Consider the following 72,089-nt stretch of genomic DNA (forward strand, 5'->3'; position numbering starts at 1 on the left):
GACCTCTCGGTCAGCGACGATAGATCGCCGAGCGTTTAACCCATTGCGCCACAAACGCATTTGTAGAGAGCTTCACAGACGCGCCTTATATATCTAACACTCCTCCGTGTACCCGCGCTCTTGCTCGGGGCGGTGCCGCCGCCTACGAGCAGAAAAGAGAAGTACTGCATTATGACACTAACGCGCACCGACAGTGAACGCTTAGGTGGTCTCAGCACTACGACGCCTCGATGCCAGCATTCGAAGGGACGCTGGCATCAAGAAGCACTACCAACGCCAGGTGGCGCTCACCGTACTCAGCACAGCGGAGCGTGGCCTCCGCAATTAGCTCTGAAAATGTTTCTGAAGTTGATCGCGGAGGCTGCAATTACGACGCGCTGTACGCGCTGATTTGACTCGGTGACGATTCAGTTACGTGCTTTGTCTTGCGCGTTGTATTAGTGTGTCAGTTACGTGCTTCGTCTTTCGCGTTGTGCTAGCGTGTGCAGCGTAGTGCAGCTTCCATATGCACGACGGTTGCTCATGGTCATCGACGTTGGTAGTCGTGATGGAGGAGACGTGCCACCAGGCGTCAGCGTGGGTGCATCAACGCCTAAGGGCGCTTTAGCCACAAAACACCAATAGACATTATATATCAATGTGCAATAAACATTACACTACATCTGTGAAGACACGTTTCACTTTCGTGTTCTATACCGATTCCTATATAAGAGGGATCAACCACATTTTTTTTAGTCCACCATGAATTGCTGGCCCGGACCCAACATGTACCGTTAAGCTCGTTTTAGTCTTGAGATCGTTCAAATTTGTATCGTGACGTTGTGACCTAGAGAACGGCGCACGGCACACGGCCACAGAAAGTCGTTATCCCGTGGTCCTTTCCCTGCGCATCGTATCCTGTCATATGTCAGAATCCTAATCAATGCATTCAACACTGACATCAGTGTGATAATGGGGGAAACAACTAAAAGCCTGAGGAAGGTTTGACGAAGGTCAGTGCCCATACACAAGAGGCATTTTCTTCGTAGTCATTCATATGTGCAGACAGTATTGTGGCAAGAACAATAACAGCAGCAGCAGCAAAATAAAGATGAATGCAGACACAACCGAAGTATTATACAATAACCTTGAGATATAGGCAAACAGTGAGTTGCTACACATTCTATAATGACGTGGGTTTTAACAGAGAGGGAAGATTATAACTGCCTCATATCGTATCTGCCTCTTACTTCGTTACTATCGCCTCTTCGGCAGGCAGACTGAGCTTTCTGCATTACCACCTACATAATTAAGCTGACAGGGTATTCGCTTCTATCTCATGTACTTCGGATCACATGCGGAAGCATCGAAACCCATTTTGGTTAGCTCTTATGGAGCGGAAAAGTAACTGCCTTGTAGGAAGTTCTGCAATTCTGCAATTTAATAAAGCAATTGTTTGAATTGAAGCAGTTCGTACAGTAATGAAAGCACCACAATGGTTCCGTGTCTGCGCTCAAGGCTAAAGATACTTTCTAAAAAGACTAATTGCGTTTAGAATTCGGCCGTATACGCTTCATATCCCGTAAGATCACAGCGCTTGAGGTCACAGAAGCTGCGAGTGGACATCCAGTGACCTCGAGCTTATTTGTTCGGCACTGTAACATACAGCCACAGTTCTTAATCTAAACCACCCTTGACGGCATCCCTTTGGGAACAGTCATCTTAACAGCTATTCAACAGCAGAAGGCTACGTTAATGCAAGGCAAAGTAAACAGGATCGTCCTTGGTCGCTACCCCATACGTGCTTTGGGGATCGCTACCCTCCCCCCCCCCCCTCCACTGTGTTTTCAAACTAGGCAAAAGAAACGACACGTCGTATTGGCAGCAGTTGTTATGAACTGGCTCACCTGCATAACATTCGCAACCACAGTAGCTGTCTTCTGTAATCAACAATGCCTGCGCATATGCACGTTGTGTCCAGGTCAGCTGACGGAACTTTAGACAGCGTTCATATAGCATCAGTTCTGAGCACGGAACAAAGGCTTGAACGCAACGCATAGACCATAGAGTGTATTGTCACGAAGTAGTGACGCTGACGAAAACAGTCGTAAAGCTGTGTATGACGAAACTGATTCTTCATTGGGTGAACCTGTGCCCACAAAAGCAAGCTACACTCAAAGCACAACGATAGCGGCGAACACAGTCGGCGATCGTCGAAAATCTGATCTGCGGTGAAACGCGCCGGCTTTTATACATGAGTCATCGAATGTTCCAGATTAATCCCTGGTACCCGCAGTGTCTTCCAGAAAGTTCTAGACAATTCGCGTCACTCACACAATCATATTACATGAGCGTTGGTGACCACAGATGACGGATAGAAGCATCGATAGCGTTCGAGAAGCTTCCAATGCAGGCGCGTCCTGCGCTGAGCGATAACGTTTAACATTTGTTAGCCGGTGGAAAGCGGCCACCGGTGAAAGATAAACATGTATACGTGTCAGTATTATTGTAGGAAACTCTATGGGTATAGACAGCCCTTTTCAACGATTGTCACGCCAATGAATTCAGCCCAGGTGATATTTCGTCTTTTGTTCATTAACCATTTCAGCAGACCCTCTAAGCTCTGTAACAAATGTTCGGTTATATTATCGACTGATGAGACCCTTTGTATTGACCATAACAAAAATTATGCGACCCAACACAGAATGGTTGTAGAGGCTTGCAACTCTCGGTCTTGTAGGCACCTAGACCGAGTATAGGTAAGCTTGGACAAGGTACAGTCAACAAGATATACGCATCAGTGGCCAAGTGAGGCCATTGATAGTCACCCATCCCTGTCATCAAGGAACGTGCGACTTCTATTTGAGCCGGCTAATGGAACTTTTTTTTTTAACACGAAAGTGTTTTATGCCGGGGTCCACCAAGACTTCACTGACGTATTTCCGTCACGGAAATACGTCATAGAACATAATACAAAGAAAGAAACCAGAAGAAAAAGTTCCACAAACATGCAAAATTTGGAAATCGAACCCACGACCTCTCGGTCCGCGACGATAGATCGCCGAGCGTTTAACCCATTGCGCCACAAACGCATTTGCAGAGAGCTACACAGACGCGCCTTATATATCTAACACTCCTCCGTGTACCCGCGCTCTTGCTCGGGGCGGTGCCGCCGCCTACGAGCAGAAAATAGAAGTACTGCATTATGACACTAACGCGCACCGACAGTGAACGCTTCGGTGGTCTCAGCACTACGACGCCTCGATGCCAGCATTCGAAGGGACGCTGGCATCAAGAAGCACTACCAACGCCACCTAGGTGGCGTTCACCGTACTCAGCACAGCGGAGCGTGGCCTCCGCAATTAGCTCTGAAAATGTTTCTGAAGTTGATCGCGGAGGCTGCAATTACGACGCGCTGTACGCGCTGATTTGACTCGGTGACGATTCAGTTACGTGTTTGGCTTGCGCGTTGTATTAGTGTGTCAGTTACGTGCTTCGTCTTTCGCGTTGTGCTAGCGTGTGCAGCGTAGTGCAGCTTCCATATGCACGACGGTTGCTCATGGTCATCGACGTTGGTAGTCGTGATGGAGGAGACGTGCCACCAGGCGTCAGCGTGGGTGCATCAACGCCTAAGGGCGCTTTAGCCACAAAACACCAATAGACATTATATATCAATGTGCAATAAACATTACACTACTTCTGTGAAGACACGTTTCACTTTCGTGTTCTATACCGATTCCTATATAAGAGGGATCAACCACATTTTTCAATTCACCTATGCGCATGCGCGTGCCCGCGGTCCCAGCTGCAGCCAAGTTGCACCGCCATTACCGGTGGCAGGTGTGCGAAGTGAGTACGCGATTCCATGCATGAGCCGCGGTAACTTTTTAACACGAAAGTGTTTTTATGCCGGGGTCCACCAAGACTTCACTGACGTATTTCCGTCACGGAAATACGTCATAGAACATAATACAAAGAAAGAAACCAGAAGAAAAAGTTCCACAAACATGCAAAATTTGGAAATCGAACCCACGACCTCTCGGTCAGCGACGATAGATCGCCGAGCGTTTAACCCATTGCGCCACAAACGCATTTGTAGAGAGCTACACAGACGCGCCTTATATATCTAACACTCCTCCGTGTACCCGCGCTCTTGCTCGGGGCGGTGCCGCCGCCTACGAGCAGAAAATAGAAGTACTGCATTATGACACTAACGCGCACCGACAGTGAACGCTTCGGTGGTCTCAGCACTACGACGCCTCGATGCCAGCATTCGAAGGGACGCTGGCATCAAGAAGCACTACCAACGCCAGGTGGCGTTCACCGTACTCAGCACAGCGGAGCGTGGCCTCCGCAATTAGCTCTGAAAATGTTTCTGAAGTTGATCGCGGAGGCTGCAATTACGACGCGCTGTACGCGCTGATTTGACTCGGTGACGATTCAGTTACGTGCTTTGTCTTGCGCGTTGTATTAGTGTGTCAGTTACGTGCTTCGTCTTTCGCGTTGTGCTAGCGTGTGCAGCGTAGTGCAGCTTCCATATGCACGACGGTTGCTCATGGTCATCGACGTTGGTAGTCGTGATGGAGGAGACGTGCCACCAGGCGTCAGCGTGGGTGCATCAACGCCTAAGGGCGCTTTAGCCACAAAACACCAATAGACATTATATATCAATGTGCAATAAACATTACACTACATCTGTGAAGACACGTTTCACTTTCGTGTTCTATACCGATTCCTATATAAGAGGGATCAACCACATTTTTTTAACTTGAAGGACTGAAAAGTAATTTTGCACGTATTTCGGGCGATAATATTAGTTAAGGAACCGCTTCAGCAGTTCGCGGGAAAGACTACAAGCAGCTTTGTCGACGAAAACGACTCCAAAAACGAATGATCGAGCGATAGGCTAGGCGTTTGATACGGTCCTCGTGCCAGACACTTGCTGTGCTATGAATTGCACGAACCACCGTGGAATTATGGGCGTGTTGTATACTATTGAGGTGCGCACGGTCAAGTACCAAAAAATACGCAATGTTGCCAGTGATCCATTACGCAACTCTTGCTGAGTGGGGCAAAAAAGTTAAATTACGAGGTTTTACGTGCCAGAACCACCATCTTATTATGATGCACGCCGTAGTGCCGGATTAATTTAGGCCACCTGGGGTTCTTTAACGTGCACCTAAGTGTAAGTACACGGGTGTTTTCTGCATTTCGCCCCCATCGAAATGTGGCGCCGTGGCCGGGATTTGATCCCGCGACCTCGTGCTTAGCAGCCCAACGCCGTAACCACTAAGCAACCACGGAGGGGCCTGAGTGTGGCAAGCCTGCGTTCTGGTAACAGCACGACACCAGCTCTGTAAGCATTCGAGTCGCACTTGCCACCCTACGACTGATTCGGCAGTCTCGGCCTTATTTTAATTATTTAAATCTACCGGTACGTATATCGCAGGGCTTTTACCATTGGCTGACAAACGCGTTACCGCGTGCATCGCGGAAAGAGGCTGTATGGTTACGGGGGGCCAAGAAGAACGAGGAATGACGCCACACAGACCATTTTAATGCATCGCTCGAGACCGAAGCGACCCACTAGGGGTGTCGCATTATACAGAACTCGGAGTCTATCTCTCTGTCTCTCGCTTTTGTTTTTGTTTTTGGCACGGAATTACAGCTTTACACATCTTGCAACAGAACGTGTTACGTCCACTCACATTCTGCCCCCTAAATCTTGAGGGAAAAACAACACTTACCTTGTAGTGCACTCGCAGTACGAGTGCAGAACCTTTGCAGGTTGTTTCATAGCCTCCTATATGTGGTTGTTTGTTCATCATGACGAGCTGCTTGCAGTGCCCGCTCTTCATTGAGGGCAAGCGCGTGCATTCGTTTGTTAACCACTTTATTCGCATCGAGCAGCTCCAAACAACGGACCAGTTTATCCCAAAGAAAGTTTCGGCCACGACGCATTTGACGGTCACACCTGTCTTCACCAATTGTATCTAAGAACTGGCCAAGCTGTTCAAGAATAGAGAGAGATAGATTATGGGACGCAAGCCGCGCCTAAGCGTTGGGGTACGCAAACTCCATTGTGGGCCTTTCGTGCTATGTTGTGTGCTCCTTTGGTCTTCTTTTCTTTTTTTCTTTTTTTTTTTACGCACGGTGGTCTGCGTCTCCCAACGCTTGGGTGCGGCTTCTGTCCCCTAATCTAAATATGTCTAATAAGTGCTGGCTTGTCTCTAAAATATCGGTGTCATGCTTTCTCGTCGCTATAGATGGAGAAGGACGGCCTGCACGTCGCAATCGACTTGTTGCATTCGCGTCGGTAAATGGAAAAAGGTGTTATTGCTACACGCGAGCAAATACGCGCGCATCAGAGCAAGCACGATGAGAATTTATACTTCAACAACACAGGGGAAAAGAAGAAAATAAAGAAATAAGACGCAGGGACGCCGCGAGAGACTGCTTGGTCAAACGCACGCTACCACTGCGCAGGGGCACGAAGGGACGGGAACGTGCGCGTCCTCCCCTTCAAATTTAGTTGAAGTGGGGCTGTTAGAGGGGTCGCTTACTGGGAAAAAAATCTAATCTCGCAGTAAGATCCATTTCGGTTGCTTAAGAAGGCCGACTGAATCTCACAAAGGCTCGATTCACTCACTCAACCGTAGTATTACCAACAGTAAAGGATTCAGAAGATTACGCGTAAATGCGTTCGGTAACTCTTGCCTAAAAAAATTATACTAGCATATCTGTATGAATTAGTACAGGATGTAACGTTATATCCACCGCTGTGGACTATTCGAGTTGACTCTGAAAAAGGCATTGCACACGTGTCTAGTCTGTAAAAGCATTATTAGTTAGTATTTGCTTATTTCCCCCTCTATTAGACGGTAGGGAAAACCATGGATTACTTATGTAGCACGTATGAGGCAGACATAGTACGTGCGCACGTGTTTGTCACCCAGTCGACACCAGCCATATAGCAGAAGACGTGTGCCTATTTGGCGTGAGGTCAAGTGGGAAGGGCGACATCCCACACACTTCATAGGGGGACGCGAACGAGGCTGAGTGCAATCATCTCGTTTCCACGTTTTTTTTTCTTTTTTTTTTAAGCGACAGTGTCGGCTTTCTAACAGTGACGTCACAGTCAGAAGACGTTTAGAGGCATTTTGTTAATTTGGAAACGTTGGCCGAGTTAACGTTTTAGGTAGCTTCTAGTTGTACTTGGAATAGATAACTATATATATATAGCGACCGTATATCTAAACACGTGTACGAGGGTGGCTTGGTTAGCAGTTACAAGAGCCACAGCTGTCCTCGTACAATGAGGAGCGCGATTATTCGAATGCGCGTATCCTTGTGCGATGTGTCTGGACAGAGCGAGTAGTGCGCACTTACTTTGGCTTCAGAGCGCCGTCAGCTCAGTCTCGAAACATCGACACGCAGATTCTAACGCCTGAACACTACTACTAGTTTTTAGTCCAGAGTCATATTATTGTTAAACTTATCAGCTAGCTAGAACACTAAAGTTTGTTATATATGTGGAAGTTAGCATGCACCAGCAGCGTGTCACACAACTTATGTACACGAGGACTGCGGCTAAACCACCTCCACCACCTCATGGTGTTTCCTAAAGGACAGCATGACCGTGGTTGCGAATGAAAAAGCGAGCTGACGGAACAGGAAGCGCTCAACAAACTGCAGGTTCATCAGTTTCTGTCCTTGTGTAGTAACGCTTTAGTGGTGGGTGTATACAGTCGAACCCGGATACACCGAACCCACATATAACGAATTATTGTGTATAACGAACAGCAGTAGAATCCCCTCGAAAATGTTCGTATAAAATTGTTATTTTATATATCGAATTACCTATATATTAAACTTTTTTTTTCTGATCCCTTTCAGATTAGATGTATCCGGGTTCGTCTGTATCGCTTAATTTCGATTGCAGACACGGAGGCGGCGTGCGTATAAACGTTCCTATCCGTGCACCTTCTTGAACGCACCCCCGTCCAGGTACCGTGCTATGGAAGGAGCAGGAGAACAGGTGTCCAAGCCCACTTCCGGCCACTCCGCCGGACTCAGGGAGCGGCCGGCCGTAAAGTCCAAACTGCAGCGGGACGAGGCGCTCGCGGCCGACGGCGCGCAGCGATTGCCACCGCCTGGCACGGTCGCGGCGGCGTCCAGGGGCTCCGAACGGGAAAAGGCCAAGCGAGTGGTCAAGAAGCAAGCGCCATCCAAGAAGCGCCCCGGAGAGAGCATCCCGTCGTTGCCGTGGCAGTAAGAGACCTATATAGTTAGGCCATATGACGCATGCAGATTTGCCAATTATTATTTTCTTCCCCGCCTGGGCCGCAGCGAGAAATTAACTTCATGTTAGCCCACCACCAGTGTCGCAGTTTCCTGCTCTACAACGGGCACGCAACGGTGCCCCCTCCCTCGCGACCCATGCTTTAAAATCAGGAGTCATGGCTTACCTTGTTGCCACATAGAGTTTTGCTGCAAAATTTTACTCGAGTGAACTCTGGTGTTGCGATCACACGATCGTTCTGCTTCCATAAAAATTAGGCATATATATATATATATTAAAAGGAAAAATCTGAGCTGGGCCGGTCATGCGATGCGTAATATGGATAACCGGTGGCCCATTAGAGTTGCAGAATGGATACCAAGAGAAGGGAAGTGCAGTCGAGGACGCCAGAAAACTAGGTGGGGTGATGAAGTTAGGAAATTTGCAGGCGCAAGTTGGAATCAGCTAGCGCAAGACAGGGGTAATTGGAGATCGCAGGGAGAGGCCTTCGTCCTGCAGTGGACATATATATATATATATATATATATATATATATATATTACACGCTTTATCTTTCTAAACTTGCAAGCACTCGTAGTTCCTTAACACGGAAACGCAAGAAAAAAAATCTGCGGACATGCATAGTCATTGCGAATTGTTGCATTTGTGGCGCAATAGTTTGTCGAAAGAGATCAATATTGCAAAAGTCACAAAGCCCTTTCAGGCCAGAAGGGACGGAATTCAGGCAAGTCCGAGTATATTGCCAATAATTCTCATGCTGGTTGTACCACCATATTCGCATCTCCCGTGGACGCAACCACCAGAGTTCAACCTGGTAATTTTTGTTCTAAACTCTACGCCTTGTTGCCCCTGTTGCAGTTCGAAGAAACTACCACTCAAGAGATGAACTATATCCCAATCAAACTAACACCTTGTACGCACGTGGGGGACCAGCCGGTCCACGATACACCAACCACTCTGACTGTCTGCTCGCTTTCGATTACATAGCTCGAAGACCCGTTCCGGAAGTGCTGCAGAAGCCGCATCCTGTGATTGGTCTACTCTACGCACGCCGCTTCCCGCGTGATCCCCCATATCTGTCGCGTTTCGCGCAATATCCGATCAGAGCGGCGGCACTTGCGAACTTTGGCTGCCGCGGGTGGCTCGCGCCGTATCCGGCAGAGACATGTTGGCGTTCGCGGCCGATGTGTTCGAGGAGTTGCCGCTTTCAGATGTATACAGCAGCTGTGAGACGACGTAACCCGAACAATCGAGACGCATCACTAGCGACTGAATTTTAGCTGATGCACACTGTAAAAAGACAAAAAAAAATGCATCGCAGGCATTGAAAGGAAGATGCATTAATTCATAGGGCACCCTAACCAGATATCTCTATAGCACTATACCCGCCGCTAGGAGAAACGAAAACGCGTTAAAATAATTTATATAATTAATTAAATTAATTAATTAATTAATTAATTAATTAACGAAAAGTCACTGAAGGCATGTTCGTGTTAGTATGACTCAGGCTATATTTAACGTGTATACGTGCTTTCTTGCCCCTCCTGGCCAGTTCTATTTCCGTACGTGGGTTGATCACTCCGCACCAGGGCTAGACAGTATCAAAAATACCTGTACTTTATTAGCTATAACATTAAGATGCTCGCTGGTTACTCTGCATCACTGGTTACTCTGCATCTGTATCGTAATAGATCAGGCAAAACGTGTATCAGTATCGGCATTTCAGGTGCAAAGTTAAGGTATCATGTTTCTTAACATACAGCATACTCCTATGGCAAATTCCTCGAAGACGCCTAGAATCAGTGAAGACTAGCAAATGAAGGCAAATAATGCTTATGCTGAGAGGCAAATATTTTTGGCTCATATTTGTAATAACCATTACGATCAGAAATGTGAATGTAAGGTTCAACGTCACCTTTCAACTTCAACAACTTAAGAAGTACAGCATGTGCACTGCGAGCATCACTGCAAACTGTCTGTGCTTTTCTCATTCAGGCCCGTTCAGTGCCGCCTAAAGGATAAAGGGGTGTAGCATGCCATTTTTCATAAATATTGCTGTGTCGCCCCTATTACACATGTCAGTCTATTCAGCACCTCATTTGAAGCTTGTTTGAGGGCGAGCAATTAAGGCATGCCTCATACCTATTATAAAGCCTGCGTGCAAAAATCTGATTGCTCAGCGTACTTGCCTCGATCTGATGACTTACGTAGTGCTGCAAACATCATATTCTGTTCTGGACGGCAATGTATTACTGCAAAGTTGAAAATTAAAGCCCCATAAAAAAAAAACATTTACGTGTTATAAGAAAAAAATATGAATGGATATCTATTTGAAGGAGTTAGTAAATTTACAAGTCAACACTACCGTATAATTGTGGCGGTACATACAACGAAGCTATAATAATGAACATACGTTAAAGAACCCCAGGTGGTCCAAATTTCCGGAGTCCCCCACTACGGCGTGCCTCATAATCAGAACTGGTTTTGGCACGTAAAACCCCATAATTTAATTTTTAATACGAATGGATTCAAGTATCCTAAGCGACAAATCGGCAGTGTCGTATCCTATACATTTATAATCCGCTAACAACTTGTATATGTATCTCAAATTATTTTCGCTTCAGTATGGTGAATCTGTTTCCTGATACTATATACGATTCAACTTAAAATTGTGTTGTCTAGCACTGGAGACATCTCCTTTTCTTTTTCAGTTCACGGGATTTCAACCCAGATTTCATATGGTCACTTTATGCCGATACCATTGTCCATGAAGGGTAGTAGAGACTTGGGCATGTTGGTCGTTCCTATTCTTGCCATTGACCGATTAACGGTTAGCGACCGCCATTCAGTCCCCGGTTTCAGGACTTTAAAAGTCTACTACTTCAGTGAATCGAATTTACAGTGATCTTGAAACATCTTCGTTGTAATTGACCGCTTGCCAGGACGGGCGGAACCCATATCCACGCCATCGATGACAACGTTTTTTTGTTGACGCGGCTTACGTCGACGACGACGCCCATTTGATGCGAGATGTTTGTCCGTCGCTTAGCAAAACCGTTTGCCGTCGCTTTTTCTCACGCTTTATTTACTGCTGTACTTGCTATAGGTGATTTGTGAGAGGAGAGAGAGAGAGGGTAGGATCGGCCTTCGGCTATTTTTGCGATGCCCTTGGGGCGCACGAACCAGAAGTTGACGGCGCGACCGATGGCAGGGCTTTGCTCCCCTTCCTCTCTCCTCGGATTCTTCGAGCTCCCTACGTCACGTTCTGCGTCCGTTAGGCGACAAATCGGCCGCCGCCTACGTGTTGTCCGATCCGCCGAAAAGCTCGAGAAGAGAAAGATATACGGGACAGCTTAATACCATCACGTTCGGCTTATTGGGAGGTTGTTTTCACTTGTGGTGCAGTGGTCTTCGCCACTGTTGGAACGTCGCTAGTTGAATGTATAGGACTAGTCACCCAATGCCGAACGGTGGGCACTTTGAGAAGTGTGTCAATAGGCGGCGTCCAAATCGCGCCGCCCCCAGCGACGGCTATATACCTCGGAGCAATGGAAACGCCGCAAGCGATTCCGTGAGCCGGAAACCCGTTATGTTGCGATGCAGGCATACAGCGCGCCAACCACGGAAAAATGGCGTGCACGCACCCGAATGCCATTATACGTGCCATGCCGTGTGCTAAACGTACGTTCCATGCGCGCCGAGAATTCCGCCTGCTTTCTTGTTACATCACGCTCGAAATTTTTTTGGCTTTGACGTAAAACAGCTAGACTTCGTGTCCGAGTGCCATGACCAGTGCGCCAATAACGTATTAACCTTCAAGAAGCATGTTTAGCTCTATCAACGGTTTACTAACATATTTCGTTAGGCATTCTAGGAACATTCTGTCAACAATATTGGCCACCAGCTTAGAATATAACAATGGTTTATATTTCAAAGAAAATAATTGTGGACCAAGCGTGGTGTGTCTTTGGAAACAGCTCTAGAAGGCTTGAGAAGACCTGTTTCGTGTTCGTCATACTCTTTAGCATTCCACGGCAGCAGATATTTAAGAATAATATTATAAGTGAGACCAACATTAGCTCCATGTTGATTAAAAACGGCCTTACAAAAATTGGTTATTGTCGAAAATTGCGTCCCCTTGAAAACCTTTTTTGGGAAAAGAGTACTACTGTCAAGTTACAACCTATTGAAATGTGTCTTTATAAAAAAGTATAAAAAGTGACTGCTTACTTTCCATAAAAAATAGTTGTTAGAAAAAAGTAACTTCAATTTAAAAAGACATTGTAGCGAAAGCTGTCTTTGTAAAAAAGTAACATCAAATTCTAAAGACATGCTAATAAAAACTGTCTTGGATAAAAAAAAAGCAACTTCAATTTCGAAACCCATTTTGTTTTTCTTTTTTTAGGAAGCTTTGTTAAAAAGAAGTTAATAGACTGTCTTTTGACACTGCATATAAGTGTTACTAGACAGTAAATGTAAACAGGATGTCATTAAAGTCACCAGGAAGTTCGTAGAAATTATAAATAATATTAATGGGGAATTTCGTAAGGGAATCGACGGATGCTCAGCGGAAGCAATCAAAGCACAATAGGGGTTATTTGCGCTGTATTTGCGCTGTATAGCAGGTGCCGTAAAATGTTTAATGTGTCCTCTGCCGCGATAAGTATTCTCCCATACCTATCGTAGATGACGTGTTATGGCAGAAGACCTTGAACTCGAAAGTAAATCTTCTGTACTTTCGGTTTCCATTCATCTTGAATTCAGCACAATAGGGCCTATCGTCAAACAAATGCAACTTTTAGGTCGCCGGCAAGGCGCTACGGCGCGCACCAACTTTTGCTTGGTTGCCAACATCGGCATGGCCAATATGTCGTGGTTCTTACACAACCAGATTTCGGTTTGTCGATTATGCGGCAAATACAATGACGAGCATGAATTTCCCAACGTCTTTAACAACGATAACATATCGTCTGTTCAAAATGTGTGGCGGTATTTTGGTCTCCGTCGCAATGCCTATAGCATTTTCAAAGCATCGAGCACCGGGTGCTTCATTATTAGCTCTGAAGCAACAGTCGATTCGTCAATAATTACTGAACTTGAACTACTGTAGATCATCAGCAGAGCTAGCACTCAATTCGTTCAGTCGAAAGCGTATGTTTGTTTGTTATGTTTTTCTCGCAAAAAAAAAAAAACCTTGTGGTGTTTGAGCGGGATGCAGATGGCCGCCAGCCGGTCTGAAACACAATTCGCAAATGTTCAAATTCGTGCATAAGAAATGTGCGTGACTGGCCGGCATTGTTGCGCAGGGCCATTCGCGCCACCGGATATTATGACACTGGCGACGAAACAAAGGAAAGTGTCGCGTTGACATTGGCACCTATAGTTGTTGTTCTGCTCGAATGATTTCGCATTTGCGACGAGACCTTGAGAACTGTAAAGAACAACAATTATTACTGTCCTTGTCCTTCTACCTCGCTCTTCTTTCGCCGCCGCTTGAAAATATAATAACTATGCGGCTCCAAATAACGTTACATTAAACCCGCAGCTAAGTGAAAAAAAAACTGCTGCTTTTAACGACGCCGGCCTTTTCTGTATCGTTCCCCATCGCAGATACAACTGGTCGGGCATCTGTGTGTCGAAGGCGTCGCGGCTTTGGCTTGGCTTGGTCGCCGCGCAAGTCCTCGTCGTGCTGTACATTGTGTTGGGACTCAGGGCCGCCGTCAGAGGTACACATAACGCTTTGCGCGCGATGAGTCTGGCTTCCCTCACTGCTACGTATGCATGTTAACTTTCCTTATGTGTGAATTCGCAATCTTGAGACATCGCAGTTTCGCCGCGATGCATGCTGAGTGCCTGCGGCGTTATACAGCAAAGTACCAGGTCGCGGGTTCTACAACCGGCCGCGGCGGCCGCATTACGATGGATGCGCAATGTGAAAAAAACGTTCTTGTATAGCACTCTTTGTGTACATGCACATTAAACAACTGCAATGGAGTCAATATTTTAGCGGGCCCAACACTGCGGCGTCCCTCGTAGCCTGTGTCTTTCTTCGGGAGGTCATTTCATCAATCATTAAGAAACCCATTAATTATCAGAAGCCGCGTGATACAGAAAAGATGTGGATGAAACCAGTGCGTTATGGCTTCTTCGGCTTGGCAGTTGCAACATCACCCATGCGGTGCCTAAGTGCTACCCGAAAGAGATACTAAAACAAAGTGAATTCTTGGGTAGAAGAAGAAAGTCAAGGCTGGCGAGCTCGTAATGGCGGTGCAAGAAATTGAGCAGCGAGAGGCGAGAGTCTTGGGAAAAGGAAACACTTGCGCGTGCAAAAGCGCTGTATGACCCCCCCCCCCCCCCCTTCACCCTTCCCCAGTCAAAGGTGCTTGCAGAGAGGCCAGTTTGAGAAAAGTGAAATTCTGGGGTTTTACGTGCCAAAACCACCACCTGATTACGAGGCATGCCGTAGTATAGGGGGCTCCGGATTCATTTTTGACCACCTGTGGTTCTTTAAAAACGTACACCCAATGCACGGTATACACGGGCGTCTTTACATTTAGCGCCCATCGAAATGCAGACGCCTCGGCCCGGATTTACCTCGTGCTTACAACAGCGCAATGCCAAAGCCACTAAGTAATCATGGCGGGTGTCAGTTTGAGAAACGTCATGCAGAAAGCCTTCAGGGACTTGTGACACGACTGCGGTGTAGATGAAAAGTTGCAACCTCTGTAAAAAAGAGGTGAACACAAGTGTATATGTTTTTTTGTTGCTCTCTCCTCTCCGTATTATATAAACTTTTATGTCAAACCGTCGTCCGGATAGGCGATATGAAGATTTGTTCGGGACGTTTACAATTTAAAAGTTCAGTTTAGACTTTTTTAAGCTTAAAATAAATGCACAGTGTCAGTCAGAAACTGTATTATGAGTGAAAGCCTGACGAGAACCGCATGCGATCGCTCCTAGATATGGGGCGCGCTTTAATCTATGGTGCTGCAATGCCTTGCAACGGGGACGTTACCAGTCCAAATAGACAAGAGCGCGGCGAAGATGAAAACTATTAAGATTGTTGCATTCCGGGTATTTCAAGAACTCCGGAATTACCTGAAACACGTAAACGATGCCCGCTTCTCAATGCGCAGTGAAATACGGTGGAGCGAAGCAATACATGACGGGCACTCTCCGTCTACTGCACTTGGCCGACTGCGTAGTCCGAGCTTCAACTGAGCTCCAAGTTACATTGCAGCTTCACCGTGTCGAACTAGCGTATTTCGAGTCTTATTTTAACCCACCGGGTTGGCTCAGTCAGCTAAGGCGTTGCGCTGCTCACCACGAGGTCGCGGGATCGAATCCCGGCCGCGGCGGACGCATTTCGATGGAGGCTAAATGCAAAAACGCCCGTGTGTTTGCGTTGTAGTGCACGTTTATGAAAGCCAGATGGTCAAAATTATTCCTGAGCCCTCCACTACGGCGTGCCTCATAATCAGAACTGGTTTTGGCACGTAAAACCCCAGAAAGAAGAGTCTTCTTTTACATCGCCAGAACATCGAACCAACGAGCTCAAACTGTGACAAGTGTTCGACTTGACTACAAGAACACAGAATCTGCAGCAAAGTGCATTGCTGTTTCAGCTAATATGGTACTGAACTGCAAAAAAAGAAGAAAAGAAAAAGAAAAACTGCATTGCGGATACCTTTAACCGAAACAGAAACAAATTTTCACAACAAATTTTGAGTCCTTTCTTCACGAAACTGGCGCTTTTTGTACAATCCTCATAACAAAAGGCTTTGCTTTGAGCACTATAGCTGACTTTAATTCTGAAATTACAGCATGCCCCGCTGAGGCCACTAAACTAAAAGTTAATTATTAAGATATTGCTACCTAATAGCTGTATCTGTATTATAATGCGAACTTTGATATCCGGAATTGCCTTGAAGCTTGATCAGCAAACGTTTTCTTAAATCAAATACTTTGTGTTTATTATTCTGATCCAGACGGTGCAGAAGCATGCGGCACATAAAAAGCAAGCGCATACAAAACCAGCACTGAGAACGGCGCGTTGCGCCCCACGTTAATGTGTTGATGCTCGACGTGATATTTGCCGACCGCTTTGGCGTCATTCGATTCCAGTTTCCATTTCTTAAGCCTCGGATTCCATTAGAACCGCGTACACTTCCTGAACTAATTCGGGAGGTGTTACTGCCACTTCGGTATTCGTTCCGCAAGTTCGTTATGGCGGCGTCCGACATTGTCATTCGTCTCATATAACGCATTGGAACAAATTGGCAGCAATTATTGCACTTGTGAGATAGGTATATATAGTGCATGCTTTCTGCTCGAGAGGGCGCGGGACTCTTCCTGCGGTGGATTACGCACTCACCCGTTTTCCTTCCATTCTCTTTCCGTGGAATTCACCTTTCCGCTGAGATGGAAGCCTGAAGTAGTCAGCCAATCAGCCAATCACCATTGCACGCGTGCAGCTCAGAATCCCATGGGTTCGCTGACCCAAGCGCCGGCCTCGCAGTATACGGCTGACTGGCAATCCCTGGACTTGCGCCCGCTGCCCGCCTGGTATGACGAAGCTAAGGTGAGTTTCGTGCTCTAATAAAGTCATAACGGTAGCGCTAGCAGTCCGCATAAAATTTTATGTGTCGGTGAAATTGTCCGAAAGCGCTCTAGAACGCGAGAACAAAGAATCAAAAGGGGCGCACTAACATTTTTAAGGCAAAGCACACATATTCTAATCATTTTTCGTTCAAACAATTACTCCTCCGTAAGTGATCTGTACGGTGAATCAAACTACACCAGCAATTGTAAGCGAGAAGGTACAACTACCTCCTGTGGTATGGCAGTGGCTATAGCATTCAGCTACTGCGCCCGAGGTCACGGGTTCGACTCCCGTGACCGCAGTGGTGGTCGCATTGTCATGGAGGCGAAAATTAAAAAAAAAACGCTTATGCGCTTAGATTTGGGATGCGCATTAAAGAATTCCAGGTGGTCAAAATTAATCCGAAGTCCTCCACTATACGGTCTCGTGCATAGCCCTGGAGTTTCTTTTGGACGTTAAACTCTATGAATCAAATCAAAAGACACACTGGACCGCAGTAAAGATGACCCAGCCGTTATCATTATTGTGTACCGCTAAGATAATTAATAGCCCCTGAGAAAGTTCTGTACACACTGTGCCAGACCTGAATGTAATCGCACCATAGAATGAAATTCCGGAGAACGAATGAGCTAAAGATCCACGTATCCGATCCCCAGGTGGGCGTGTTCGTGCACTGGGGCGTCTACTCTGTGCCGGCCTTCTATTCGGAGTGGTTCTGGTGGCACTGGCAAATGAACCGCACCGACGCCGTCGTAGACTTCATGGCCCAGAACTACCGGCCCGACTTCACGTACCCGGAGTTCGCGCCTAACTTCAGGGCGGAGTTCTTCGACCCTTACTACTGGGCGCATCTGTTTAAGAAGGCAGGCGCACGCTACGTGGTGCTGACCAGCAAGCACCACGAGGGTTACGCGCTGTGGCCCTCTAACGTATGTCCTATTATCATTCATTCATTCATTCATTCATTCATTCATTCATTCATTCATTCATTCATTCATTCATTCATTTTCTCTTTCTGTCTTTCTTTCTTGCTATTTCATTTTTTTCACCTGCCCTTCCTTCGTTCCTTTCATTTATGCATTCATTATTCCTTTTCTTTCTACTTATCTCACTCTTTTCTATATTTCTCCTGCCGCATAATTTGCCTTTCCTCGCAAAAGGACTTGGGCGATGAAGTAGAATGTGTGATTGACCCCAGACTAAGCCTTTCAAGGAACGCATAAACCAGTGGCGTAGCCAGAAATTTTGTTCGGGGAAGGAGGGGGGGGGGGGGGGGGGGGGGGGGGGCTCACGTTGCAACTCGGCCTCCTCCTTATAGAAGTTGTCGGGGGAACAAATAGACGAATAATAATTGCATTGCCATTGCAAATGCCATTGTATATTAGATGCTGCACACGAATTATTGAACGCTAAGCACTGTTAAGACAAGTGAAATATGTATTTTGTCATAAATGAATATGTTCGTATGTACCAAAAATTGTGGCTTAAATAACTGATATCAATGCTTCCGCGTTTTCTTTTTTTTTTTGTCTATTTAATAAGTAAAGAAAATATCACGCGAACTTTAGAACTATATCAGTTCAAAACCAGCAAAGCAGTGCATGCAGCTGATATGAAAAACGTAAAGGCCATGAACAGAACAAGTTGAGGACAAATATTTTGATGAATCTTTGTCATTCAATAACCTTGTTTACATTTTTGTACATATGCAACGGCTCAGGAAAAACCTCAATGACGCTGTCCTTCGTTTCAATAGATTGCGCAGGAGCAGCTGTTACCGGTCGTGTATTGTAATTACACCGAGATTATAGTCCCAACAATTGAGTATGTACATATAAAAAGCAGAATTTCCGCAAAATATACCTTAGAAATGCGAAGATAGAATGGAATATACGCATGCGAAGATAAAGGTAAAAAAAGTGCCGCTGGAAACCAAGTTCACTGCTTGTATACACAAAACGTCGCAACAAGATATTTAAGTATACAAGTATCCAATAAATCTACTTATCTAAGCAAACGTCACTGTATATAATGCGTCAAACAAGACAAATAAACATGTTGCGCAGTCACAGATAGTAAACTTCACACATATAAAGACAGACAATCCAGGAAAGAACAAAACTATGCATGATCGCAGATATCGTGATATGCATTTGGGCTATGCTGCGATCGCGACAGCACCATGTGGCTATAATAATAGAAAAAGAATGCAGAAATCAATACAAAAATGTGTATTTTAACTGCCTGCACAGCGGCAACAATTATTCTGCACCCCAAATTAAAGAAGGGTATTGCTTCGTTTCAAAAAAGAAGTAAGAACATGTAGCTAAAAAGGAAAGAAAAGGACACACGAAAGCCACAGATGATGCGGCAAGTTTAGATACCCAATATCCGAGTGCGTTTTTGGGAAACGCTCCGTGGGCCGGGCTTTCAATGAGCAAGGTCAGTCAAAATTGGTTATTCATGTCCTCGTAATTTTCGTATTCGCATGACAATTTTGATCATGATGCTAACTGTTACAATAAATGGTGAAAACTTTCGTGGTTTGAAAAGCTAATGAACAGTCATACGTTTTCATAATAACGAGCTTGTATAGGAACGTGAAGGAACAGATATTTTTATATGCATTGATTTTTGCTGCTTCGTTATCTAAAGGACAAACTTCACTCGACGGGGAAGTTTAGCGAAGCGTTCAATAGCTTCGGACACCTTGATGACGACGTCTCTGTGGGCGTATAGAAGCGCCAGCATAACCATGCGTTCCTCAGACATTGTAGAGCGCATGTAGTTATTTAGTAATCTCATGTTTGAAAATCTCTCGGCGCTGGCAGTGGCACTGGAAGGGTGACTGTAGAATCTACAGCAGTTTGTACACATGTATATGTAACCTGCAGTCGCAATGAGAGAAGGCTATTCCTGTGCTAAAACTTAAAAACACTTCTTCGATATCGTTGACATCCTTGTTTAGGTATCTTGCACAAACAGTATGCTGTTCGATTCCAGCAATATCCATCGTTTCGTCAGCAAGTCCGGAGAAGCAGCCTGCAGCGTTTACTTTTGCATCTAGGCTTTCTTTGATAATTTCGCCACAAATTTCTATAATTTGGTTTTGTACATCTGGGCTTAAATACGAGGCATTACTGGGGCAACTTGCCAAATGGTTCTTCCGATATGTATCTCCACAATCAGCTCGCATGCGAAGAAGCGCTCTGAAAATACGAGTATTTTCAGCGGGGGCTTCGCTTAAATCCATAGGACCACTGTCGCTATGGCCACAGAGAGCCAGGCTTTGTCGCCCCCAAAAAAGAACTGTCTCAATAATAGGCTGTTAACTTTCTTCAGTTTTCTCTTATTTTACTTCGCCTGCCCTGGTCCAGCTGATCGATCACATTGGGCACGCTTCCTGAATATGTTTGGAGAAAATTATCAGCTGCCAGCTGACAGTCACGGTGATATTTAATATTTTCCTGTGTGTGGAAGATTGCGAACACGTGCTTCCATTTCTGGAACGGCTTGGACACGAGGATTCCAGTGCGCGCATGTTGGCCCAAGTTTATAAGAACATTAAAGCCATAAAGTTCCAGAATTAAAAATCTAAAGCACGCCTTTGGGAATTTTAGTGCACCTTTCGCGTCAAAAGTTTATGAGAGCTTTATACCCATCAAGTTTCGGAATTGAAATCCATGCGCTCCTTAGATTCGGTGGCCGCTGCGAGATGCCGCGACGCGCCCACTCGATATCGAAAAGCCCTTGAAACTTTGCGCTCGGCTGGGGCTCCATGTGACTCCAGGTGCATGGGCATTGCCACGAAATCCAGCCCGAGTTCGTAATGTTCGCGCCGAAATGTCTTTTCGAGAGTCAAAAAGACATTGTAGACAAAATCCAGAATGATTCCCGGCGCCGGTGGTTGTTTTTGACGGCGGTACATGACAGCACGAAAAAATTTTGGGGACGCGACCTCGTGCTCAGCAGCGAAACACTATGCACTTGGCCGTCATCATGTTCTACCTATTTTAATAGGCTGTTTCATGATTTTGCTTATTCGACCTCGCAGTTGAGCAGCTGAGCTCACTGTTGAAGTACACGTCATGTGGTTCGAAGTAACCATTCCCCCACCAATTACAACCTTTAAATGAAGCCGCTTTCTTGGAGTTTCGAAACAATGCGTTACGTTCATGAGCCACGTAGTACATAGAAGACGTAACGACCAAGCTGAGTACATGTAAAGGTTTCTAGTTTGCTTGCTTTTTTGTCTTTTTTTCTTTTCTTTTATTTTCTTTTTAGCGTTGTTTTCACACGTGTGTCACCAACAAGCAACAGTTAATGGCAATGGTTGCATCGCAAAGGTTAAGCGGAAGAAAGAAGAAACGGACTGACAGAGTGCCCCTTACGCTTAGCGCCAAAATCAGACAACTATGCGCGAACAGCCTAACATGGTACTCTGCTAAGCAACCGTGATTATTTATTCGCATGCCAGATTGTTTCCCATTCACTGCGGATGAAAATTTGTGCCGGGAACGTCTATGGGCGTGGCCTGTATCCTTATTCGACAACATAGAACAGCTCAGTTGAACCTTGTCTTGCCCTCGTATCCTCCATGCCAAGACAAGGCCAGAGCAGCCGCAAATATGCACGATGTGGACGATTTCGCAAAAGATACAGGCCACTAAAAGAAACAGTTAAGCAGTATGTGAAGATGTTTTTTTTTTCTAATATTTCATAAGTGCGGCAGTTATTTAGGCACAGGCACTACAGCTATATTTCAGTGCTCCAGTGAGCGAGTGATGTTAGCAGGTAGTTGTATAAGGCTGTTGTTGGTACGGTCACACGTCAACCTGTCAAATCCCACTGCATTCTCCGGTATAATCGATCGAAGGTCTCGTGGAATTGGAACGCCAGGGATGTGGGTCCCCGGCGAGACCTGGTGGGAGACCTGGCCCGAGCCGTACGCGAGGTGGGCGGCATGCGCTTCGGCATCTACTACTCTCTCTACGAGTGGTTCAATCCGTTCTACCAGCGAGACAAGGCCGCCAGCTGGACGAGCGACGACTATGTCAGGGCCAAGGTCACGCCCGAACTCAAGGACATCGTGGAGACGTGAGTTGGACGAGATGGCACAGAGGGAGAGGGAGGTGTTCCAGCTGACTGAACTGATGCTACGTTCGTGCTGATGGATAAGGGAACCACTTAATTTGTATGCAAATGTAGGCTGCGCACCAGTCGTACGAGATCAAACACTTGCATCCTACGAGCATCCGCAGAATAGACCGCGCTATATACTTTAGAGGCTTTGAAGCAGCCAACGCAAAGGTTATCATTCGTTAAATTGAGTCGACCAGATAAAACAAACACAGTGGTTATACTAATGGGAGAGGACGGTATTCTGAACACGAGGTCAATCCTGCGCTCGCTAAATCCGCAATATATCTCATCCAAAAGACAGGTTGTCGAGTTTAACGTCCTGAAACTGCACAGTACAATGGAGACATCTGGATTAACTTACACCTCCTGAGGGTCTCTAACGAGCCACCCACCAAATTACGGGACATGGACGTTTTCGCATTTCGCCCCCATCGAAGTGCGACCACCGCGGCCGCGATTGAACCCGCGACCTCGTGTTCAGAAGCGCAACAACCGCCGCTGTGGCTTAGCGGTTATGGTGTAGCGCTGCTAAGCACGAGGTCGCGGGATCAAATCCCGGCCGCGGCGGCCACATTTCGATGGGGGCTAAATGCGAAAACGCCCGTGTCCCGTGCATTGGGGGCACGTTAAAGATCCCCTGGTGGTCAAAATTAATCCGGAGTCCCCCACTACGGCGTGCCTCATAATCGAATCGTGGTTTTGGCATGTAAAACACCAGAATTCAAAGCAGCGCCACGCCATAGCCACTGAGCCGCCATCGCGGCAGGTGTTGAGCCAATACCAAGGATTTCGTGACACTATGGAACCGACCAGAGACGCAGCACTGTTGATTCCGATATATATACGGCGAATTAGTCACCACGTGTCCAAAGTAGCACCTAGAGATTTCGAATAGGGTCGAACGTGCCTAAAGGCTTTGCGCTTGCTGTTCGCATCGATATTACAGCTCTGAAACATGACTTATAGCAAATTAAAACAAACATAGTTACAGATCTTTCTCTGCTTTCGCTTGGCTCCCGCTAATTGTGAATGATGCGCCACGTGGTCACACATCTGAATGATGCGCGCGTCAATTGTCTCGTTTCCAAATCTTGGGCATTCTGGTCGCGACTCCTCAAGCAACACTGCGATTTCCTCGCCGCTGCCAAGCCCGCGCAGTTAGCGACCTTGATCCTCCGACGTTGTTATTGCGATAGCAATTATATGGACATTCCAGGGGCATTACTGCTGTCGCCGTCGCCGTGAGGTCCCGTATACAGTGCAAGGGCGATAGCATCGTCGCCTTGCCCCGTATGCTGTATGTGCAAGTGAAAGGGTGCGAGGGTGAGCCGACGAAGGCGCCTCAATCTCGCGCGTGCAAGGGAGGAAAGCGGGGACGAAGCGCGCTGTCTTCCGTCGCGTGCGAGGCGCCGGGGGAGGGGAGGGAGGAAGGGCTGCGTATTGTGCGGCCGCGCCAGCCCTATCTTGAAAACGATATACGATGGGGTCAGAGTGCGCCGTGTGCCGATAGTTTCGTGTGCGCTGTGTTCTCGCCGCTTAGTTCGCGTTGAAGCGAGAGGCAGCACGAAGGTCAGTTCGCTCGCCGTTGCTGCTAGGCTTCCTCACTGCAGCATTCTGACAGCGAGTTACCGCGGTCATCAAGTGAGATGTGTTCATGTTTGCTTGTGCGCGCTTGCTTGCTGATTTTAATTCGTAAGCGAATGTTTACAAGTTTATACGGCCGATAACAGTACTATCCTTACTTCGTATAGCTGTCTACTAATTTGCTATCGCAATCCATGCTTCTCCTTTAGGGCAAAACTGCGACTTTTTTGCAACCATCACGGTCAATCTCGGTTTGCGCGCCGGACCCTTCATCGCATGGCAACCTTCCTGGACGGAGCCATCTGTAGAAATGAGCTTTTCAGTCGTGGAGTAGTTAACATCTGCCTTTGTGAGACTGCGGCTAGCGTAAGCCACTTCTCGTTCTGCACCGCCATGCCACTGAACGAGAATAGCTCCCACACGCACGTTGCTGACATCTGTGTGGATTTATGTGTCAGCTTGTTCATCAAAATGAGCGAGGACAGGGGCCTTTTGTAGTCGCCTGCGCAGTTCTGCGAACGATTCCTGATGTCCTCTCGTCCACTCGAACGGTCTGTCTTGGCGTGTGAGTCTCGTTAGTGGTTCCACGCTCCTTGAGACGCATTCGACAAAACGACGGTAGTAAGCGCAGAGGCTTAAATACCGCTGAAGAGCCTTCTTGTCTCTAAGACATGGTAACTCCGTGACGGCAGTTAGCTTCTCAGGGTCTGGCGGAATTCCCTGGTGGCTGACCACGCGTCCGAGAAACTTGAGCTCCTGAAAGCCAAAGTAAACACGGTGAATGCGGGACATGGAAATTCAAGACGATGAGCAACACGAGAACAAGGTGAAAGCAGGAGCCAGCGTTTCGACAAGTGGACTTGTCTTCTTCAAGGCAACATATGCAACAAAGCCAAAGTGACACTTTTCCGGCTTCATGGTGAGGTTGACGTTGCAACGAGTATACCCTTAAGCCGTTCTAGGTGTTCATCAAACGTTCTTGAATATACCACAACGTCGACCAAGTAAACTAAGTATGTCTACCATTTCATTTTAGCGAGGACAGTGTCCATCATCCGCTGAAATGTAGCAGGTGCGGAACACATACCGAACGGAAGAACATTGAATTCGTGTAGTCCGTCAGGAGCCACAAACGTCGTTTGCGGTCGCACTTGGCTACTATAATCTGCCAGTATCCTGATTTGAGATCTAAGGAGATGATGAATTAGGCGTGGCGATGACGGTGAAAGGCATCATTGATCCACGGCAAGGGATAAACGTCGCGTTCGGTGATTGTTCAGCCGTTTGTTGTCGAAGCAGAACCACAGTGTGTTGTCTTTCTTTTTGACTAAAACGACAGGCGACGCCCACGGGCTTGTCGACGGCTGGATAACGTCATCGTCATCGTTTATAATTTCTTTAACCTGGCGCTTAACCTCTCTTTCCTTAGGCGAGACGCGATATGGATGCTGACGAACAGGGCGTGTCGACTCGTCTGCCAGATTACGATGTTTCGTAACAGATGTACGAAGAACTTTAGACTCATTTGAAATACACTCAGAGAAGTCCCTCGAAAAGGTTTAGTAGTTGCTTCTTTTCAGATTCTGACAAGCAGGAATTAACGTGTATGCGGCGGGTCAGGCTGTCAGCATTTTTTCGGATCAGACGACGCAGCTTCCAATGAACAAAGTTCGGAAACGGCAGCAATTTTATGGAGGAAGGTTGTATCTGTGCCTTGAGTTACGTGCTGATACTCGTTGCTGAAATTTGTCAGCAGGACGAATGAGCGGTTGTTCTAAAGCCGGACGAGCCATCGCGCAATACCATGTTGTCGTTCGAGCGACAACTGAATGCTTGCCTCAGCTTCGTAGTCATCGAATGTGTCGCAGGTTACGAGTGTCAGCAGACTACTTCTGTTAGCTGTCAGCGACTATTCGCAAAGCGTTATCACGATTATGCCTGTCGTCGGCATTGCTCGCTATTGTATGTGTAGTAGAAAAGGTCACCCGTGATTCTTTTAAGTCCATTATGGCCCAATTAACCAGCACGAAGTCCATTTCGAGCATTAAGTTTCTCGAACAACTGGGCAAAATAACAAAGTTCCCTACGTACGTAAACCCACGATTTTTTACCCGAGCTGTACATTTTGCCCAAGGGAGTTATGAGGTCACCTCCGGCAGTAAGGTCATGCAACCCAGTGCACTAGCTGCTTATAAACTTTTTTCAGGTTAGCGGCAAGTTCTCTGCCAATAACCAAGCTGTCCGCGCCAGTGTCGATTAAAGCTGTGACTTCTTTGTCGTCTACGCTTACTGGTACATCCGATGTTACCATGTACCTTGGGTCACCTGAATGTGTTTGAACGTCGGTCCGTTGTTGTCGTGGTCGTCGCTTTCACCGCAATGGAGGATATTCGGTGCACTCGGCGTCAGCGGCCTCACCTCCGAAGGTCGCTGAACTCAGTTTTCCCGGTTTGCAGGGCTGGGCGAACGGCGCCTAGAGGCGTCTCGAGGGAAGACACGACTTGGCGACCGGTATCGTGACGGAGCAGGTGACGACGAGCGAGGCTCATGCCTTTGCTGTTCGAACGAATTGTGACGACTTCCGAAGAAGCTCTTGGTCTCCAGCGGGCGCTCACCAGGTCGTGGACGAGGCGCATTCGGGGAGAACCCACGGAGAATCACGCGACGATAGGGACATGTCTTGTAGATATGGCCGGCTTCGCCGCAATGAAAACAGAGGGGGCTGTTGTCAGAAGCATGCCAGACATCACTCTTCCTTGGCCTAGACTCGTTAATGAACGGTGCGGTGCCTGAACACTGCTTCAGTATGTTTCGCGGTGCGCACGACGTTTGAGGGGTTATGCAGCGATGGACGTCGTACGGCTTCCGCATAAGTCATTCAAACTTGCTCCTGCTGATGTGGTGTCCCGTAACGTTCACTAACTTGGGTGGCTTGCCTGATGGCGTCTCGCGCCATCACCGCCACAGAAATTCACGCGACTGCGGGCACGACCACCTGCATTTTCTGGAGTTCTTCTCTTATGACAGCCCTTATCAATTCTCTCAGGTCACAGACGTCGCTTCCCAGTGTCGCGTTAGCGATGCCACTCGAAAGTGCAGTCATGTTTCGGTTGAACTGTCTATTGCGATGTTATAGAGCCATTTCCATTGCAGTGGCTTCAACAAGAAAGTCCGCATGCGAAGTCGGTGGGTTGCGGATAAGGCCGGCAAAAATTTCCTGTTTTACACCTCGGATTAGGTGTCGGATCTTTTCTTTTCGGACATCGAACCATCTGCACGCCTGAAGAGCCGAGACATGTCTTCAGTATACGTAGTCACGCTCTCATTAGCAGCTTGAATTCTTGCCTGGAGCACAAACTCCGTTCTCTCCTTTCTGTACGCGCTGGTGTGTGCGGCGACTAATTGCCAACAAAATTCGTCCCACGATGTCAATATCGCCTCGTGGTTCTCGAACCACGTCTTTGCAGAATCCCCTAGAGCGAAGTGCACAATACGCAGCTTGCGCTCTTAGGACCAGCCGTTGAATTCGGCTAACCTTTCGAAGTGGCCAAGCCAGTCTTTGACGCCTTCAACAGCACCTCCGTGGAACACATTGGGTGTCTGTGGGTGATGCAAAAGGATCTGCCTCGGAACTGCAATCGCAGCAATAGATGATTGGTGCATCGTCCTGGTAGGATCAGGTAGCAGACCGCCCTGTGGCTGGAACCCCTGAAGACGACGGCTGGTACGCACGTGCAGGGGTGAGCTCTGTCGGTCTATTCACTGGCGTCGAGTCAGGAGCACGCTGCGTCTCCGGCGATCGTATCATTTATCCCGCACATCCACCAGAAAATGGCATGGAGTTAATTAACAAGCGCTTGCCGAGCGATGGTCTTTCTTTCGTGATGGCCGACAATCGGAGAAAAGCGCACAACTGCCCACTTCATCGTCCTCACTCTGGCTACCGGCGGTTAAAGTGGGTATAATACTTCGCGTCAATATATGAACACACGAGCACAGCAGTGGATTACAATCACTACACCACGACTATAATCAACTGAATAACTATAGGCAAGGAGTCATTCAATAAAGCTCTCTCGCTTTCTTTCTCTAGGAATGAACATGTGTACTCTGGAACGACCGCCTGAGCCCGCAGCCTTCTCTACGACTAGCTGGTTCTCGGACCACAACAAATACCCGTCCTGTTACCACGTATAGTCTATCGTATCCCTCGGCATCCACCATGGCCGTACGTGTGCGGTGAGACAGTTACCGCGGTTTTCCTCTTGCGATAGCCACATCCTCCTCCTCTCACCACACACACACGCACACCTACCGCTCGTACTTGAACGCTTGCGCGCACTGCTTCTGAGCAGCTTCCCCTCTAGGTGGCGACATCATCGCTCGACACCACCGTCTATCGGGGTCGTCTGCTCAACTCAGCATATACAGCTGTCACAGTAAACTGCTTGTTTGTTATTTTTCTGCGGTACCTCTTTACAGAGACCATAACAGAACTAATAGCAATACTTAATTTGGAATTTTCAACGAGTGCGCAGATTTTTTTTTTTTTTTACTTAGGTGCAACGCGCGCGTTTATTGGAATTCCTCTTGAATAAGACGTAGGCCAGAAGCGAATCCAGAGCGAGGGTGGCCGTACCAAGCGAAGACAAGAAAAACGATCTTGTAATTCAGCCTCTATAGACGGTATCTTTTCCAGGCGAAGCGCAAAGAGTCTGTCGTGTTTTCATTAACTTCTGCATCTTGCGTAGCTTTCACACAACCTGCAGCGAAAACCGCGTCAGTGTGAAAGGTGTTGAAAAACGAGCTTCCGTTTCCGAAATCAGTAGCCCCCCCCCCCCCCCCCCTCTCCGGCAACTGTAATTGTTTAACGCTTTCAAAACAATAAGACGAAGACTTACGACGCTTAAGATGACGGCGACGTTGACCGCAGATGGGAGCATTTCAAGCAACGCAGAAACCTGTATATTTACAGCTAGCTTGGTGAGTGCGTATGTAATTGGCTCTGATTAGGTATCGCACTCAATAAAACTATAAAAAGCTACGCTAAATATTAAATAACGAAGTCTCAGGGCAGAAGCACTACTGCGCATCGTAAGCACTTGTTGTGCAAGTCTGTCGTATTGCATTTCTTAGTAAACCGCTGAGTGAGCAGTAAGCTCTTTTCCTCTAAGTAGATGACACTCGCTCGTCGCCTAGTGAATACATGTTTGCTTGCCAGTGCAGCGCTCTAGCACATAAACAAAAAGAAATGCACACGGACACAGGTGAAAGTGTTCCTTGGAGGGATCGGGCAAGAGGGAAAGGCGGATGCTGGTAACCTGAATTTCTTTTCTTTATTTTTTTTTTTCACAATACGCTCGAAGATCACCTTTAGCCTCTCTCCAAGAAAGAAATGATGACGACGACAACGACGACCACGACAATGATGATGATGAAGGTGCTGGTGATGACGATGACAATGCCAAATTATGAGTGTTATTGTATCTATCGAATTTCACTCCTCGCTGATAAAGAATAAGAATGAAGCAGAAAAGCATTATTATTTTGTTTACTTTTGTTTAGGGTTTAAAATTCGTATATATATATATATATATATATATATAGCGGTATTGCCACATTATGCTGGTCTTTCGTGTCAAGAGTGTGTCCTGTCGCTCTTTGCTCGCCTTTTGGTTCTGTGCCCTTTCACTTCTTTCAACAGTGTTCAGACTCAAGGAAAGAGTGCACCAACCAATAAGTGTATAATGTTTAATGACGCGTCGACTTCCACATGTGGAAACTTAGTTCGTGGTGAAAACAGTGCTGGAACAAAGATAAGCTCCCAGTTGCTGGAACGTGTGGTAGCTCTGAGATATATAGGTTGTTGTTGTTTTTTTTTTTTTTTTTTTAGCTGCACCAATTTCTTTACATCACCTGTTACAAATAGCACAATTCTAACCCTTGAACTAAATTAATGGACATTACTTCCACGAGCAATCAAGTGCGGAATTGACTAGTAAACAAAATTTCAATAATTCAGTTTTTACTAATTATTTACTGCACACTGCAATCTATACTGATTATATCTAGTCAATTTGCGATGCATATCGCCTTGGAACGAATAGAAGAGGATGGCACCAGTTTCGAGATATGCGCCGTCAAACGTGCTGTAAAAATGTACTGTTGTTCCACTTACTTTTTTGTAAGAAAATGCTGTTTTATGCATTGAATCACAAAACTGGAACGCCAATGCATTTCGTCAGACACTTTGAAAATAATATCTTGAAACTGGTGTAGTGCTGAGAATTCATTTAATTAAAGTTGATACTATCGCCTTGCGGACTCACCAGCTACAATTCGTAAATTGCAATATGTACCGTAAAGTGATCAATTAATAAGTTCATTTGTGCAATTATGTTAAATATTTAATGAAGAATTTTGATTTCTCGTAGAAGTAATGTCCACCTCGTCGACTAATTTAGCACAATTGTTCTATTTGCCAAAGGCATCTTTTTTTTTTAATTTGGTACAGCTAACAAAAAAACAATAAACAAAGAAGCACCTGGTATAGTGCTCATGTTCACTCGATCCTTCCCACATAGCTGTTGATAGGTTCAGGAGCCCTGCATTTATTATAGACTGTTGGAACCCATCTGGAACACCAGGAAGTGCGAAGGCCGGTTTCATCAATGTGTTTTCCTGTAGGCTGATGCGTCGTTTCAACTACGCGAAATAGTCATCGCCCTCATCGAGGAGAGATGCATTCGTGCCGTATTCCCGCTTTCGAAAGTGGCTCATTAAGAATTTGTGACAGTTGTAGAGACGTTGGCCCATAATTCAACCTTAAAAGCTGCGATGTAAGCGAAGATACAGATCACTGTTTCTTATAGTACGCAAAGCCAGCGGTCTCCGCTTACCGCGGAGATGGTAACAGAAAAAGCGAGAGCATGCAGGGTTCATATTGTGAAACACTTCTTGAAGCACTTCGTCATTGGCTTCTGAGCTGCCACACCACTATTATCGCCGGGATCAAAGACTTGACGTGAAGATCGATAAGAAAACAACATGACTGAAGAAGAAAAAAAGTCATTCCAAACGTCGATATTTTTGAGAAATTTTCTTTCTTCGAGATATGCTTCCAACTTCGTACGCCGAATTACCTTACACCGTTTACAGGTGCCACATGTTGTATTGATTATTTTTTGCGTGTAAATTGATTTTTTAATCATCTTTCACACCGAATGGTCGATCGTGGCGATAACGGCGATGCGGCGACGAGCACACCACTTTTTGTTTGGATTTTGTTTTTGTTTTCATATATTTTCTCGCCCTTCGTCGTTGGCTACCTGATCGGCGTGTCGCCGTTATAGCCAAGACCGACAACTCCATGTATGGAGAGATGAGCGCCCGAATTCACGTCACTACGCTATCTTTGTCATGGCAGCCTTGTCATTAGGTATGTTTGTTAATATTCTGGGGTTTTGCGTGCCTGAACCACGACCTGATTATGAAGCATGCCGTAAAGTGGGGGCACTCCGGATTAATCTTGACCAACTGGAGCTCTTCATGTAGCCTGCACCTAAATCTAAGTGCGCGGGCATTTTTCTATTTTGACCCATCGAAATGTCGTCGCCACTGCAGGTAATCGAACCTGCGACCTCATGCTTAGCAGAGCAATGCCATGGCTACTATAAGCTACCACGGCAGATGGCCATGTTTGTTTCGTGCCGGTTAGCGCAGCTACAAGGTCGTCCCGCCTTTCCAAAATAATGCATCATTGGCGCTACGTGCACATACTCGTAGAACTGCACTCTGTGCGACATGAACCCCTTTAAATGTTAGTTCTTTACCGCTAATCTGAGAGCAGGTACCGGCCTGACGTGATTTGGTCGGACGGCGACTGGGAGGCTCCGGACACTTACTGGAACAGCACGCAATTCCTCGCCTGGCTCTACAACGACAGTCCCGTACGAAACAGCGTGGTCGTGAACGACCGCTGGGGCATCAACACCAGCTGCCGACACGGCGACGTCTACGCCTGCCAGGACCACTACAATCCGGGAAAGCTCGTGCCCCACAAGTGGGAGAACGCCATGCCGCTGGACAAGGGTGAGTGTCGTCCGACGCTTCAATTCCTGGTTACCTTTCTCTTAGGTTACACGAGTGTAGATTAGAGTCCGGCGTTTTAGAAGGGGCTCACGCTTTCTCATGGGAGATACGGGAAATGAGTGAAAGTAAGGCCACGTACAAAACAGATATTTTTTTTTTCACTTTGCGGGAACACAAGTAGCATTCACGAAATGTGTACAAATGAGTAATGCATTACTAGATTTGTAATCCGTCATATACAAATATAGAAATGAAGTTTCAACGGGAGCAATATTGTAACGCACAAGTTTCATGCTGGCAGCAGAACATTAGGTCAGGCAGAGATCAGTTTCTGTCTCGCTTACATTGCGTACACATACGAACGCTCAAACAGCGACAGATAGCTAGAGAAGCCAAGTAGCTCGTGCTTGTGTATTTGTTTTCCTGCCTCTGTAAAACGTTTCGCGCTTTCACACAAGATGCTTCCAAGCCAGTTTATCTTTCACAACCCGGTGTCATCACTTGACAGACGTAGACGCCACATCTCGGCTTCAGTCGCGCCCTTCTCGGCATCCCCTATTCGACTAATCTCACGCGCTTCACAAATACAACGAAGCGGACTTCAACGGCAGACATTTCGCACGCAGGCGACAAGAACGCGGGTGGCAGCTGGGGCTACCGCCGGAACGTTCACGTGACGCAGTACCTCACCATCGAGGAGCTCATCTACGAGCTCGTGTCCACAATCAGCTGCAACGGCAACCTGCTCTTCAACATCGGTCCCGCCAGCGACGGCACCATCTCGGCCGCGTTCGAAGAGCGCCTCACGCAGCTCGGTGCCTGGCTCGCCGTGAACGGAGAAGCGGTGTACGGTTCGCGGCCGTGGAAGCACCAGAGAGACCAGCTTGCGTCCCAAGTCTGGTACACGTCCAAGCCCGGCCAGCCACCCGCTGGACCCACCGTCTACGCCTTCGTACTGAAGTGGCCCAGAGGAAGCAACCTCACGCTTGGCGCCCTGGAGCTGACGGACGGAGCTAACATCACCATGCTCGGAGTTCCCGACCTCCGGCTTTCCAGCGCCGTGCGGAAGAACACCGAGAGTGGAGGCGGAACAACGGCGTTGGTGGTCACGTTGCCCCCTCTGACGCCGGACATCCTACCCACACCGTGGGCCTGGGTGCTCAAGGTGGAAGGAGCGGCATGAACAGTTTCGTCGGCTCGTTTGAGTCCCCGTTTGTATATGCATGCATTCCCAAGAGTGTGTCACAATGCATTATCGGTGCGTCAATTCACGAACGGCACTCGAACAGGGGCTGCACCTATAGGGAAGTTTTAGCGATTGCGTGGTCTAAATGTTTGCGTGAAATGAGTGGTTCAGTGGCGGAGTCCTTGACGCTACGTGAAATAAATGTGACGCGTCTACGCTAGTGCATTGTCTATATTTCTGCTCACTTGCTAACTTGTTTCACTTGCGGGCTATGTCCATCGCTTATTCTTTGCCCCAAAGTGATTAAAAGAAATGAAAAATAAAATGGGGCAAGCCCACACCACCTAGAGGTATGGCAGGTATAAAACCAATATAAGATAAATGAAAAGGGGTTACCGAAGCAACCCAAAAGGAAATTGTGAGAAAGCCAATCAAATTTTTAAAAATTGGTCTCGGAGGCAAGCCAGTCAATTAGGAAAAACAAAATGCCAGCGCGCAATTAGTAAACAGTAAAAAGGGAGGAATGCAGGAGAAAAACAAGCTCCAGGAAAAAAATATTGGATGCCCCGACAGCGATCCGCAGAAACGCTCGATCCCATTTATTAGCAAGTCGCGCATTTGTCTGCGCCTCGCTGGTGTCGGGAAACAGGCAGAAGGTGGCCGGTCGATGATGGACGGCACAGCGCGGGCTATGTGTCTCTATAGTCCGCGGCGCTCACATTGTTGAAAAGCAGCGCTCCCAGTATCGCTGGCAATAGCGAAGTCTACTCCGTATAGTCCGCAATGCATGAAACGACGGGAAAATCCACGACGAGTTGAAAAGGAAAGAAAGAAAATTGTACATGTTTACTGTGAAGGGGAGCCTTTTTTTTTCTTTTTCGTTATTTTATTTCTTATGAGGATGGCATGCAAATCTCCCCTGTCACTTATCATCCTCGCTTTCGCCATCGCACGAGCCCGACAGTTCGTGATCGTAAACGAAGTAATAGCAACGTTTGGACGACAACAGTGCGGTTGCTTCACTGAGGATGTGTCTATCTCGGAACTGCCGACAACGCCACCCTATGTATCTAACCGAACGGCAGTTTCGACAACTGATAGCCCGGATACGTATGCAGTGAGCGGAGACGGTCAAGGTTGCTTGCCCTTACTCGCTTCTCCGTGTCACAATGTCGTTCTCGGCTCAACGAGAGCTGTAATTACCTTTTTTTGTAGCCCAGTCGTATACAAGCGAAGGCGCGCCGCAATCAAAAGTCTTTCTCTCCTTTCCGCCGTCTGGAGGGCAAGGGCAAATATTGCGAAATCCTACGTGACAGCGCCGCAAATCGGAGAGGCAAAATTAAACATTTAAAGTGCAGCGATATCCTGCGTGTATTGCTGAAGACGGGGGCTGCTTGCAGAATACAAAATTTTCTCGAAGAACTTCCGTGACGTCAGCAGCGTACGTCACTACTGCTGCTGAGCATTTTGTGTGCGTGTAGCTCTTTGACGCAGATGGAGGCCTGTAGGGGGGGGTTAGGGGTGAGAAAAGGGTGGCCGCATAAATATACTCGCATCCGTTGTGCTTACTTCGAAGGCATCATTTATGCCTCACGCACGCACGCTGAATTTGACCAGTGCATCGACGAGTTGGAAAACCTTCGCGCGGCTACCGCGCCGCGTAAAAATAGACCCGCATCGCTTGACCTCGGATTCCGTCGAGGTGCGCTTCGGTACATAACGCCCTCTCTACATGATTTTTTTTTAGTTTTTATTTTGTTCGTTCGTTTTCTGTTCTCTCGCTCTCTCGCCAGTGATATATTCGAGTATGAGAGACTATGACCGAAAGTTCGTAGTACCCGAGTTCGCATATCGGGCCGCCTATCGAACCCAAATTGTTTTTCCGGAAAGGAGGCAAAGAGACCACCAGGCTGTTTTGCCGAAGCGTCCAGGTTCAAAGGGGCTCGCGAAGGTTGATGGTGAGGGAGGGGAGGTGTATGAACTAAAACGTGACTGGAGTACCCGCTCCCAGTCTCTCTCTCTCATCTAGCGCGCGGTCTTTTTGACGTTAATGATGACGTCAATTACATAGACCTAGCCGAAAAGAGAGGGGGCGGGGGTCATGTCTTTTCTTGGTGCTGGCGTTGCTCGAGCATAGAGTTTTGTTTTGATCGCTTCGCAGACGCTTGTGTTCCGAGACCGAAGGAGGTAGAAGAGCAACAAACGGGAGCTGGCGGCTCGTCGTTTTCACATTACACGGAGAAGCAAGCTCTCTACGGAACAAAACGACACTCTCAAGCGCATTCCCTTGTGCAGTTAGAAACTGTCTCACCTTATATATATATATATATATATATATATATATATATATATATATACTTGAGACCTTGGCACCACATATACCAAAAATATAAGGGTAAACATCCTAATGTCCTGGTACTACTACAACACCACAGTAAGTGCATATGTATCCAAGTCTTGTCAGTTGCAATGCTGAACAACAGCTTTACTGTGAAGCTTGTCGCTAACAAGCACTGTCTGTAGCGCAATTTTCCAGGGACAACACGCTGATGCCACATGACGACGCTGCAATGGCTGGTATTGTCGGGTAGCTAGCTGGTAGATTGTATGTTGTCATCCCGTTGAAGAACGGACGCCATTAGAAATCATCATCATCAACAACAACAATAATCATTGTCCTCATCTAAAGGGATAATAAAGATAACGATAGAAGCTTTAATGATATGCTAGACATGTTAGCCTGGCTGATCCCCTGGCATGCCACTCCAGGTGCTGGATGATAATTATGAGATACACAGTGATGACATAAACATACAAATATTCCGTACCGTCACCTGCACGCACACATGCGCAATAGAGATATTTATATAAGGTTTCGTCAAGGTTTGTGGCACTCAGGAAACATCAGCCGCGCTTCAGTGGCGAGTAATGCGCAGGTGCTGCTTTGCCCCGGACCGAGAATGTGCCGCAGTTCCAAGCTCGAGTCCTCTTGCAAGTGTATAAAGGCTGTAAGCTCCTAAAGACCTATGGCGCCATAACATTTCGCAAGGAAGACTACACTGTCGGTTTCGCTACATGGCTTTACGTCCTCCTTGGCTGCAACCGTGAACGGTGTCCTGGGAACTTTTGTGGGAGGCAGGGCCACACTTTTGTGCAGACAACCGCTAGAGCAGTGCGTTCCTCCCACCGTATCCAACGTGAAGTGAAAGAAATAGAAAGAGAGAGAGAGAGGGAGGGAAGAAAAAAAGGCGAAGAGGTTTACCAGGAAATATATCTCTGGTTGCACGATGCCCCTTAACGAGCAAAGAGAAAGGGGGTGCCAATTGTGCGGGCGCTGTCACGTAGTCTGTCGAAGTGTCGCACAGCCACACACACACACACGCTGTCACAAACAAGGGCATATACAGCGTCACGCAGTGCACAGTGTCACGTAGTTAAGATCTGTCGCACACTCTAGTCTCGGTTCGAGTAAGGGCGGGAGCACCGTTGAAGCTGCTGCTAGCGCTGATGTTTGTCGATACCGGTGTCTGAGGAGCTTGATTTTCGAGGGTGGACGATTATCCGTCTTGCCTATAGTGTGACAGAGAGCGCTGCTCTTCGGTCGTTAAACTGCGAAAGAAATCTAACGAGGAAGTGGACAAAATTCTGTTCAGGGGCGAAATCAAACCAAACAAACAATAAGAAGGCCCACTGGGGTGTCAGTATAGCTATGGCGTTCTACTGCTGCGCAACGATTGCGGGCCCGATTCCAGGACGGACCCATTGCGAAGGGGGCATAATGCAAGAACTCTCGTGTACGTCGCTTTGGGCGAAAGCGACGAAAGCGGTTTCAAAGCTCGAAACCATGGTTGCTACGTCAGTCCGTCCGTCCTATCGGTTACGCCGTTACATTATCGTATCGTCCGGCCTCTTCGCAAGCGAATGACCATCATAGATAACATAAGAAAGCGTAACCAATAAGTGAAAGACGTGATTTTCCTCCATTTATTTGGCGATGTCATTTCAATTAAAGGTTGATGTCTTTAAGCTCATCTACTTTATACCATGAACGTGGGGAGCCTCTACAAATATTAACTAGTCATTAATCGCCATTCTCTCTTTGCACCGATCACTTAACGTAGGTGTAGCTATTATAGACACGTTTGCATTCGTCCTTACATTGATTAAACAAAACTGCTTACGCTATAGTATGGCTAACACCCCGCATTTCAATTTCTGCAACAGAAGCCGACAACGCGCGTCGTGGAATCGGCGCTGTCGTCGATGCATACGTCGCCGGCCAGCACCTGGCCGACCAACTCCCAAGGGCGTCCCTCATAGTTGTTGATCGCCGATGTTTCGCGACAGACGCTTTAACGTAGTTACGAAGTTCACGGTCGCTCTTCCTTCGGCCGACGCCTCACCACGCGCCGTTAACTCTCGTGTATAATCGGAGACTCGCGTAGAATTGACACGAAAGCTAAATATGCAAGCCGTAATAGCTCCCCGACGCCCCAGGCAAGAGAGCAACGACAGCAAGTGTGGAAGGCACGCGAAACGATGCGTTTAATAAGTCCACGTGTCGACGATATACCGTTAGTGCTATTTACTAACAGCCTTCAGAGTTGGAAAACACCGGCGCTCCATCCCACATGCACGGTGCGTGCAGCCTTAAGTGCATAGCACTACCAGTCGGAGTTCACAGGTGATCAATAACAAATTGCAACGCGTCTCTCGGTGCTTCGAGAAACGGTTTATCATGGTTATAAAATTGTAATAACTCGAGTACGCCCCGCAATCTGCTCAATCGTTTTTGTGACTTGAGAAAACACTTTCTGGTGCGCGCGGGAAAGCCCGGGAATTTACCGGGTGCTGATTTCCTACTATTAACATATATTATTTTTTAAGCGACTTCAAATAACATGCTGAACACGGAATGCTAATGCCTCTATGCACTCCAAGGCTATTATTCGTTTATTATATTGGCAAGATAGCTGAGGCGCAACAAGCGTACCTCGTTTCTATCAACACGTTGCTTTCATGCAGTGAGCCGTTACCAGTGCAATTTTGTTACGCCACTGTGACACAATCTAGGAGCACTTAAGGACAATGCTTGCATGACTGTAGGACGCGCAAGCACACATAGAAGGAACCTTTGATTTATGTGTGTCTTTTACTCCATTTGGCTACTCAAATCTTTTTCCTTCTTTTTTTCTGTGTGTGTGAGAGAGAGGGGGAGAAAGAAATAACTTTATTGAGGTAACATAGGGTTAAGGGGACCGGAGCGTGGGTCCTTAGTCCAAGACTCCAGTGGCCACCGCCACGCGCCGTGCCTGGTCGAGGAGGCTCAACTGAGCCTCCAGGTCAGTCCGGGCGACGATGGCTGCCCAAGGCTCTTTAAAAGAATTTTGTGCTAATTGGGGTGAATTTGAATTTTGGGGCCGTGATTCGCACTCCCATGTCACATGGGGCAAGGATGGCCTCCCCCGCCACCAGGGGCATTGATTGGCATATCTGGTTGACCAGATGGCATGCCATCGCCCCAGATGTCGGTAGGTGCTTGTCTGGATTTTTCTGTATAGCCGAACCTACTTCACTGGTAATTGCGGGTTTGGCGAGGCGAGTTCTTGGCGTGAACGACGTTGATGTTCTAAGAGATCGCATGCTAGTATTTGCTTGTTGTTTGCGATTGGGGTGTCATTCCTTGCTCGGATTGAAGTCTCGCGAGCAAGAGCGTCTGCCCCTGTGTTACTATGCAGGGACAACAGCATGCCCCGGACACCATACAATGTGATGCTCTTGTCTTAGTCGATCGCCGAAGATGTTAAGGGCGATCCTGCAGGGATTCTTCCGTGGAGGAAGAGTCGGCAGGCAGCCTGGGAGTCCATGTGGACGTAGGCGGGCCTGTCTTCTCCCTCCCGTGTCTTTATCGCCAGGGTCACTGCAGCCGCCTCCGCTGTGCTAGCGCAGGCTGTGCGGACCGAAGCTGTTGTTATGGTCCTTGGGTTTCCGGAGTGTCCCGAAGCAGCCACGATAACGTGTCCCTTAATGTCCCGTGCTGCGTCTGTGCATATTGTCTTGGGGTTATTGCCGAATCGTTTTTATAATTGTTGGGGGAAAGGAAGTTTAGCTATCATTACGTTCCCGTTATGGGTCGACCTACCGTTATATATGCTTTCTTTAACAGTTGCAGGCGACCGCGAGCAACCGGCCACCACGCACAATAACCGAAAACAAGCGATAACTGCCCGTGAGTTTGTCCCCGATAATATCTTTCTTTTCTGACAAATTCTCTATCCTGAAAGAATAACACTGTTCGCCGACAGCCACTCGATTATATTCTTTTGCTTCTCAGCCATTACTGTTCGGGCAGAAATATATTTTTTTACGATTCTCGCCTTACATATCTCCGTTGTGAGAGCACTTGCTCGTACCGGATATAGCCGTATTTCCGTCACGGAAATACGTCATAGAACATAATACAAAGAAAGAAACCAGAAGAAAAAGTTCCACAAACATGCAAAATTTAGGAATCGAACCCACGACCTCTCGGTCCGCGACGATAGATCGCCGAGCGTTTAACCCATTGCGCCACAAACGCATTTGCAGAGAGCTACACAGACGCGCCTTATATATCTAACACTCCTCCGTGTACCCGCGCTCTTGCTCGGGGCGGTGCCGCCGCCTACGAGCAGAAAAGAGAAGTACTGCATTATGACACTAAAGCCCGGGATACATGGAGCGAACTTTCTCGACGAACTTCACGCGTCAAGTAACGACGCGGCGACACGACGCAGGATGTTTGCTGTGTTGCAATACATGCGGCGAACGCCGCCGCGCGTTGGCCGCCGTGTTGGCGGCGGTCCCGGCCGCCCGCTTCGAACTGAATTTGGCGTTGTCCTTGTAGAATTCACTTAGTTGGAAGCAAATGACTGCGTAAACGGCTTTCGCTTAGTCTCAGGCCGCTTCGACGACAGAGTATTATGGATAACCTTGAGTAGTTTTCGAGATCGCTTCTCGTTTCGAACGCGTCTAAGCCTAGCGAAAGAAATATCCGATGCCAGCGCCATCTATCGGGGAAGTCGGGAGATAGGCATGACGACAGCATGTGGCCTCTGAGATCAAAAGATTTCTGTTGAAGGTTGTTGTAGAGAGCTTGCACTGCTTGTCTGTTTCCTCGCAGATCAGCGGATATGGGATGTACAAATACAACGCGATTCCTGAGAGATCATACTAGGAACTACTCAATCGGTGCAGAGACATGCAGACACGGCAACACCAACGCGATTGCAGACGACGCGAAAAGGCGCGCGCGCGCGAAACACCAGCATGCATTGCGACCGGAACTAGTGCCTCCTGATTGGCTGTCGTCCACCGCTGCGCGCTAGACGCTTCCGGCGGCGGCGTTCACCCGACGAAAATGTTTGGACAGGCAGATCGGCTGCGGACGGCAAATTTCTTGACGCCGGCCGTCGGACGTTCGCCGCCCGACGAAGTTCTTCGCTCGGACGCCGGTTATTCGCTTCATGTATTCCGGCCTTAACGCGCACCGACAGTGAACGCTTCGGTGGTCTCAGCACTACGACGCCTCGATGCCAGCATTCGAAGGGACGCTGGCATCAAGAAGCACTACCAACGCCACCTAGGTGGCGTTCACCGTACTCAGCACAGCGGAGCGTGGCCTCCGCAATTAGCTCTGAAAATGTTTCTGAAGTTGATCGCGGAGGCTGCAATTACGACGCGCTGTACGCGCTGATTTGACTCGGTGACGATTCAGTTACGTGCTTTGTCTTGCGCGTTGTATTAGTGTGTCAGTTACGTGCTTCGTCTTTCGCGTTGTGCTAGCGTGTGCAGCGTAGTGCAGCTTCCATATGCACGACGGTTGCTCATGGTCATCGACGTTGGTAGTCGTGATGGAGGAGACGTGCCACCAGGCGTCAGCGTGGGTGCATCAACGCCTAAGGGCGCTTTAGCCATCTTTATTTTTTTCTTTGTCGTGCATTTCCCAACAGCTCCGAGTGCAAAGCACTCCCGACATTAGCGAGCATCGACGCTCGAACGCGATTGTGTTCGAACGTTAGCTCCTGGAATCGTCAATGATATCGACGCTCTCATGACGACAGTTCTACAAGTCGAACATTTCCAGGACGTCAAGCCTACGCACTTCCTGGCTCTGCCCAACGCACAGGCGCTTGCACGAGAGCAGAGTGCACCTGCCACGGAGTTTCAGTGGCTATGGCACTCGGCTGTTTGAACACGAGGTCTCGGGTTTTATACCCGTGCGTGGCGGCCGCATTCCAGTTCAGGCGAAATGCAATAACATCTGTGTACCGCGCTTTTAGTGAACGTTAAGGAACCTCGGGTGGTAAAAAAATCTACCGGAGCACTCCGCTACGGCGTCTCGGATGGCACATGTATGTTGCTTCGAGTCGTTAAACGGAATCAATGGATTACGCAATCCCGCTAAATGTCACCTTGAGCCACGTACAGGTATCAGGCACGATGTGAATCGCGTCTGCGAATCGTATACTGACGTGTCGGTTCCGAAAACGCTCAAAGTACAGCGTTCATGACCACGTCATTACTCCGTGCATCCATCTTTCTGCAGCGCATTAAATGAAGTCTACTACCTGTACGTGTATTGCTGGCACCAGACTATAAACAGTTCCATCCTTTTATGTTAAGCACTGAGAAAGAAGAGTGCGTTCAGCCTTAAGATGAAAGATCTATATGGGCTGTACAAAAGCTCGACAGCAATTGGTCAACCACGCACATAAGATTCTAGGCGAATGCGAGCTTTTGTCCACTCTGCGAAATTTCGGGAACAAAATGCGCAATTCTTAGCAGCAGCAGTCCTGTCCGTATCTTCCACTTGTGGTCCTGTGCATAGCGCCTTTCTAAGTGAAATTTTAAAACTTCGTTCGAATTAAGAAGACATAAAAGGGAGGCAGGAGGGACAGGCGTCACAAAGTCAGTTCGCAGAGAAAAAACTGTGAAATACACATCGAGACAGACAGGACAAATGTTAGCGATTGCGTGCCTCACTGCAAGCGTGTCCCACTGCGTGCCTCACAAAATGCCTCTCTGCAAGCGCAAGACAGCTCGCGGGATGCTTAAGGGGACCGTTATGACCCGAGGAGACACATCCAACACAATGAAGAAAACGACCAAGAAGCAACTGGGCGAGCTTGCGTGAAGAGACCGCAGACAGTCGAGTGGACTCGCATACCGACGCGCCCGTCATCATCATCTGCCCGGCACATTCGCGGCGAGTCGCTATCTCCGCGTTTATCGCCTCTGCCGCCGTGCCTGGCCGCGCTTTGAAAGGGTTGTTGTCGCCGCCGCTGCCATCTCGATCCAACGCTCTACGCGCAACCGCAGCGTCTGGGCTTATCGTCAGGGCTAGCGTGGCGTGATAGCCGAGAGCTCAGCAGAAGAGGGGGCGAGAAAAATCGCAAGTCACGAATACGACGATATGTGGACGCTATCGCCGCGTGTATGGTGGGTGTGCATCTCGCTTTTCTTCGTAGCGTCGTTCCATCCGACTAGCTCGGTTTATTGTTTTATTTTTCTAGTTTGGAGCAGTCCTCGACGAGAAAGCACTCGAGCCGTTCCCTACAAAATATCGGTGCATGTTTTATGTCAACGAGCCCGTGTTCAACTGAATTACGCAAGCGGCTGGAGAGGCGGGCGAACTTCGCGTTGAGCGGACTACGCTTAGCGATACTGCGAGCCGTTGTCAAGCCATAGAAAGAGTACGAAAAGATAGCGGGAGAGTGTCGTGCTGCAGGTAAACGACCCAGAGTGACTGGCAAGATTTTGGTCCCACGTGTTGACCGAACAGTGATAGGGGTCCGTTCATAAACTATGTCCTCCAATGACCCCTTGTAAAATATATTGCACATTGCGATCATTCTTTTCTTTTTTTTTCATTCGGAAGAGATTATTCAAAATATATATTCTGGATATGAAGTCCAGCGCATGTGAAACTGTACAGAAGTGGTTTACGCACCCGCCGTAGTTGCTCAGTGGCTATGGTGTTGGGCTGCTGAGCACGAGGTCGCGGGATCGAATCCCGGCCACGGCGGCCGCATTTCGATGGGGGCGAAATGCGATAACACCCGTGTACTTAGATTTAGGTGCACGTTAAAGAACCCCAGGTGGCTCAAATTTCCGGAGTCCCCCGCTACGGCGTGCCTCATAATCAGAACTGTTTTTCGCACGTAAAACCCGATAATTTAATTTTTAAGTGGTTTACTCATAACTTTGTCATCCGCTTTCGTGAAATTTGGAACTAAATTGATGTAGACCTCCGAGTTATCACAGACGGCGGAAAGCATTCTTGAAGTGTGTTTAGAACTTATCTGGATTACGTGTAAATCCAGCGTGCAGAAGCAACATGACTATCCACCACACGTAGTTCCACCTTCATCTCTGCGGTTAGGCAATACAATGCTGTTTTTACCGTAGCAGACATGAGGAGATGGTTAGTTCTTCCACGTACATGGAGATGCACCTGTTGACATCTAACCGTGGTACTCAAATTTTTTTTAAAATGTTTTTCACATTCGTAACATGCCAGCAGACAATAAAAACCAGCTTGAAGAGCGGTTATGTCCCATAGCTGTACTCGGGTCTCAGGAGGATATACTAGAAAAAGCGAGATACCCTCGCGCGGATTATATCGTATGAGATGCAATTCGCGTCGTGTGAACCTACGACCCGACCGCCAGTGCCTGTGAAAAGACCGTGGTCTGCTGGTCCCGTTTCTGCTTCTCGAACCGCCTTCAGAGTGCCTATTATCTCGGGAAGCGAAGGAAATAAATGAAGCGGCCGGGCCTTCGAACCCGCACGAGGTCGCTGGTTCGAATCCCAGCCATGGCGGCCGCATTTCGATAGGGGCGAAATGCAAAAACACCCGTGTACTTAGATTTAGGTGCACGTCAAAGAACCCCAGGTGGTCCAAGTTTTTCCGGAGTCACCCACTACGGCTTGTCTCATAATCATATAATGGTTTTTGGCACTTAAAATCCCACAATTTAATGACTTTTTTCAAACTCTTTTTGTGAATTTTTCACACTTGCTTACAGAACTTTCTGCGATTCTCGTCCTTGTACTCTGTTCTGTGTCTTCCTTTTCTCTTGTGCGAAACTATACGAATTAAAGTGTTCGTGACATTTGAGCGTCTTCAGCGCTGTTCTGTCTTTTTGTGCTGTTAGTTTTACTTGTTCTGCGAAGAGGAATAGCCGGTGCCAATAAAGACGACAACCTCTCCTTTGATTACACGTCAATAATAATTTAAAAAAGGATTATACTACATGAAAAATAGGCGTTGAAAAAATAATGTTCCATTTAGGCGCGTGCCTTCTTAAGGAACTGTGCTCAGTCACAGAATGATTTGGTTTAACGGCCCAAAGCGGTAGTGTATCTAAGGGATAGGCCGTAGTGGGATGTCTTGGGATTAATTTTTAACCATCAGGAGTTCTTTAACGTGCGCCTAAATATAAGCACCGCGAGCGTTCCTGCAATAACCCCCCCCCCCCCCCCTTCCCCACCGAGGTGCGGCCACGGCCGGGGAATTAAACCCACAACCTTGCGTGCAGTGGCAAAACACCATTGCAGTTGAGCTAACACGGCTTAGCGACAGTGACAGCAAACAACAATTTGCGCTATAGACGACTTTATATTCGATTCATGGGCGCCGCCATCTTAAGCTGTTACACAAACAATTTATTAGTTTTATGAGAAGTTAAGTCACGTAACAGGGTCATGAAACGCTGAACGCATTTATACAATTGTTTTCATGCTTGCGAATCGACTTTAGTACCGTAAACGTCGTTGTTAAAGACAGAAAACAAAAGCGTCATAATTGTCTATAGAGTCGATCGCCACGGGAGCTGTTGGCGCCATGTACAGCGCGCCTTTATAGGAGCTGATGCAATGCCCCAGTGCCATGCCGTTCGCCAAACACTTCACCGCCTCGTTCTTTTCCTGCTCGAGTTTCCCGTTGGTCGATAAGCATTTATTGCTTATAGGAGCAGTTCTCTAGCTGGCCTCAGTGAAGCTTTTTTCGCAGAGACTTGCCGACGATCCCTCACTGATTGTCGGTTAACTGTTCTTTCAATTTTTACTTGTTAAAGAAGAAGAGCGTCTGGTTTGCACGAGCGCCTTTGACTCTGTAGTACGGTCCGTGCAGGTCTCCATACCCCCCACTCCCTCTCTCTTGTTAAAGAAATGTGAGCATGCACTCTCCTGTCAAGTCAATAACCCAGTTATTGAGTCAGTAACCCAACCTCAATAACTTAACGAAAAAAATTATGATTTGACAAAAATAAAATAAAATCAGCTTTCAAATGAGGCCTCCTGAGACCGTACTTCGTAATTATTATTTTTTCAGTATTTTTTCAGTCTTCTTGTTTTCAGTGTTTGTTTGTTTTTCGTCATCGGCTCGAAGATAGCCTGCGGCGGTGACCAGGACAGGGCATTCGAGACGACCTCACAGGACATATCAGAAAAAAAATGTAATCAATGCCACGGTTTGTGACATATATACAGAATATTTTATTTGAATTAATTAAACTGTGGGGCTCAACGTACCAAATGTTCAGGCTGGGGTATGATGGACGTGGCGGGCTATGAATTAATTCTGACCACCTGGGATTATCTAACGCCCACCCAAAGCGCGGCACACAAACATTTTTGCACTCCGTCTCCATTAGGGTTGCCGACTCGAATGGACGAAGTCAGGATGAGGAGACGGATCTTGACTACCGACACGTGCAACAAAGTTGAACAGTTTCTTTAGCCATACCATTTCGCGATATCCAAGAAGACAGGCGCAGTGTAGGGCCCTGACTTATATGGCTACCCATGGATGGAGGCCTATAGTCATAGCAATACTGTAACGGTTAAGGCCTACAACAGTACTCGACGAACCTCGAGAAAATAAACCGCCTTTACGTTTATGGTAATGCATACAAAAGACCGAAGATAAGAAAGCGCAACCGCCGCTGTCGGGCATTATAAAAATGAAATCTGGTCTGTTTATTGTTATCCAGTAGATAAAGAAAGCAGAAGTCTGGACATTTGGTTGTCCCAATCGGGCCAAGTAAGGACGCGGGACATTTACTCAAAAGTCAGGAGTGTCCCGCTAAATTCGGAACGGTCGGCAACCCTCATCTCCATCTGAATACGGCCGCCGCACCCGGGTTCTCAGCCGCGCACCACCACAGCCACTGCATACATGAAGTAATCACTTTTCAACAATGAAAGAAAGAAATGGTGATTCAGATGAAAGATTGCTGTTTTTTTTTTCGTTTCTTTTCTTTACCATATTATCAAAGTTGTGGTACAAAAAGCTATGAGGAGCGTAACACGCAGGCACTAAAGCGTAATACACAAAAGAATACACGTGTAGTGACGCAGTGAGGGCAACAATCTTATCTCACAAAAGCAAACAAATTTAGAATATAAAGAAATGATCTAGATCTTCGCAAGACGTTCTTGCATTAACAGAGCGATTATTAGGTCGATTAGTTACTGATTTCGAAACACGTACTTCTCTGCTACTCGCATCGATAAAGAAGAATGTTCTTGCCATAACCGCATGGACAAATAAAGTTAATTCCTATCCTATCCTTACCTTAGACGATGCGTCATTCCGACTGTCAACCTGATTAGCATCGATGCGAGCCGGGAAACTGAAGTTCTGATGTGCGGTGTATAGAAGAGATTGTTCACTAAGAACTGTAATAAAAACATAAAAATATGAAACTTCATTTAATGTCCTCATGCACATTGATATTGTCCTCGCTTCTTTGTCGGCCTATTAGTAAAATTGGATACAATCATCGAGAGCAGGCTCTCGTACGTCAACGAGTTAATCTGTACGTTCCAGTGTTTTCGCAGGTGACAAAGTGTCCAAGAATACACTATTAGCCTGGTTTCACTTAGGTGCCGCTATCGACACGGAACGTATTCGAAAAAAAAATTAATTTCCCTTTTGTAACATGTGTGGAACGAGATTTATCTGCGGTCTTGCACATATCATCACTGCATTAGGGTCAAGCGAGGCGAAAACGCCGCCACCATGCAAGAGTTAATTGACTTCGAATCGGTTTAAGTGGACCATACAGCAGATTTACCTTCCGCTGAATAAATGAATGAATTCTGGGGTTTTGCGTGTCAAAACCACGGTTTGATTATAAGGCATGCCATAGTTTGAGACTCCGGAATAATTTTGACCCCCGGGGGATCTTTAACGTGCCCCAATGCACGGGACACGGGCGTTCTTGCATTTCGCCCCCATCGAAATGCGGCTGCCGCGGCCGGGATTTGATGCCGCGCGACATCGTGCTTAGCAGCGCCACACCATAAATAGCCGCTAAGCCAACGCGGCGAGTTACCTTCTGCTGAGATTTAAAATAAGAATAATAATAATAATAATAATAATAATAATAATAATAATAATAATAATAATAATAATAATAATAATAATAAGTTAGGGGCAAAAATATTTGCAGTCGTTTAAGACTAGAGACGACAGTGTTACGCCAAAGGATGGGACTGCAAAAGCAGCTGTTATTTTTCAGTTGTACATCCGTCATGAAGATGACACGGTGGCAACATTTTGGCGAAAATATGTAGTACGGCACTAATATTCCCCTCCCGTTATATTAACAGTTATCTAAGTCATCTGTACTATAGCGGCAACAGGCTAGGCGATCGCTTTCAACCGAAACTTCAAAGCGTGCACGTTTGATGACGCAGAGAGAATCATTGCGTGTTTACATTCGTGTGTGAGATAGGCGGTTATATATTTCTTTTTAAAAAAAAACTACTTTTGAGTTCACCGTCCTGTACCAATTAATCACGAAATGCTGCGCTATATGCGTCATTCACTACCCCCACGTGTCTGCTCCCTCTCCATTAGCGTTTCTAACAGCGACAGAACATCTCAGTTTTAATTTATTATTGGCGACATAAGACGAAGCATGGTAATGACATAAAAAGCCAAGCATGACGTTTACGACACGCTATAGAGCGAAATGTAATTGATTACATGCCGTCAGAAAACGGACGGGCAACTGATAGCGGTGAATTACTTGACAAAAGCGGAACGTGGACGGACAACGCGTTGCATCGTGTCAAAAATGTCAAAACAAGCCAGCATTGTCTAAATTTCTACGTACAGCGTAAGCTCTCTCTCTCTTCTCTCTCTCTCTCTCTCTCTCGAGCCTTTTATTTAGGAATCGCCACGAGTTCAAAACGGTGACGCGCGGTATCCTGAAAAATGGAGAACACCGATGCGTACACAGTGAGAGCGAAATCCGCACACGTGATGGCCATTGTTTAATGCTAGCAAACGTGATTTGCAACGGCTTTTTTTTTATTTATTTAAAATATATATTTATTAACACCCGTCGCTTCCAGTCAGCGATGCCGCCAATAAAGGGGGCACGGCGATGTGTCTTTTGTTTCTTTCTCCCACTTTTACGTTTACTTCAAACTATAATATCGAAAATTACGGTCTGAAGAAGAACAGCGTGCCTATACCAAGAACGATGGTGTGAACAGAAAAAATGTCACAGTTTCGCCCTAAGGGCGAAGCAATGAATGCGATAGCAACACAGCAATGTCATACGAAGTAAGGTGAGCGGCTTTGGTAGCAATATGAATTGTAGTAAACATGAGCTGATTAAGTAAGCAGGTGTGCTGCGGCGTAAGTAGACCGACATGAAGAGAGACTCGATGACCACGAGAAGGCGCGTGTGAAACGGTGGTGTTGATGAGAAGCGCTTCCCGTGGGCAGCGCGTGCGAAGGGACACACCTGTAGCGCTGCACTGCCGATCCGGGCAGCATTAATTGCATGTGTAGCGTGTGTTGGAAAAGGTGGCCCGACAATTACTAACTGAATGAACAAGCGTGGTGTGAGCGCGCACAAACAAACATGAATAGATCACACTGAATGACCGCAGACAACGACTGTCAAAACGCTGGCAGCAAGCGCAAACGCCGCAGCGGCGAAGCTACGTGCGGTCTATCGCTTCAACGGAAACTGAGCGGCGAATGCACGGCGCATAAAGGTCAGAGCCGTGGGGAGATAAGAGACGGTGCGGGCGAGCGAGCGAGCGACGAGCGCGGTTGTTGGCAGAGCAGAAGTGCCCCCCCCCCCCCCCCGCGCTCCCTCCGGCGCTGGCTTCCCGCTTCCTTGCTTGCGCGTAGGTGATTGAGTGCGTTCGCTCTCCGTGACAGCGCGCGTCCCCGCACGCTTCCGCTCGGACATACGGCGCGCGGCGAAGATTTTATCTATAGGGAACCTCACGGCGACGGCGACGCCGACGGCAGAAATCCGGTTGAAGTGTCCATATAATTGCTATCGCAATAAAAGGAATGGGAGGCGCGGCGGCGGCGGAAGGAGACCATTGACGATGAGCGGGCCGCGGACGCCAAGCGTGCTGCCCGCCAGGACCTGCGCGGCGGAAATAAATGCCAACCGTCCACGTGGCCCCGATCCCGCAAACTTGGAACGTTTCACCGGAGCAGCGGTCAATCACCACATACAACAGCTGCGCTGGTCATCCACCTTCACAGAGTGGAATGACACTGAATTCTTTGCCTTCTACTCATTTCGTAGCCTACCTTTCGTGGAAGCGTTTGTGGCATTAGCCTCGCAGCAATAATAACAACAATAAGTTAGTCGATGCACGATGCAAGTTACCCGTCGCGGTATCCCAGCGGCTATGGTGTGGCGCTGTTGAGCTCGAGGACGCGGGTGCGATCCCGGCCGCAGCGGCCACATTTAGTTGGAGGCGAGGATGCGAAAATGTTCGTGTACTTAGATTTAGATGCACGTTAAAAAAACCATCCAGGTGGACAAAATTAATTCGGAGTCCTCCACTACAGCGTGGCTCAAATTCATATCGTGGTTTTACTATGTAAAACGCAAGGGTATAGTTTTTTTTTCTTTTTTTTTTTAGGCCAACGCAAGTTCGGCATCCCCGCCTACTATTTACAGTGTAACCGTGCATGTAATACACCTCAAGCTCGAATGTCATTCACTTAGAATGCAGGACGTTCCAAAGATAAGCAGTTTCGTGATGGAAGCACTGAAACCTTCTAAAGAAGCGTTCATGAAACTGACCGTTGCTAGCTCTCGACTGCTTTTATATCAGGAGAATGGCCTTCGGATGCGCTCTATTCGATGCTCGCGAATGTTTGAGCAAAAGTTACGCTGACAAAATTCGGCATACTGGAAGTTTTTTTATTGCTTGCTGCTGTAGAAGCGTAGTTTGCTACTACAGTATACCATAGCGTTGTTCCTCTGAAATTCACTTTCAATAAAGTTTATTGTTCAATAACGTTCACTTGTTCCTCTGACATTCACTTTCAATAATGTTATTCGCCGCATGACCATCTTCGGATTGCTGCACTAATCCGTCAGGCGCAAACGCTTACACTACCCAACACTGTAAACCGATTTACACCTTTAAGGGTCCTTAATGGTGCAACTCACGACCTTACACCCGAAAAAAAAAGCGTAAGGGTGTGAATTATAGACAGGAAGCACCCTCACGGGTGCAAACCGGTTTGCAGTGAACGATGCTATCCGAAACCACATTGCGAACAGACATGCCACACCAGCGTGTTAAGCATGTGGCAAGTACCAAAATGCACTCCATACTTATAACTAGAGCACTCATAGCACTCTCTTCTCCACACTTTTTAATTCGTCCGAACATCCCTCCCTTCCTTCCCTGCACCACCGAGGGCAGGACTGCTCCACCGCAAGAGCTGAACCCTACACCATGGACACCGCCGGTAGCCCGCATCGAATACATCAATAGATCCAGACAAATGGACTCACCATCAAAACCAAGAACTCTGGTGGACTCCAACAGCGACGACTCGAACTAAGAGCCGTTAAGAAACATAACGTTTGTCTTCTCCTTCTCGGGTTAGCTTGCCATTCTCGTCACGTTCTAAAAGTGTTCAGTTCTACAGACCCTGCATTCAGTGATTTCATCAATAGAAACTCCGAAACAAGTACATTAACCTTATCGAGCATGAAAATGAATGGTCCAGCGACGATACCGCCTTTGTACAGGTTTTTTTTTTTTCAGTTATACGACGGCAATGACACCCCGGTGAATTGCCAACAACCTCGCAATGCGACAAAGCAAAACTTATCTGCCCACAAAATCTTTTGAGAGGGACGAAATCGCTCGTACACACTGCAACCAGGACCATGTTCCCACTCAGCCAATGTTGGCGCAACACTGGAGGTGCATGCTCAATAGATAGCATCTTCAGAGTTCTTATTGTAGCTTTTTCTTTTTATTATTATGGCTTCAGCGAACACCCCGCCAGGAATAACAAGTACGTGTATCACGGACAGGAAGAGAGCAGTCTGGATCAGAGAACAAACGGAGCCGATATTCTAGTTGACATTAAGCAGAAAAAAATGGTGCTGGGCAGGCCATGTAATGCGTAGGATGGATAACCGGTGGACCATTAGAGTTACAGAACGGATACCAAGAGAAGGGAAGCGCAGTCGAGGACGGCAGAAAACTAGGTGGGTGATGAAGTTAGGAAATTTGCAGGCGCAAGTTGGAATCAGCTAGCGCAAGACAGGGGTAATTGGAGATCGCAAGGAGAGGCCTTCGTCCTGCAGTGGACATAAATATAGACTGATGATCATCGATCATCATATGATGATGATGATGATGTCAAGAGTGCGGCAGCCTGAAAATCGCATATCGAAAGTAATGTGCTGCTCTTCTTTTAAAGCGAATCGAACGAACGCGCAACCGAGCTACGAACGTGCAACCGTGCTGCGGGGCGCGTTCGTAGGCGAACGCCAAATAGCAGCTTGAGACGCACGTACTATATACATCGCACGTGAGATTTGTGGCACCTGAACATTTAGACCTCCTTGCAATGGGTCAGACCACGATGGTTTGTTAAGATGCTATAGTGCATCACTTGGGAATGACAACCCTCCTCTTCGCCCTTTCTCGCTGCTGTGGCGGCTACGGGAGGGCGGGCAAGTTGGCGGTTCCACGCTGCCACTCGCTCCGCTGGAGACAACACGTCTACCGACTTGCATACATGTATGAGGTCACCTGTGCTAGCGCTATACATATGTGGTTAACGGCTATGTTCTCTACGTAATTACGTAATGTTCTCTACGTAAATACGCCATGAAGTGCATCATTCTGCTAATAAAGAAAATATTTCTAGAAGCGTACGGCCGTTTACGTTGGCAACAATTATAGATGGTTTCTGCACATCTTTTTTTCTTTTCTTACATATCAAAATCTTTTTTACGCATTGATAGTGATTACGGATCGTTATTTCGCGCAGTTATAAAAGAAACGGTGGGGAAAACTTGATACAGCCCCTAAACATGGTTTGAGGTGAATTGTAGCATTCACGCCGTTATGATCAACAGTGCGATATCAATCGCGTTGACGCTGACACTTTAGGGGCCGCCGTCAGAACAATTGCTTCCTATCACTCTCACTTGCGCAGTAAGTGGTTCAAGAAATTGTCCCACGAAGACCGTGGTTAGTTTATATTTAAACAGGCGCCGGCTTCGTGGCAATACGCTCTTTATCGCAGGTCTTGAAACCCTGCAACTGGTCCTTCGTTTTCAACTAATTACATTAGCGCACATATTGCGATACACGAATTAAAGCCAGTGATCTCACAAGCAACTTACTCTTTGAAACTAGCGCCAGTTTTGAGTTTAGCGCAGTCAAACTGGCCGTAAAAATGCGCTGTTGTTCCATTTACTTCTTTGACAAAACGCTTTTTTATGCATTTAAGCTCAAAAATAGCTGAAACACCAATGCAACTCGTCGCAATGACTTTAAATGCAACTGGCTACAATTCGTGAATTGCAATATGTGGCCTAAAGTAATTAGTATAAAAGTTATTTAGCTAACTTTGTTAATTAGTCACATATTCTCTATCATTTTTTTTGCAATTGTCGTCTGCCTTGGAGAGTAATCTAGCCCATTTAGTATAATTGTGCTACATTTCACGCGTTATTTCTAAAAATTCTGTAAACGATAAAATGAAACACCCCGTATCTATATATTTACTGTGAACTGCAGTATAGGCGTAACTCGCCCACGAGCCACTACCCTCTGGGAACGAAAATAAGAACATTCTAGAAACACAGCTTGTATGACTTTCAAATTACAAAATAAAATTTAATAAACAAAATTTCGAACTTGCCTGCAATTCAGAAAAGAGAGCGGCATCCTTGGCCCACACAAGCGTATAACGCGAGACGTGGGGCTAATCGGGGGTTCCGTTGTCGAAAGGAAAATACTCCTGGAAATCAAACAAAGCACAATAAACGACTACAGCCCTCGACCCACTTCTCCGCTGACAAAGCCGGGTGAATCGTTTTGCTACATTGAGCAAGCGAAGACAAACATTGTGAAAATGCCGAAAATTAAACAAAGAAGAGAACATGTTTGCACGCGCTCGCGCTTTGCAGAACACATTCAGTGAGGGTAATGGCGACGGTGTGCCGTCCTCGAGAATACGACAGAAACACTATAAAACCATTTCGCTACGGTAGTACATTGTTATTGCAAGCCATTTCCACCCTCACATCGTGTCGGCTATGCCAAAAGGTGTAATCCATTGCAGACACTTTTAAAGATTAGTGCTGGACCTTGATAAAGTTTCAGCCGTAAAACACACACCACGGGTAAATATTTTCGATGCCTCGACAGTTTCATTTTATTTAAATTTGTAGCGCTCTGAAAAAAGTACGATGGTAGAAATTGGAGGCTATACTAGGTCAAACAGTTTCATTTATTTATTTGATATCGTTTTGAATAGAGTTTGATGGTAGAAATTGGAGGCTGCATGATGTTGATCATTATACCATGTGTACAACTAATACCAAATGGTATATCCCCTAGCAGGGCACTGCAGGAAGCAAGCCCAACTTTAGGCCATATTGGTCCTTAGATCAGACCTCGTCGCTCGGCCGTGTCATCACCCGCTCGTCCTTGTCTTTCTGCGGCGCAGCATTTTTTCTTAATCACCATGAACCAACTTGTGCAACAACAATTAGTTTTATTGACGTATGCATAAAGTAGCCTTTTTTTATTGCGATAGCAATTATAGAAACACTCTAGGTGCATTCGCGCCGTCGGCGCCGGCCGCCGTTGCCGTGATGTCCCACTATAGACGGCGCATGCGCGACTCGCACGTTGGGTGTTGGAGCGTTTCCATAGGCTGCAAATGAGGACGGTGCTAAATGGACGCACCGTCAATGCTCACAAAAATTTTGCTTTTTAAGTTCGTATACGTTCAAATTGTTAATTCACTTGTTTGACACACCTAATTTAACCACCAGATTCATGGACAATCCCTCACTGCTGGTATCCGCCACAACCACTCAGGTCAACAACAACAACAATGCTCCGACTTGGTTGCGGAGCCAGGATTTAGTTCTGCCTTCCGCTGCAGGCATGACCTTTGCGCACAGGGCGCATTATAAACATACTTTAGCATTCCCGCTGAGCTGCTGAGTGTATGCTGAGGTCAGGGCGGAATTCCGACCAGTAGTCGTCAAGTAAACGTCATACGTACACCTACTATTTTACTGTAAGGCGGAACGTTAAGATACAGGAAGAAAAGCAGTGTGGATCAGAAAGTATAAAGGGGTTAGCCGATATTCTAGTTGACATTAACAGAAATATAATGGAGCTGGGCAGGTCATGTAATGCGTAGGGTAGACAGCCGGTGGGCCAAGCGCAGTTGAGGACGGCAGAAAACTAGGTGGGGAACGAAATTAGGAAATTCAGGCGCGAATGGGAATCAGCCCAACTTGCGCCTGCAAATTGGCTAATTGAAGGCACTGTTGAAAGAGGTTCCTTGCCAGAGAAATGTCTACGTTGTGAACATGGGAAACATCCCCGGAACAGTTCTTTTTTTTTTTTTTTTTTTTTTTTTTGCTAGCGGTCTCCATTTGTCCATGCCAAGACATGGGTGAGTGGAGATCGCAGGGAGAGGTCTTCGTCCTGCAGCGAACATAAAAATTGTCTGCTGCTGCTGCTGCTGCTGCTGCTGATGATGATGATGATGATGATGATGATGATGATGATGATGATGATGATGATGATGATGATGATGATGATGATGATGATGATGATGATGATGAATATTTCACTGGACGCTGACCAACACCTCATCTAGTGCACCATCGAGGTGCCACTGGAGGCACTCTTCATCACCCCCGCGCTGTGTCAAAGCGCTGTTTTTTCTGCCGAGCAGTAGTTTCCTTGCGTGCGGCGTCGCGCCATCATGGCGGCGCACTCGTGTTTAGTCAGAGGAGTGCAAGAGCAACGGTAAACGGGGCTATCGCTCTCAGTGCTTCTCCCTTCGGGCGAAACTGCCAAATGTTTTTTTCTTTTTTTTTCAGTGCCACTTGGATTACAGGTAAAATTAAGAAACCAAAATGGTGTTCGAAGCCAAAGCGGTGAAGCATTTACAAATCCATATGTAAAACCCATTATTCCCACATTTCATGGAACATTGTACTGGCTGCGCGTATACGCTTCCCCCATTGAACTGTTTGGGCTATCCGGGCTTTCCTACGTGACTTCACAACTGAAAGCAGGAAGACCTAAAGTGAGTCACTTTTCGCCATTCCCGCGTGACACTTCATGCAGTCTGTAAGGTGCACGCTGCCGCATCATTCTGACCATTGGCGTAACGGGGGGGGTCGATGACCCCTTCTCTAAATTTGCTTATTCCCCCCTTCCCAAGGGAACGGAACGTCTCGGTAGGTAGGCTCAAAAAGAGCGACTTGAATGAAAAGGAAAGGTTGAATTTGAAAGCAAATCGAGTGCTAGTGGGGGTCCGAAGAGGAAAGGAGGGGAGGGGTAGCGTGTCATGGGGGCGATGCCCTCTCCCATACACACGCACAAAACGTCTTCGCCATCGCACCAAGAACACATAGGCGAAAGTTGCTTGTTGTAAGAAAGAGAGGAAATTTTACTGGATGCACTGGCTATAGTTCCGTGTGCACTGCCAATGGCTGACACCTGAACTTTCTTCAGAAAGGGGAGTGGTGCAATAAAGAGGGAACAGCAGTGGAGAGCGCACAGAGTGGCGACCAAAAAAAAGTGAAGAGGTACTATTCCCAATAATTACAATACTTATGATAATTAATAGTAGGGCAATTTACCCATGCAGAGGACACACCGGCTAGTGGGCATGAATAGAGCGAGCAGACAATAAAGCCAGCCCATTTCAAGAGGCGCAAGCCGACCGACCATTGTATCTAGTAAGATTCCAGAAATTTTCGGCGACCTTATAGCTTCGTTCACGGCCCGTATCGATGCGTTTTCGACGTGAAGGGAAGTCAAGAAGTTCGTCCACGTCGCCGCACCATGCGAGTATGCCTATGACAGGCACATAGCAATTACGGGAGCGGAGATAGAGAAAAATTTATTGACGAGAAATTGACAAGCATGCAAGGAACTGTCTGTAGCTACCGTGCATTTTTCTTGGTTGAAAGAATTATGACTATATCGTTTTCTGGAGAACGACCAGCCCTTGTGTTGCGACTATCACCAGCCGTGCACACAAAGTGCACCCCTGATGAGATCCTCCGTGGATGCACAGCCTGACCTTGCTACTTGCAGAAACATGTTCTGCTTGCAAGCATACTTGAGGTGTGGACCGAAAGGCGACGAAAGAAAAAGACTTTTTTCAGCTGTTGAACCCCCTCCCCAGAATCCAATGTTTTGGACCCCACTTCTTGCGCCAAATGGGCGCAAGAAGTTCGCCACTTTCGGGGAGACAGGTAGAAGACAGGTGTTGCCCAGCGCTTCTAGCAGTCAGAACATTGTGGCCCCACCCAAGGCGAGCCTCAACCTCATTCCGGATCGATTTAACTGAGGGGGAATCAGTGTTAAAACATTACACACTGAGATAAAGATGGCGCATGGGGCATTGTTGCTCCTCACCAGGCATAGCTCGTGTCGGCGAAGAGCTTCTCATTTCTGCTGCTTGACCTCGCTGCGCGGAATAAAAGCATTCCGAAAGTATTTCAACCTGCTTGTATAAGAAACGCGTAATCCCCCCCCCCCCCGCCCCCATCTCTCTCTCTCTCTCTCTCTCTCTCTCTCTCTTAAAGTGACGCTTTCTTTTCCTTCGACTTTTCCACTGCTGCTGCTGCCTTGCACGCCGCGTAGGGGAGGGGAGGGGGGGGAGAGAGAGATCACGGCAAGGGTGAGGGAGTTGAGATAAGCGACATCAACGACGTTTGGTAGAGCAGGACCACAATGCCCTCTGACGCGCCCTCGGGGACGCCACAATGCCTTATGGAGCTCCCTGGGGTACCCTGGGGGACGCAACAATGTCCTCTGGGCGCCGTAATTAGGCGCGACCCCCCGCAAAAGCATTGCAGGAGCTGCCACGCTTGCCTCCTGTGCTCACGGGCAACAGGGATGACATTCCAGGGAGGGGGTAGGGGGAATGTTAGAGAGGCAGCAGAGGGAGGGAAGTCAAGGAATGGGTACCACTGGATCCCGTATACCGACGCAGTCTGGAAACGGGTTCGCCTAACACGACACGGGAGAAAGCTAAATGCGTCGTCAGAAAGCATTGCTCATTTGGGCCCTCTTCAGTAAAGCAATGAGTGAATGAATGACACGTCTCTCTGAGTTTTGTGTCTACGTGGACAAACACAAGTGGTGCAGGCAAGGCAACATTTAACATGACATCATGACTGTCGTATGCCGTCAACGTCACCGCCAAATACCGGCAATGAACGCAAACAGCGCAGGAAGCTTTTCTTTCCCTTGTCTCTGGCTTTCATTATATAAATGAACTTTAGGATAGCTTCCTGTTGGGCTAGTTAATACACGTTGTTAAGAATGAAAACAACGCAAAAAGCGGGACAAGAAAGAAAGAAAGGACATAGCGCTGATCACGCAAATAACTAAAAAACAGCCACAACAAATAAGTGGGAGGGAAGGTAGGTGAATGGCCGCGACGTCTACGCAGCGGCGCCCCCTTGAAAAGGTAAACAGAAATATAGGAATGTTAGGGGCCCCCGCGCCGTTCAATAACCAGGTGAATGTTGAACTGTGTGCCGGTAACTAACGGAAAAGAGCTTCAAGAAGGGGTGTGGGGTGATGAATACGAGGAAGGGGGGTATCTGCATAGAAAACGTCAAGGACTAAGGCGGCGTCAAATTAGAGACAAGGGAAGAGAGTCTCGTCACTGCCCGATGCCTCGACACCAGACAGCCCAGACCATTCGCCTATACCTGTGTTTCACCTACCGCGTTATAACACGTGTTGACTGATGCTGAGAGCCCATCATAACAAAACATCTCTGCAGTCTTCAGAACAGCCGGGTGTCAGGAGCCCGAACACTATCGGAGCAGCTAGCCTTTATTTTACTGCGAACTACGGATGCCGTAATTTTGCGAAAGGCTTCTAACACAGAAATCAGCCCTGCATCGATACCCAAGTGTGATCAAATAACAATATGTGTTGCGTGATGATTAGCACAAAGCCATGATCTCAAGTTCCCTGATACTATTCAGTATCAATTACCTTTTTATTGATTCTTTTTAAGCCCCTTGCTAGGAGTAAGCCAGTATACTCCCTTGGGACCTGGCGACTGCCTGAGCTTGATTGATGATCGCCCGTTGAGCTTCTAAGGTCTGAGCTGCGCATCAGAGCCTCACAAGTGTCTGTTGTGTGTGCGCCGTCTGATATATGTGGGCATTTCCATAGCATATGGACCCTGCTTGCCAGGTTTTCACATTGTTTGCATTTAGATTCAAATTGGCCTGGATAGAGTTTACTAAATAGTAGCGGATTTGGGTACGTTTCAACCTTTTATTTGCGCCAGATCGACTCTTCCTTGGGTGGGCTCAGCTCAGGAATAGCGATTGAGTAATGGGCGACTTGCAAAATAGTGCGCGCCCTCTTCCGTGCGTAGCCATGGCCGAAGCACTCACTAGAATATCTGGTTCAAATACAGCGCTTATCTCCGCCGTTGTCTGGGCTGCAACAAGTTTCTTCTTGCTTTTTGCCTTTGCTCGGCTGGTTGGCGTTGGCTTGGAAAGAAGTCTCCTCCACCAATTCTATATTCTTCCCTCCAAGGGTGGTCCTTCAATGGAAGGAGCTCGAGCTCAAAGACTCTCATAAAATTTCAGTGAAAATTTATTGTCCTCATGGTTACCGACTCCTACACCTAGCCGCCGAGAGGCCAAATAGCTCGTCGGCGTGCGTTATATAAATGCATTAAGTTATCAACGAAATGGTATGGTCTTTTTTTTTATCGAATCATTTTTTTAAATAAGGACGACATCAAAATTTGATGCGAAGTGGCTTCATGCCGGAGGAATGAAAAACGTTTGTCAGAAGTTAAGCAACGTGTTGTTACGACAATGCAAAAAACATGCAAAGCATGCTCTTCCGGGGAGTGCAAAGTTTTTGACTTTGCGTGGTGTACAACCTCTCTTCCTGTTTCTATTTTCTCTCGCTCGATATGTATGTATGTATGTATATATATATGTATGTATGTATGTATGTATATATATATATGTATATAGTATGTATGTATAGTATGTATGTATGTATGTATTATGTATATCGCAAAACTGCCGTGCGACTGGCCGCTCGAGGCAGTTTGCGTGTATTCGCGGGCTTCTTTCACACTCGGAAAAACACTTTTATGTAGCACGTATTGAGCAACAGAAAGCTGTATCGGGAGTTTCTCCTGTTGCTCTACAATCTTCTCATTTACACTTTTCATCTAACTATAATAATTGAGAAGTTGATAAATTAATTAGGACTAATTATCTAGATAGGCGAAAGGCAAAAAAAAGCAATCTCCAAGCGACGACAAACAACATTACCTTGGTTCTGTCCAGGTACGTGGCATTTACATATTTTTGAAGTTTGGCTAAAGTAAACTGAAACACCCTGTATATATATATATATATATATATATATATATATATATATATATATATATATATATATATATTAGAGAGAGGGTAAGGAATGGTACGAAGTAGCCGGCGGAGAACTCCCTCGAAATTAATTTCTGGCTACGCCACTGATTGTGACGTCACGCTACGCAGTTAGTCCGCAATGGCACTTCGCTGCATATGAAACTTTCACAATCAAGAGGGCGCTACAACGTTTTGATTTATCACCCCAGTGTCGCCGACACTAGCCGCTAAGTGTGCGAAGTAAATGAAACGACACTCTAAACTCTAATTGCCCATGCCTCATCTGAGTTATGCACCGTGCTTTGCCACTACAAAATGTTCGCACTTCTAATCTCGATAGCAAACATTTCAGACAGGCTGAGCACGCGCGTTTCGCCATTTTCAGATCTCTGGCACTCTCGCATAAGCGACCGGGGGTGTCACGCCGAATTGTCATCCCCTCCCTCCCTTTTTGCATCTACCGTTGTCTATAGGTTCTGCGTTCTGGCACTTTTGTCACTGTAGCAAGCTTCAGCGCAAGTTGCCTATTTATGTGCTAGGTTTGTAGCAAAAAAATGACGTCGTGAGCTTTATTGTATCGAGCTCACGCCTACATTTGCTCTGAACAAGTGGGTCATTCTGAGAGGGCTCGACGGCACAAGAGGCAGGGTACGGTTGGCGTCACATAGTCTCGCTACCTACAGGCTTTACAGGTGACAAGGTGGGCAACAGGTGGGGGGCACACGAACACTGTAACTGGCGCAGGACGAGAGCTCACTTACATCTGTAAGCAGCTGCAGCAGTGCGGTGTTCAGCTGCGACTTAATGGGATGTCGGGTCAGAATACAAAGCGGACTATTTACACACGAACTCGAGAACCCAATTTCCCGTTGCTATACGTTTGCCCACGAAAACAAGCGGCACGACTCGCTCTGACGACGTCGAACGTTATTGCTGATGCCCATCGATGAAGTTACGTATCGATGTCGGGGCACAATGGACTGGAGTTACAAGGCAGATTGCTTTCGAGCTTCAATTTTGACCGGCAGTGCGCGCAGGCACTGTTGAAAGACGTTCGTTGACAGAGAAATTTTAATGTCGTGAACATGGGAAGCATCCCCGGAAGAATGTGTATTTTTGCCGAATAGGATCTGTAATGGCTAAACCAGTCACGACTAGATTTGCGCAGTGACGCTCCGCACTTTCGGCTTGCATTCAGCATTTCATGACTCGATTGCGTGCCAATACAAACGGGGCATTTACAGAGGCGACCTATATATAGCATGTGAGTCATTTCTGCTTTGATTTGAAAATTCACGCAAAAGTTGTTTTTACTTCTGTTTTATTTAAACAAGTGCGTGAATTTTTCGAAACAGCAATGGTTACACATACTACAGAGGCGCAATGTCTCGATTCAACCACTGTTATACTAAAAAACAACAGAAGTTTCATAGATCAAGCTTCAGGCGCTGATAGCGAATTGTTGTGTTACTGACAGTGCGTAATGGATGGTTTTGTCCTAAATGTGGGTATATATATCCCACTTTTTTTCCGAATGAAGTTCAGCGATGTGGTGTCTTCTCTACCTCTATCTCCGATTTCGTGGGTGCGCTGTTTTTCGTTCGTCAAATGGCACAACAGAGAACAAATGTTTGCAGACCATGGGTGAGCCACGAAAAAAATTTAAGGTCTGCATTTCTTCGCGGTATAGCCGTTACAGCTGCACCTTTAAAGACAATCGTGGCAAGTCCTCTACGGAGGAGTGTTCGTCCCATGTTTTAACTGATTTAGTCGCAGATGGAGCACACTTGTTGTGCTTGTACCCGATTAGAGAGAGAACAAGCTACAACGGGGGAAGTGGCAGGCATCTGGAAACCTGAGTAAACTGTCAGACAAGGAGATAGGGAGATAAAAAAATGTGGTTCATCCCTCTTATATAGGAATCGGTATAGAACACGAAAGTGAAACGTGTCTTCACAGAAGTAGTGTAATGTTTATTGCACATTGATATATAATGTCTATTGGTGTTTTGTGGCTAAAGCGCCCTTAGGCGTTGATGCACCCACGCTGACGCCTGGTGGCACGTCTCCTCCATCACGACTACCAACGTCGATGACCATGAGCAACCGTCGTGCATATGGAAGCTGCACTACGCTGCACACGCTAGCACAACGCGAAAGACGAAGCACGTAACTGACACACTAATACAACGCGCAAGACAAAGCACGTAACTGAATCGTCACCGAGTCAAATCAGCGCGTACAGCGCGTCGTAATTGCAGCCTCCGCGATCAACTTCAGAAACATTTTCAGAGCTAATTGCGGAGGCCACGCTCCGCTGTGCTGAGTACGGTGAACGCTACCTAGGTTGGTAGTGCTTCTTGATGCCAGCGTCCCTTCGAATGCTGGCATCGAGGCGTCGTAGTGCTGAGACCACCGAAGCGTTCACTGTCGGTGCGCGTTAGTGTCATAATGCAGTACTTCTCTTTTCTGCTCGTAGGCGGCGGCACCGCCCCGAGCAAGAGCGCGGGTACACGGAGGAGTGTTAGATATATAAGGCGCGTCTGTGTAGCTCTCTGCAAATGCGTTTGTGGCGCAATGGGTTAAACGCTCGGCGATCTATCGTCGCGGACCGACAGGTCGTGGGTTCGATTTCCAAATTTTGCATGTTTGTGGAACTTTTTCTTCTGGTTTCTTTCTTTGTATTATGTTCGTGTATGTTCGTGTGACGTATTTCCGTGACGGAAATACGTCAGTGAAGTCTTGGTGGACCCCGGCATAAAACACTTTCGTGTTAAAAAGAAAGAAAAGGTCGCGCCAAGTATGAGACTAGCTTTTGTTCCAGCAAGAAGGAGCTCCCACCATTGCCTTTGTTCTCAGAACGTGGAACTTATGCGCGTGCTAATGTTTTACACGTCAGCATTATATAGTGCACCGATCGGTATCTCGCTACATGCATTGATTTCATAAGAATTTCATACAAATCCATACGAATTCAAGACGAACTTCACACTTTTTTTTTATCCATTAGCACTTTTCCGATCACGCGACGGGTTCAAAATTCAATGTCCACGAGTGTTGAGCAGCGGGTCAGGAGGTGAGATTCCGATGAAGGAGCTGGAAACAAGTGACGTCAAGTGTCGCGTGAGGGGGCGGAGTCAGACCCGGAAAGTGCAGCGGGCTATACTGTCACAGTATCGACGTGCGTTCGCGGCCAGCGGGTGCCGGGTATAGGTCTCCAAAGACGCGCAGTTCGTTTGGCTGAAACAGCGACAAATCCAAGCGGACTGCACGCTCTACTCAATCGGCTCTGCCAGTGCCAGGGCAGCGTTCTGGTTTCCGCTGCTGTCATGAACGTTGTGCCAGCGCCTCCTGCGTTGGTTAATTGTCCGCACACAAGTCAACGTTCCTGCTGAGCAGCCGTGTGCAAGTGACGCCGTTGCGCGTGTACTGGTCTTAGCGGGACGTATACAGTAAACGTCAAGCTACATCTACTTTTGGGCTAGTTGCTTTGACACACGTATACATTGACACACGTATACTCTGACAAACCCCTACAATTTTCCTTCAGTCTCACCGCGCGTACCATCGTGGTGCGATGCCTGCAATGCTGCTGACCACATTCGTAGTCCCACCATCGCTCTAAGCCTCCTTCAGCGCGACGGTAAATCTTGCACTGCTGTCCCTTTCATTGTTTCGCCCTCGGGCGAAACTGACAATTTTGATGCGAGAGCGTCGAATGGCCCATTGAGCGAAAAAGCCTCACGTCTGTCGTCTGTATAGCAGCGAAACGGCACCTAAGCTCCCATTGCCATTGGCTGCGACGCCACATCAGAAGCACGTCTCGACGGAGCATAGCGGGCGAAAGGCTACCCCTGCTGCAGCGATGGCACACCAGGTGTCGCGTGAGGGGAGAGGGCATCGCTGCGACGCCACGTCACCCTCGCTCTCGGACGCCTGTGTTATCCGCGCGTTCCTGGTCCGCGCAAGCTCTCGCCTGCGTTCTAATTGCGCCTCGGTAAGGCCAAATCAAAACGCGCCAAGCGTCTCAACGCGCTCGCTATCACGCGACAAATTCATAACTCCAAGGACCGCTGAGCGGCGTTTAAATGGACATTAATGCTTTCGCACTCACAACTCATAAAAAGCGCTTAGGTGTCCTCGGATTTCTTTTTTTTTTTTAATCGAAACCACTGGTGTGTCATTCTTTTTTTACCGACTGTTTGTTAAAAACGCAAACGCTGACGCATAAAAGATAAAGTGAGCGTAAGCGCGAAAACAAATACAGCTGGTAAATAGGTGACATTTAACGAGAGCAGTGACTTGGGAGGCCAGAAACACACCGCAAGAATGACGAAACGCGTCGACGCCAAATTCTAATTCACGAAGCAGCTCCCTAAAAGAGGTCGCAGATCTCCGCAAGAAGTAGAAGATACTACTGTTCACTACCGGAATAAAAATTACAACGAAAAAAATCGAAGATGAACGACCACTTCACCCGGCATATTTCTTGACTTTCTCCGTCAGAATGGCCAATATTAGCGAAAGTAGTATCAATATGGGCCAACGGAAAATTATTATATCATATAATAATTTATTATATCATATAATAATAATATGACGCGCGTTCTGAGGTAACGTAATAAAGTTTTACCATACCGTACCAGCACTATTATAATGTGCTAAATCACGGTATTCGAGTAGTGCGGCCTTTAATTTTGTTTCGTTAGTAAGCCAACCTTTTGTGCCAAACAAATGCAGAGAGTGTTGAAAACCAGTCTTATTCCTTTGTAGCCTGATGTAGGGCAGATTTAAAAGACTGAGTGCAACAGTCGTGCGTGATGCTTCGGTAACCTGCGTGTCACAAACGATTAAAAAAAATGGCTGGCATTCCCAAAACGTTTATAGGAACAAAAAAGTTGAAGAATAGGACACCGTCTATAGACCGAAATTGTAATGAGGCAGAAATGATGGTCAGCAAGACAATACATGCAATACAGAGAACAGGAATACAAAAAAAAACATGATGCGCCCGAGGGCCAAGAAATTGCTCCTTGACTCGCGCGTGACAATGGCAGATGGTGGGCTCTTCCGAACATATTGTACCAGCAGAGATTCGCGCCTAACAAACCGTACGCTACGTGTTATATATATATATATATATATATATATATATATATATAACACGTAGCACAGCACGAGATTTTTCAATGGGCCAAATGTATTTAGAAGGATGAGAATCACAAATTCGCAGGTATCTTCGGTTTACTTACCGAACTGTTTCGATTGTTGGACCGACCGAAACTGTTGGGAAAACAGATCGAAGATATAACCGCGATGTTGAGCTTCTCGTATATAGACCCAAGAATGTAATTTTTAATCGTTACGGGCTAGTTCTTGCAATAAACCAGTCCGTAAATAATTAAATTATATTCTAGGGTTTACGTGGCAAGACCACGATATGATCGTGAGGCACGCCGTAGTGGTGCACTGCGGATTAATTTTAACCACCTGGTGTTCTTTACCGTGCACCTAAATATAAGTACAGGAGCGCTTTCGCATTTGACCCCCATCGGGAAATGCGGCCGCAGCGGCCTGGTTCGAACCCGCAACCTCGAGCTGTGCAGCGCGACGCCATAGCCACTGCTCCACCGCGGCGGGACCCGTAAGCACAAAAGAAGCCCGAAAAGTGAAATTCCAAGCCATGTTTGTCTTCGGCACTCAATGCCATTTCGCGCGCAGATTCAATTCAACCATGCAGTATCAGCAGCGCGAATGACCTAAATCGCGTTTAGAATCTATTCGCAGTGTTGTATATATGCATTCATTTATTCGATAACAGAACCTGGATATGTTTCTAAAGCAAAACGTAATTCGAAAAAAAGTCAAAATAAAACCCTAGTAATCCCAGTTCATTCAGGGCATGATGGCGTATGGACTTGTTTGCCACCGCAGCCTAACTCTGTGGAATGCTTTGCGGGTACATTGTAGTCTTGTACAGTTGGCGTCAATTTTTTCTGGAAAAAAAGAAAAAAAAAGTTTAATCTTAGAATAGTTCGGACATAAAACGTCTAAACGAACGCGATATTGTAGTGGTAACACACATAACTGCAGGTTTCAACCTTGTGTTACAAGCTGGATGCCCGTGTTCCGCGGAAATTCAGCGGTTTCGCGAACCTTGAGCACGTAAAATTTTGAATACAATATAGGATATCGCATTTACTCGATGATAGGTCGAACGCCAATATAAGTCGACTCCTATATATTTTGTACTCGCCGAGTAAGAAGAAAATTATAATTCGAGTATTAGGTCATCCTCGTCGGATGCTTCGCAGGCGTCCTCGGCATCTCAAACGACGTCGTCCTCAGTGCCATCGAGTCCGTTGGATATGCAGCATTTCTTAAAGCCAGTCTGGATAATCTCCAGACTGGCCTTATGATGCGCGCGACGGAGGAACTCCGTTATAGCTAGCTACGTTTGCTAGCTTTGTTCACGAATACAGGTCGAGATTCTTCAGTCTCGAATGTGGTTCGATAGCTAGCTTATATTGGCTAGCATTCGCGAAAGAAAAGGAAAAAAGTCGACATATAGATATATCCGAATAAATACGGTACCTACCCTGAGAAAAGTAGCACGCAATTTGCATCCGTTTAACTATAGACTCGTTGCACTCTGTTCGGCATATGGGATGGCACGTGTGAGAGCGAGACGCGGGTTGTTTGGACGACGTCCCGCACAATTTCCATTCAACTGCGAGACGATCGCCAGCGGGCTCGAACATGATTGTTTTGTACGTGAGCTGCTTTACAAGGGAAGCTAGATGTTTTCGATTGTCTATGAAAAATACGTAAGCGGACGTCGCCACTACAGCTTATAGGCATAAACGGTATCGGATTATACATACGTAGCCGCTGCTCTTACCTATGCTAACCAATTTGCGAACTCCGACGGTAATAGTTGGCCGTTAACAAGGCTTACACGCACGCCGTTCGTAACTGCGCGCTAGTCTCGTTTCGCAATGCGTAGTTGTCATTGCGGATTTTAGAGAACCTGTAGCTGGCATTACGGATATCATCGTACGAAATGATGAAAAAGAAAGTCATGCTAAACATACTTCGTATACGAAGGTTGTATTGGCATTTTCGGCTTTATAAACCCGGATGTCCTCGTGCAGTTATAGCAGTTGAACAAATGAATGAATGAATAAATGAAATGCACAATTTTTGTGCCTCGAAAGGCCAGTCGCGCGGCAATCTTGCGTGTATTCGCGGGCTTCTTTCACGCTCGGAAAAGCACTTTTATGTAGCACGTATTGAGCAACAGAAAGCTGTGTCGGGAGTTTTTCATGTTGCTCTACAATTTTCATCAAACTGTAATGTTTGAGAAGTTGATTAATTAATGAAGACTAATTATGTAATTAGACGGAATGTAAGAAATAATCTGAGTATCTCCGAGCGACGGCAAACAACATAACCTTGGTTCTGTCCAGCTGCGTGGCATTTGCACATTTTTAAATCTTGATGCATGGCAGTTGGGACCCCCTGTATATTCAGAGAAGATTATATGGCATGGGTTCGATTTCTCCCAGCACCGAAGAAATTTTACATTATATATTTTTTTATGTCATGGAAGAGCGCCACAGCACAGTGCGGTCTTCGGATGATGTGCGCGTTTCTACTTTGTGCGACAACTGCTCCATAATATGCCATAATGCAAACCGTGTGGTCGAATAAAAAAGAAATAGAACTGCATACGCGCTCTATTGATGCATTGCTATCTATCTCACGGCAGGTTTCTCTCTCTCTCTCTCTCTCTCTCTATTTGCAATAGGAAACAAGCGGAAACTGAGTCGTTTAATGAAGCGTCGTAAGTATGTCTCAGTCGTATGTTCTGCAACATGAACTTTCTTTTATTATTCTCATTCGGGCCGTTGTGTCCCAGGCGATCTAATGATGGCAATTGAAGGCATAATAAATCAGCTAAGTCACGTGGTAATGGGACGAAAAGCCCAGTTACACTGTAGCCCAGTTGTGACAAACCGTAAAACGTAGATATTGGCTTGTAAATGATCACTTTTCAATGATCACTTTTTTTGCGGCATCGGAGCCAGCTGTAGAAGAAGACGACGGCGAACGCGCGAGCAGTGTCCCGAGCGCCTCTCTGTGACGTGTGCAATCACGTCACGCCAGGACCATGGATCAGCCATGGATTCAGGGAAGCGTGCTTGTCTCGCGCCCTGGAGGCCCGGGTTCGATCCCCCCCCCCCCCCCCCATACCGAAATTTACCAGATCTCATCGAAGCCACTATTTTACTGTGTTTGCAATAACTTCCCTGAGAAATGTGGCGTCCATCCGGATATTTGTTGGCGCGTGTTCACTCTTTGCGGCGTCGGTCTTAATATGAGCAAAAGAATGAGGCATGTGTTTGCAGCAGCAAAAGCCCGGAAATGAATCAGCGCATCGTAACGGCATGCCAAGACATTGACCCGTAGGACGCGCCCACTTTCCAGAATAGCTGGAATTTAACGCGGATGGAAACATCAACTGGTCAGCAGTCAAGGTAAACAAGAGACATTTAGAATATTGGTGGGTAACAGAGAAAAGAAAGAAAAGCAGGGAGGAAATTGATAGATCCAGATTCGTAAAAGACATAGTCAAGTGTACAATGTGAAGATATAGGTTTTAAGAAATAGATCAAGGCGCGATAGGCGAAAGGCTATACTGCTATGCATATTTATTGTATCCAATTAGATCAAGCAGGCTATAGGTCACTGTTTGTCGCCGCCCCGTTCGGAGGGGCGGCGACATCATCGTCATCATGATCACTCCAGAAAATTTTGATTCACGCTGTACTGTATCCCGTATGTTGAGGTAGCTGCCTTCGTGCGTTATGCTGGGTCGCAGCGTTCTTCGTGATCGTCGTTTCCTGTCAGTGTCATGTAGGACGAAATGGACACCCTTTTGATGACTAAGAGTGAGCGGCAGTCTCTCGCGAGAGCGGCCAGTACTGCGCCCTTCACGTATACACGTAGAGCGCGTAAAGCAAACGAACTAGATTTTAGCGTGCGCAAGTGAAACGTATACATAGAAACGTCTTCTACGTTCTGCGCGTACGCATTTCAATCACGCGAGGTTTTTTTATGCATACGGAGCTTCTATGCGCACGTGAAACTAAAGCAGTCTAGTATCTTGATGCACAGCGTACGGTAGGCGCTTACCCAAGGAAGGTGAAAACACACGTGCGTCAAGGTGTCAATGCCCTACTGCGTGTCCTCTCCTCTTCCTCGAAAGAAAGGGTGCACGTTGTGCGCATATTGGGCGCGCTTCATTCATCGCGCCCCAAATGTTTTTCTAGCAACTATTCTGCAAACAATAAAATACATACTACCCCCCGCGTGGAATTATTTCATGTGATGCCAAATAGATGTAGAAGAAGCGGACCCGAAGGTCAGTGACACTGAGCGTTCGCAGAAGCCAAAGAAACAAGTTCTAGCATCGTCTTTTGTTGTTGTTGTTGTTGTTGTTGTTGTTGTTGTTGTTGTTGTTGTTGTTGTTGTTGTTGTTGTTGTTGTTGTTGTTGTTGTTGTTGTTGTTGTTGTTGTTGTTGTTGTTGTTGTTGTTGTTGTTGTTGTTGTTGTTGTTCTTGTCGTCGTCGTCGGCGGCGGCGGCGGCGGCGGCGGCGGCGGCCCGTTTCATTTATCGCATTGTAACAAGGCAAACGCATCAGAGAGTTTGTTAGCCAATAGCTCCGACAGTTGTTATTTCGACTCTGGGTACATATAGCTAGAGAGCGCAGCTGTAGCACGTGGCTAAGGCGGTGACCCTGCACTAAAGCGTTATAGTGAGCTTACGGCTCGGGCTCGAGCTATTTATATTGTATGCCCAGCGTTCTAATGCTCTAAAAAGCGACGAGGACTCCCGCGCTCACCTTTCAGAGTTTACAAATGAGTACGAGCAGTACTGCTTGAGTGCCCCACGAGCAATATGTGGTCGCCTGCACGAAGTGGCCTAATAAATTTTGAAAAGAAGTGTACGTATACGTACTCCTCGCCAGAAGGCTTTTTTTTTCTTTTTTTTGCTTTTCCACTGATATTGAGTCCGCGATAACGTCATTCGGCCACGCTACGGCCATATTGTTTCACAAAGGTAATCAATGGCTATCCACGCGTATTCGACTCTCTACAGATGTACTGCAGAAGAACTTCTTCATGGCCTAACATAGCTGGCACTTGCTGATATACATATTTGCCGCTAAAAGGACACGCACAATAATGTGGAAACTGGCCCCGCGTGGCCTCTCTCTTCGCGTCGTCTACTGTTTTGCTAACATGACTTACGGGTGTAGGAAAAAAAACGCCCCTGGAAGAAATATACCCGAAGGCACCCCGCTCCGTACTAGTACTATCGTACTATCGATAGCATGAAATCAACCACGCGAACTCATTGCAGCATAAACTTGGTTCCCCGAGTGCGTGGTGGTGGTGGTAACTCTGACGGGACTCTTCGTTATCGCAGTGTACCCGTCACCAGGCTCTGCAGATGTATCCTACGTACAGTTGCTGGATAAAGTGTTAGTGTCACAAATGTCCTTGTTGTGCTGGCAGCAGCGACCCGAGACTGCACCGTTCCGCGCACTAATGGCTCGCCACTACCTGGAGTTACATCCACAGGAGAGGAAGATCAACCCTTTAGAACTCTGAAAGTCTTGGCAATGCTCCACCACGCCGCTCTCTGAAGTGGCTAGGAAGTACTTGTGCATTCCGGCAACGTCGGTAGCCGCAGAACGCGTATTCTCAGCGGCTGGACAGATCATTTCAGATAGGAGGAGCAGGCTGGTCAGGGCAAAAAAGTTTACATGCTTGTGTTACTTCACAAGAATGCTTGGCTGACACATGATAATTAAGTTGAACATTGCAGCTGTAGCGGAAAGGAAGCCGTTACATGTGGCCGAACTGCGCGGCTTCAAATTTACATTGCATTTTGTGATTTAAAAGTAAACATATCAAGAACTAAGTGTGTTGGTAAGGTGTAACTGGTTAATTTTGATAATTAATTTATTGATGGACATATTCCGGCATTTTCACTGCGGGAATAATTTATTTAATTCACCAAAAATTGCTCATAAATTAAACAAACTGAGCATTCCTGATAGTAGGCTATCACAAATGTTTTGGCAATATTGCCCGCCACCAACAGCATAATTATTAACAGCACTATCGATAGTATTGTCGGTAGTAATACTACCGATGCTACTATCGATAGTAACACCGATTGCACTGTCGATAGAAACACCGATTGCACTATCGATAGTTGATCGATATTAATACTATCGATAGTCTTTTTACACTATCGATAGTTTCAAAAAAACTATCGATGCTATTGATAGTCAATTTACCGAAAGTTTTGCATCAGTGGAAGGGGGGGGGGGGGGGGGGGGATTGAAGGCAGGACGTTAGAGCAACATTTGAGGGCACCCGCCTGGGAACGTTTGTTCCGACACCGCAATTGGGGACATATTTTCCGGGGACATACCTTCCGGGGACATTATTTCCGGCGACTGTTTTTCCGGGGACCTTTTTTCCGGAACCCAAGACTTACAGCGCATACATAGACAAAGGGACAGCAAGAATTGATGAAAAACAAACACCGACATCCAACTGAATTTTTTATTTCGAATAACATGCATATATAGTCAAGATACCACGACAAAAACGCCCCCTCCAAAACACAGTTTGAAGTCAGCGCTTGTCTTTCGTAATTCTTGATGTCCCTTTGTCTATGTATGCGCAGTAAGTCATGCTTGCAATGGAATACCAACTAGCCCGTACCCAAATCCTGCTTCTCTTTTGCGCCGCCGTCATTATGCATACACTTTTCGTAGGTGTCCTTCTAGCGGTAAATGTGTGCTTTAAGTATATCACCATACATACGGATGGTTGGGAAACGTGTCGCGTGCGCAAGTGCCTGGGCTAATAGTATACCCACGTCGCACAAACTTTGGGAGATCATGTTTCACCCCTAGACTTGGTTAGAGTCTGCCCTCACAGATCACCAGCCCAGGAAGCCACTCGAACTCTCCTACGGTACCTGAAGGCGCCAGACTTGAGAGTTCGATTTTAGATACGCTGCGCCTGGCTTAGTGCAGGTGAAAGTGTGATCAAGACTCGTGTCATCTCTCTCTGTCTTTCTTCCATTCCCCCGCCCCCCTCCCCACGTGTAGGGTAGCAA

The 72,089-nt window shown here is 47.0% G+C and overlaps 1 protein-coding gene across 1 annotated transcript; it reads left to right on the plus strand.

Moving 5' to 3' along the window:
• The first annotated feature begins 17,488 nt into the window (after positions 1-17,488).
• On the plus strand, positions 17,489-33,097 carry LOC119441835 (alpha-L-fucosidase). The gene is made up of 4 exons (XM_037706465.2): positions 17,489-17,812; positions 21,760-21,980; positions 31,459-31,700; positions 32,327-33,097. Exons 1-4 carry the CDS (start codon positions 17,489-17,491, stop codon positions 32,881-32,883), a joined length of 1,344 nt encoding a protein of 447 aa, XP_037562393.2. The 3' UTR covers positions 32,884-33,097.
• The last annotated feature ends 38,992 nt before the right edge of the window (positions 33,098-72,089 follow it).

The sequence above is a fragment of the Dermacentor silvarum genome, chromosome 2 (genome assembly GCF_013339745.2).
Source record: "Dermacentor silvarum isolate Dsil-2018 chromosome 2, BIME_Dsil_1.4, whole genome shotgun sequence".
NCBI classification, from domain to species: domain Eukaryota; kingdom Metazoa; phylum Arthropoda; class Arachnida; order Ixodida; family Ixodidae; genus Dermacentor; species Dermacentor silvarum.

Bases quoted from the DNA above. Each gene is read 5' to 3' on its own strand.
- LOC119441835 (XM_037706465.2), top strand. From the start codon at position 17,489: ATGAAATTCCGGAGAACGAATGAGCTAAAGATCCACGTATCCGATCCC. The intron at 17,813-21,759 runs GTATGTCCTATT...AATCGATCGAAG, and splicing joins ACGCGCTGTGGCCCTCTAAC to GTCTCGTGGAATTGGAACGC. The intron at 21,981-31,458 runs GTGAGTTGGACG...ATCTGAGAGCAG, and splicing joins CTCAAGGACATCGTGGAGAC to GTACCGGCCTGACGTGATTT.